The sequence below is a fragment of the Panulirus ornatus genome, chromosome 14, assembly GCF_036320965.1.
Source record: "Panulirus ornatus isolate Po-2019 chromosome 14, ASM3632096v1, whole genome shotgun sequence".
NCBI classification, from domain to species: Eukaryota; Metazoa; Arthropoda; class Malacostraca; order Decapoda; family Palinuridae; genus Panulirus; species Panulirus ornatus.
Genome location: NC_092237.1, coordinates 41489257 through 41561345, shown reverse-complemented (window position 1 = coordinate 41561345; position 72089 = coordinate 41489257). Strand labels below are relative to the sequence as shown.

General features: G+C 42.4%; 2 protein-coding genes across 5 annotated transcripts in view; both read left to right on the top strand.

The window, feature by feature from the left end:
- Nucleotides 1–1004, top strand: part of LOC139753346 (myophilin-like) — a 55695-nt gene extending 54691 nt beyond the window's left edge. For 3 of the 4 annotated variants that reach the window (XR_011713689.1, XR_011713687.1, XM_071669700.1), the window contains one exon: nt 1–1004. This exon is cut by the window's left edge. The gene's annotated coding sequence lies outside the window, so the exon portion shown is untranslated. The other variant, XR_011713688.1, reaches the window with a different exon arrangement.
- A 28250-nt stretch (nt 1005–29254) lies between these two features.
- Nucleotides 29255–41329, top strand: LOC139753089 (probable glutamate receptor). Its single transcript, XM_071669175.1, has 6 exons — nt 29255–29531; nt 31280–31423; nt 31566–31656; nt 37175–37472; nt 39006–39223; nt 40964–41329. The coding sequence occupies exons 1-6, from the start codon at nt 29455–29457 to the stop codon at nt 41150–41152; spliced, it is 1017 nt and encodes a 338-aa protein (XP_071525276.1). The 5' UTR covers nt 29255–29454; the 3' UTR covers nt 41153–41329.
- Nucleotides 41330–72089: the final 30760 nt, after the last annotated feature.

Here is a 72089-nt window from a genome sequence, read left to right as displayed (position 1 = left end):
ACACATGTAGGGTAACATAGGGAGGGTAACACATGGAGGGTAACACATGGAACTTGATGTTTGATAGTGTGATGTCATTCAGTCTGATCTGGCATTTTAGTCTGAAATGAAGTATACCAGCCTAGGATGTATATCAGTTAGGGAAACATATCAGCTGAGGAGGTATGCCAGCCTAGGATGTATACCAGTCAGGGAAACATATCAGCTGAGGAGGTATACCGGTAGCTAAAGTAATATACCAGCTGAGGAGGTGAACCAGCTAAGAAGCAAATCACCCATGGGTTATATCAGCTAAGGAGTATACCAGCTAAAGAAATGAACCAGCTAAGGCATAGTATCTATGTGTTGATGGTGCTTTATCTTGTTCATAATGTCACCAGAACCGAGAGAGTCTAAGATCATTACTTCGTTTTGTAAAAATTGTTTTTATATTTGATTACATCAAAGAACAGGTTCCAGCTGAATGGATCAAGTGGGAGAAATCTTTCCACATAAAAGGAGCCTATGATGAGAGGTGGAATAAAGGGAAAAGGAGAAAACGAGAGGTAGAGAGAAGGAGAGTTGATGTCAGAAACATCAATATGTTGTAAATCTTAAGAGCGGGTGAGAGTGTACCTTCGACCATCCTGCCTGAGTTAAGGAACCGCTCCACCTCGTCCCATCAACGTCACACCAGGCAAGTGAGTACACAGGTGTCGTCTGTCATGAGTTCCACCCACACACAAGTGATGATGCACTCGTGTTGAACCACTGCACACAGGTTACTACCGCCACAATCATCATGTTACCATCACCCTAGTTCTTCAGTAACCAAGCTTTATACCATTGTAGTCCATCAGGTTAATCTTACGTACAAGGAGCCAGTATGACACTCCTTATACGTTGTGATCATTCAGTCTCTGTAGCATAGTAGGATTACGTAGTCTGGCCACCTAGAGGCCTCACCTGTTAAAAGACCATAAGCATAACGAGATCATGTGAGTAATAAAGTATTGATGTTATTATTATTATTATTATTATCATGGTGTTTGTGATCCTACCAACAATGACAACCAACTGCTACCACACCACGTAGCACACCAACAGTGTTACCACCACGTAGCAGACCAACAGTGTTACCACTACGTAGCAGACCAACAGTGTTACCACTACGTAGCAGACCAACAGTGTTACCACTACGTAGCAGACCAACAGTGTTACCACACCACGTAGCAGACCAACAGTGTTACCACACCACGTAGCAGACCAACAGTGTTACCACACCACGTAGCAGACCAACAGTGTTACCACACCACGTAGCAGACCAACAGTGTTACCACACCACGTAGCAGACCAACAGTGTTACCACTACGTAGCAGACCAACAGTGTTACCACTACGTAGCAGACCAACAGTGTTACCACACCACGTAGCAGACCAACAGTGTTACCACACCACGTAGCAGACCAACAGTGTTACCACACCACGTAGCAGACCAACAGTGTTACCACTACGTAACAGACCAACAGTGTTACCACACCACGTAGCAGACCAACAGTGTTACCACCACGTAGCACACCAACAGTGTTACCACACCACGTAGCAGACCAACAGTGTTACCACCACGTAGCACACCAACAGTGTTACCACACCACGTAGCAGACCAACAGTGTTACCACCACGTAGCACACCAACACTCCAGTGTTACCATACCACGTAGCAGACCAACAGTGTTACCACCAAGTAGCTCACCAACACTCCAGTGTTACCACACCACGTAGCAGACCAACAGTGTTACCACCACGTAGCACACCAACACTCCAGTGTTACCACACCACGTAGCAGACCAACAGTGTTACCACCACGTAGCACACCAACACTCCAGTGTTACCATACCACGTAGCAGACCAACAGTGTTACCACCACGTAGCACACCAACACTCCAGTGTTACCACACCACGTAGCACACCACCAGTGTTACCACCACGTAGCACACCAACACTCCAGTGTTACCACACCACGTAGCAGACCAACACTCCAGTGTTACCCCACCACGTAGCAGACTAACACTCCAGTGTTACCACACCACGTAGCAGACCAACAGTGTTACCACACCACGTAGCAGACCAACAGTGTTACCACCACGTAGCAGACCAACAGTGTTGCCACTACGTAGCAGACCAACACTTCAGTGTTACCACACCACGTAGCACACCAACACTTCAGTGTTACCACCACGTAGCACACCAACACTCCAGTGTTACCACATCACGTAGCACACCAACAGTGTTACCACACCACGTAACACACCAACACTCCAGTGTTACCACACCACGTAGCACACCAACAGCGTTACCACCACGTAGCAGACCAACAGTGTTACCACCAGGTAGCACGCCAACACTCCAGTGTTACCACACCACGTAGCACACCAACAGTGTTACCACACTACGTAGCACACCAACACGCCAGTGTTACCACACCACGTAGCACACCAACAGTGTTACCACCACGTAGCACACCAACACTCCAGTGTTACCATACCACGTAGCACACCAACAGTGTTACCACACCACGTAACACACCAACACTCCAGTGTTACCACACCACGTAGCACACCAACACTCCAGTGTTACCACACCACGTAGCACACCAACAGTGTTACCACACCACGTAGCACACCAACAGTGTTACCACACCACGTAACACACCAACACTCCAGTGTTACCACACCACGTAGCACACCAACAGTGTTACCACACCACTTAGCACACCAACAGTGTTACCACACCACGTAGCACACCAACAGTGTTACCACACCACGTAGCACCAACACTCCAGTGTTACCACACCACGTAGCACACCAACAGTGTTACCACACCACGTAACACACCAACACTCCAGTGTTACCACACCACTTAGCACACCAACAGTGTTACCACACCACTTAGCACACCAACAGTGTTACCACACCACGGAGCACACCAACAGTGTTACCACACCACGTAGCACACCAACACTCCAGTGTTACCACACCACGTAGCACACCAACAGTGTTACCACCACGTAGCAGACCAACAGTGTTACCACCACGTAGCAGACCAACAGTGTTACCACCACGTAGCAGACCAACAGTGTTACCACACCACGTAGCAGACCAACAGTGTTACCACACCACGTAGCAGACCAACAGTGTTACCACCAGGTAGCAGACCAACAGTGTTACCACCAGGTAGCAGACCAACAGTGTTACCACCATGTAGCACGCCAACACTCCAATGATCCTTTTGTGTTGTTTAGTGTTAGAGAGAGAGAGAGAGAGAGAGAGAGAGAGAGAGAGAGAGAGAGAGAGAGAGAGAGAGAGAGAGAGAGAGAGAGAGAGAGAGAGAGAGAGAGAGAGAGAGAGAGACCTGGGCCAGGGAGGGGAACGTGAGAGACGCTGCAGTGTTGGCTCATTGCATGCCCATCAGCTTCTCCTGCCCATCCACCCACAACATCCAGGGGTGACCACCAGCTGTGGTCGCTACCACCCGACCACCGCCACTCTCACTTGACTACCATCACTGGGTTACCCATACCACAGGTAGTGGCACTTGACCACTTGTGGTGGTGGGGCAGGTAGTGGCACTTGACCACTTGTGATGGTGGGGCAGGTAGTGGCACTTGACCACTTGTGGTGGTGGGGAAGGTAGTGGCACTTGACCCCTTGTGGTGGTGGGGCAGGTAGTGGCACTTGACCCCTTGTGGTGGTGGGGATGGTAGTGGCACTTGACCACTTGTGGTGGTGGGGAAGGTAGTGGCACTTGACCACTTGTGGTGGTGGGGAAGGTAGTGGCACTTGACCACTTGTGGTGGTGGGGAAGGTAGTAGCATAAGTGGCTAAATACCAGTAGTCCAGTGTTTGTAGTACCTGGGTTGCTAGCTGAGCTTTTTCGTCATCTAGCCTCATTATTTCATCTATATATATGTGTCTTCTGACTGCATTTAGTCTTCTGACTATATGTGTCTTCTGACTGCATTTTCCTTCTGACTATATATACCTTCTGACTGCATTTAGTCTTCTGACTATATGTGTCTTCTGACTGCATTTTTCTTCCGACTATATGTGTCTTCTGACTGCATTTTTCTTCTGACTATATGTGTGTTCTGACTGCATTTTTCTTCCGACTATATGTGTCTTCTGACTGCATTTTCCTTCTGACTATATATGTGTTCTGACTGCATTTTTCTTCCGACTATATGTGTCTTCTGACTGCATTTTCCTTCTGACTATATATACCTTCTGACTGCATTTAGTCTTCTGACTATATGTGTCTTCTGACTGCATGTTCCTTCTGACTATATGTGTGTTCTGACTGCATTTTTCTTCCGACTATATGTGTCTTCTGACTGCATTTTTCTTCTGACTATATGTGTCTTCTGACTGCATTTTGTCTTCTGACTATATGTGTCTTCTGACTGCATTTGTCTTTTTACTCTATGTGTCTTTTGACTGTATTTGTCTTCTGACTATATGTGTCTTCTGACTGCATTTTTCTTCTGACTATATGTGTCTTCTGACTGCATTTTTCTTCTGACTATATGTGTCTTCTGACTGCATTTGTCTTCTGACTGTGTTTGCCTTCTGACTATATGTGTCTTCTGACTGCATTTGTCTTCAATATGTGTCTTCTGACTGCATTTAGTCTTCTGACTATATGTGTCTTCTGACTGCATTTTCCTTCTGACTATATATACCTTCTGATTGCATTTAGTCTTCTGACTATATGTGTCTTCTGACTGCATTTTTCTTCCGACTATATGTGTCTTCTGACTGCATTTGTCATTTGACTATATGTGTCTTTTGACTGTGTTTGCCTTCTGACTATATGTGTCCTCTGATTGCATTATCTGACTATATGTGCTTTCTGACTGCTTTGTCATCTGACTATATGTCTTCTGACTGCATTTGTCTTTTGACTGTATTTGTCTTCTGAGTATATGTGTCTGACTGCATTTGTCTTCTGACTATATGTGTCTTCTGACTGCATTTTTCTTGATTGTATGTGTCCTCTGACTATATGTGTCTTCCGACTGCGTTTGTATTCTGACTGTATTTGTCTTCTGACTGCATTTGTCTTCTGACTATATGTGGCATCTGACTGCATTTGTCTTCTGACTGTATGTGTCTTGTGACTGTATTTGTCCTCTGACTCTATGTCTCCTGACTGCATTTGTCATCTGACTATATGTGTCTTCTGACTGTATTTGTCTTCTGACTATATGTGTCTTCTGACTGTATTTGTCTTCTGACTATATGTGTCTTCTGACTGTATTTGTCTTCTGACTATATGTGTCTTCTGACTGTATTTGTCTTCTGACTATATGTGTCTTCTGACTGTATTTGTCTTCTGACTATATGTGTCTTCTGGCTGTATTTGTCTTCTGACTATATGTGTCTTCTGACTGTATTTGTCTTCTGACTATATGTGTCTTCTGACTGTATTTGTCTTCTGACTATATGTGTTTCTGACTGCATTTATTTTTCTGACTATATGTGTCTTCTGGTTGTATCTACTACTCAGACTTGCTTTTCCTTCTGACTCAATTCTTTGCATTTTTTCTCTTTCTTCCCATGGTCCACCACCTCTGATGACCATCCTGCTGAGTTCCCCCATGTCTGACGGTTTCCTCGTCTGCTTTTGATCCATCTTGGCTACATAACTTTATACTTAACATTACCATTACTGTTCGTATCATAATATCTTGACAATGTCTCACAGTTATTTCAAATTGAAAGTTTTACTGTAGACATGAGAGTTGGCATATTTATAACCTCTAGTAGATATTAATCAGTATTTACTCCTGTTCCTTTTCGGTTGAAATATGATTTTTTTTTGTCTGACAATTAACAGTCTACACGCGTCTGCCTCCTGCTTCACTATGGTTCTTAATCATGGCTCAACCTATATGTCACCAAATACCTGTAGTGACGCATCAATCTCTGTGTCTCTGATATCATCCCTAAATATAAGTTGATATCAACCAACACTGATCTTGAATACTCTGAACATTTTCAAACCTTCCATCTAAGGAACCATATCCTTCCCTAATTGTTCTGTCAGTCACTATGTATGTCATTCTCACCATTGGTTCATTTTACAGTTTTCCATGTATTACGTCCGTTTCAAAGTACCCAGGTCTCTGTTCCACTGTGTTAGTAACCTCATTTTCTGCTCAACGGATCTAGAAATTTGCTCTTGTTCCCTCCCCTCAGTCAGAAGTATCTGATCTCTATGTTGTGGGCATTTACTTTTGTTTTATCATTTCAAGGGCATTTAGAAATGGCCCCTCTAGACTTTTATGTCGAGTGCTTTCCATTCAATGCACCTTTTTCATCTGGTTACATATCTTCTGAATCCCTTCAGGTGATTTGATTTTGTCATCATGGCCTTTATTAGATTGCTCACTGGTGAACTTTTACAATCACTGTTCATGCCTCCTCCTCGCTCACATACGGTCGTGGTAATATACCTAACTTAACGAAAATTATATCGGACAACACCGTTTTCGCAATAGAAGATCCTTCCTAACGAATTTGCTGGAATTCTTTTAATGTTATTTATCAAAATTGGGACGGAAAGTTACCATCTGATGTAGTATATTCAGATTTCCAAAAGACTTTCAATGAAGTACCTCAAAAGAAACTTTCATATAAACTTAAATCACATGGAATCGATGAAGAACTCTGTACGTGGATCAAAGACTGGCTTACTGGAAGAAATCAGCGAGTAGTATTAAACGGCGAAGCCTCAAATTGGCTAGACGTAACACGTGGTGTGCCACAGGGGTCGGTCCTAGGCCCAATTCTTTTCATAACATACATTAATGACCTAGAACTCGGTCTTATATCTAAGATCTCCAAATCTGCTGACAATACTAAACTAGGAGGTAGAGCTGTAAACAGGCGGGACTGCGAAATGATTCAGAGATCTTAACTTACTAGTCGAGTGGTAAGAGAGATGGCAAATGAAGTTTAATGTAGACTAGTGTAAAGTAAAGCACTTTAGAGACAAGAATATACGTAACGACTACAAACGATTGGGAAACTCTCCATCTAAAGTAAATGAAGAAAAGGACATTGGAGTTGTCAAGCAGGAAGTAAAAAAGGCAACCAAATGTTAGGATTCATAACCAGACACATAGATTACAAGATTCCAGAAATAATTCTCATTCTTTATGATTCTCTAGTAAGACTGCACCTTGAATATGCAGTCCAGTTTTGATCCCCAAACTATAAAAAAAGACGAGAAAGAATTAGAGCAAGTACAAATACGTTCTGGATGTTCTGGAAGGAGGTAAATAGGGTGCGTAAGACAAGGGAGCAAATGGGAACTTCAGTGAAGGGCGTAAATGGGGAGGTGATAACAAGTAGCGGTGATGTGAGAAGGAGATGGAATGAGTATTTTGAAGGTTTGTTGAATGTGTCTGATGACAGAGTGGCAGATATAGGGTGTTTTGGTCGAGGTGGTGTGCAAAGTGAGAGGGTTAGGGAAAATGATTTGGTAAACAGAGAAGAGGTAGTAAAAGCTTTGCGGAAGATGAAAGCCGGCAAGGCAGCAGGTTTGGATGGTATTGCAGTGGAATTTATTAAAAAAGGGGGTGACTGTATTGTTGACTGGTTGGTAAGGTTATTTAATGTATGTATGACTCATGGTGAGGTGCCTGAGGATTGGCGGAATGCGTGCATAGTGCCATTGTACAAAGGCAAAGGGGATAAGAGTGAGTGCTCAAATTACAGAGGTATAAGTTTGTTGAGTATTCCTGGTAAATTATATGGGAGGGTATTGATTGAGAGGGTGAAGGCATGTACAGAGCATCAGATTGGGGAAGAGCAGTGCGGTTTCAGAAGTGGTAGAGGATGTGTGGATCAGGTGTTTGCTTTGAAGAATGTATGTGAGAAATACTTAGAAAAGCAAATGGATTTGTATGTAGCATTTATGGATCTGGAGAAGGCATATGATAGAGTTGATAGAGATGCTCTGTGGAAGGTATTAAGAATATATGGTGTGGGAGGCAAGTTGTTAGAAGCAGTGAAAAGTTTTTATCGAGGATGTAAGGCATGTGTACGTGTAGGAAGAGAGGAAAGTGATTGGTTCTCAGTGAATGTAGGTTTGCGGCAGGGGTGTGTGATGTCTCCATGGTTGTTTAATTTGTTTATGGATGGGGTTGTTAGGGAGGTAAATGCAAGAGTCCTGGAAAGAGGGGCAAGTATGAAGTCTGTTGGGGATGAGAGAGCTTGGGAAGTGAGTCAGTTGTTGTTCGCTGATGATACAGCGCTGGTGGCTGATTCATGTGAGAAACTGCAGAAGCTGGTGACTGAGTTTGGTAAAGTGTGTGGAAGAAGAAAGTTAAGAGTAAATGTGAATAAGAGCAAGGTTATTAGGTACAGTAGGGGTGAGGGTCAAGTCGATTGGGAGGTGAGTTTGAATGGAGAAAAACTGGAGGAAGTGAAGTGTTTTAGATATCTGGGAGTGGATCTGTCAGCGGATGGAACCATGGAAGCGGAAGTGGATCATAGGGTGGGGGAGGGGGCGAAAATTTTGGGAGCCTTGAAAAATGTGTGGAAGTCGAGAACATTATCTCGGAAAGCAAAAATGGGTATGTTTGAAGGAATAGTGGTTCCAACAATGTTGTATGGTTGCGAGGCGTGGGCTATGGATAGAGATGTGCGCAGGAGGATGGATGTGCTGGAAATGAGATGTTTGAGGACAATGTGTGGTGTGAGGTGGTTTGATCGAGTAAGTAACGTAAGGGTAAGAGAGATGTGTGGAAATAAAAAGAGCGTGGTTGAGAGAGCAGAAGAGGGTGTTTTGAAATGGTTTGGGCACATGGAGAGAATGAGTGAGGAAAGATTGACCAAGAGGATATATGTGTCGGAGGTGGAGGGAACGAGGAGAAGAGGGAGACCAAATTGGAGGTGGAAAGATGGAGTGAAAAAGATTTTGTGTGATCGGGGCCTGAACATGGAGGAGGGTGAAAGGAGGGCAAGGAATAGAGTGAATTGGAGCGATGTGGTATACAGGGGTTGACGTGCTGTCAGTGGATTGAATCAAGGCATGTGAAGCGTCTGGGGTAAACCATGGAAAGCTGTGTAGGTATGTATATTTGCGTGTGTGGACGTATGTACATGTGTATGGGGGGGGGGGGGGGGTTGGGCCATTTCTTTCGTCTGTTTCCTTGCGCTACCTCGCAAACGCGGGAGACAGCGACAAAGTATAAAAAAAAAAAAAAAAAAAAAAAAAAAAAACAAATACGTGCGCCAAAATTGATCCCATCCTTTAGAAATCTGACATACGAAGAGAGGCTAAAACGATTGGATCTCTTCTTTAAAAAACTGAGACTTCGCTGCGACTTAATCCAAGTGTTAAAAAATCTGAACAAGTTCGAAAACGCAAATCACGAACATCTTTTCGAAATACAAGAAAAAACAGTCACAAGAACAAATGGAATTAAACTCAGAGCTAAAAGATATTGTACGGACGTGGGAAAAAGTTTATTTTCCTATAGGTGTGTTGAGCAAAGGAATAAGTTATTGTCACATGCAGTGAATTCTAAGACTATAAATTCCTTCGAAAGTCGTTTAAACAAATATTCTATAAATTTAGGCGTACCTTGAGAAAAACGCCAGAAATAACGTATAAACGATAGCGGTAACGGGGACACTACAAGGCTAATGTGCAGCAGCAGGGAGTCGGTGAGAGCTTGAAAAAGTACAGAGTGAAATTACATTTTTTGTCAAGTTAGATAATATTTTTTCCAGACAACCCAGTCGTGGGCCAATCAGGCCACCTGTTGTCTGTCTTTCTCATGTAAACTCCATTCCTGTTTTAAGACAGTAGCTTCGTCTGTCTCATGGATTTGTACTAATTAATATCAGTCAGTTTTTACCTTCAGCCTGAAGGATTGAATATCTTCACCCAACATTTCAAAACAATCCCTCTTACCTACTTAGGCTTCTCCGTGTTGACACGTAGCTTGATCATGAACGAAAGATAAGAAAGCTAACCCAAGAATTTTGAAAGCAGTCAAGCAGATATACGAGTTACCTATTAGTAATATTAGTAACAAAGGTAATTTCTTTTCCTTTACTGTTGCCCGTCTCTCAATCTCGTACATGTGCACCATGTCTTTACCCCTATGTGTGCATGCTGCCGCACCCGGGATTCGAACCTATGCTGGTTCAACTTCGGACAGGCGTGTGCTGACTCATGGCCAGTAACAGGACTAACCTTTACACCACGGAGGAGCGTCAATTCTACTGTTACTGTCGTGGAGGGAATCTAACAGCTATGGGGCCCCATTACCTGTGTGTGTGTGTGTGTGTGTGTGTGTGTGTGTGTGTGTGTGTGTGTGTTTTGTTAGTTTTGCTTATCATTTTCTAATCACTATATCAACTTTTGGATAAACATCTTCAGCTGACGAGACAGGTAAGGCAGACACTGTTTACATATCATCTTGGCTCTGCTCTGCCCTGACCACTCTCCCTCCCACTAGCCACTAACAGTATAGTGGCACCAGTCTGGTTAATTAGCTTGTCTCTACCACCTGTGTTCAGACAATAGTTCAACCGTCTGCAGTCTTCATTAATTCGTTGTTGAATTATCATTTAACCAGAGGAGTAAATGGAATTTCAACATTAATCAACCTTACGTTCACGTATGTTGAATATATGTATATGTAAATTACACCAGGCAGTCACCAGCTGTTCCATCTGTCTAGTATTCTAAGAATGGCCAAACGTTTGCGGGTAATTATGTAACAGTTCGTTAAGCTGCTATGATTAATTCCATGATCAAACAAGAGATTTCTCCCCGTGTTATTAAGGTTCATATAAAGTGTTGTGAGCTGTGTGGATCATATGCCTAGTACACATTAGGGTAGACAAGTTTGCAACTGACTGGATCTTATGAGGAATCATGCAGATACTGCATGATGCTGGTGTGCCCAGCCATACAACACCTCACATCAGGCACACCATGACCTCACTGGTGGTTTTAGCCATACACCTTCAGGCATAGCATGACACTGGTGCTCACCCATGCCACAGTTCACATTATAACTATACCCGGTCGTAAAACACTGATCCTTACACTTATGTACGTAGTTAGTACATTTCAGAGGTGTACAGTTGTTAGAAATGGGAGTAAAGTTACAATTCCACATTACACTGGTATAGCGGGCGTTTTTTTTTTCTGTAGCTTCAATAACAGAATCTCCTGATTCCCACAGGTTTCTAACTTGTGCACAAAGTTTAGTACAAGAGGAAGAACAGTGCTCACTCACTTCTCACAAAGAATACGTCAAAGATATATTGTGTACAGAGATGAAAAATCACTAAAAGTATTATATCATCAACGTAATCTTAGAATGTATCAGACTTCTTTTCTATGTCAGTTGAGATGGGATGCGCAGCTGAGGCCCCAATCAAGGCCATCCCATTAGCGCTATATATATATATATATATATATATATATATATATATATATATATAAAAGCCCTAGCCTGAGCCAGGTACCCATTTCATCGACTGCCATAACCAGGATTCGAACCTATACGCTCGACCCTGGGCGGCCCGTGAATGCGTCACGGTCGGGAACGCTAACCGTTACACCTCAGGAGTTCGTATACATATAATCAGAAGTCGTCAAAACTAAACAGGCTGTTCTATCCTGTTTTCCTTTGTTCAATAACGACAGTTCTAACCCATCTAAAATAGCACATAGCACATTTACTGTCAAGTGAAGGGCAAAATATTTTTTCTTGAAGGATTTAAGAGAACAATCTTTTAGGCGAGTGTCACACGAGGTTGTGGTCATGTAACATGCAGCAGGAGCCAGGACAAAGGATGAGGCAAGATGCGCAGGTCAGGTCCTACAGTAAACCATCTCGCCCAGATCCCCCACGTCACCACAGGTTAGGTTAAGTTCACCCATAATAACAGCAAGCCTTCAGTTGATGGTCGGTCGTGGTGAGCGGCAGGGCTCTCCAGACTCCAACATCAGCAGGTGGGTGGCTGCAAGAGCCGGCAAGGCTTTTAGCCCCAGCAGATGGGTGGCCATGGTTTGGGATCGAATTTGCCACACTCCAGTACCAGCAGGTGGGTGGTCACCAGAGCTATCTAGACTCCGTCAGCAGCAGATGGGTGGTCACCAGAGCTACGTAGACTCCGTCAGCAGTAGGTGGGTGGTCACCAGAGCTACGTAGACTCCGTCAGCAGCAGGTGGGTGGTCACCAGAGCTACCTAGACTCCGTCAGCAGTAGGTGGGTGGTCACCAGAGATATTTAGACTCCGTCAGCAGCAGGTGGGTGGTCACCAGAGTTAGCCAGACTCCAGTTTACAGAAGGCAGACAGATGTAGTGACATACGCAAGTGCCAAGTGTCTGGTAAGAGGAGAAAACCTGACAATATTTTACCTCCACGAAGTTCAATACAGGAGAGTTAAGAATTAGCAGCTCTGTAGAAAGTATGGCAAGCAGGATCGACGTCAGATATCACATTTTATGATAACGTTAGCAGTATTCTAAACAGGTTTCCAGCGTTAGGGACAAATGCATAGGAGGTGAATTATGATGATTAGATATCAACGATAGAGATACCTCGCTGAATACACTCTAACAGTGATGTGGGAAATAAAGTAAGCGGTGGTGTCTTGCCCTTCGTTAAAGCTAACCTTAATCCTGTGACGAAAGATGTCTTGATAATATCGCTTCTGTTTTTGAGGATGTTAAGAATAAACTTGGTAAGAAAAGTTCAGTGATATGAGAATTAGTTTACACGTTCACCATTCAGACACCAAAGGTATATGTGTCTTAATGACCAGTTAACAGAGATTTACTATGAACAGAATTCGATTTAGGTGGAAAATTTAACATACCGGTGTCTAATTGAGGGAAATTCATTTCAAGTCCTCCGGGCGTGGAACTAACTAAACATGCTTGAAGGTGCCTTCATGTAATTTGATGAGAAACCTATTTGCAACATGACCATCTTAGACTTAGCACTAACTACGGACGAGGAACTTGTCCACGATGTTGAACTTCAAGAAAAGTTTGGTACAATTATCACCAACAAATTATTTTCGAGATAACATGCAAACACTGCATGTAACGTTGATCAGTACGAGTCGTGGAAAAAAAGGAAAACAATTTGCACTTGCAAAGGTCTATCCTCTTCGCATTGGTCTTGACAGCCTGGCAGATCTGGAATAATATAGTCAATGAAAACGATATGGACATAGCTCATAAAAGCTTCAGTAAAACATTCAAAGTAGCAGAAGGAACAAACGTGCTTATGCGTAAGATAGTCATTTTCCAAAACAAAGTAAAGATGGTGAAACTGATATAAAGAACTGGTTGTTGTTTAAGAAAGTCGCACATAAGAGTCTCGAAGAGACCAATAACCAACATGATAGAATGACTTACGTAAACTTACAAAAAAAAGACAGAAACTTGTGAACTAAGACAAGCAACAACATGAAATAAGAACACTGGAAGTAATAACAGAAAGTGCAAAGAAGGTTATATTGGAAGTGAGTCGTTCTGTATATTATTCCAGTACACAAGGAAAACGGCGCTTCTGAACCTCGGGGCTGGTAGATTAATGGGTACCTGGCTTAGGCTGGTGTGCACTTATCTATTTGTAATCACCTGTTTACACTGAACATGGAGGGAATTTCACGCTCATTGGGCCACATCTCTCAACTTCCCTATCATTTCACAAGTTCTTAAATCTTTGTAGGTTGTCTACACTGACCATGTCCTCAGTCATCTTATTCCATTCGTCCACCACTCTTATACAAGTACTTTACATCTTTTCCAACAAATTCTTTACTTAATTTATGTTACGTTCTCTGGTTACTGTCCCCATAAATCTCGAGGAACTGTTTACTGTCCACTTCATCGATCTATCTCAAAACTTAAAGGATGTGTGTACATACAGGAGCAAAGACATTGTAGATATATATAAAGCAACAATAGTAAAAAGGAATTTAAAGAGTAACAGACCATTGGGTTTAACGAGATTGTTTGTGGTTATGGATGAGAACAACCAAGACAGATTAGTGTGGTTAGAGTAAAAAGACATACATACAAACCTGTAAACGTTTAGCGTCCAGTATTCGAAAGAACATACGTAAACTTTCCTTGTAAATAAGGACGTGCAAAAAAAAAAAAATGTTCGTCATCGACATAAAGCGCATTACTTATCAGTTATATTCCTAAATGTATTTCTGGCACTGTTTTCAACTACTGTCGGTGATAAATCATTCCACGTGCTAATCTTGTAGAAGCAGTTCCTCGCCTCACTCGAGTAAAAAGTTTTCCCACGAGTTTGTAATCATTACTACGAGTGAAATCAAGAGTATCTACTCTTAACGTAGTTTGCACTACTTACTTGGCTTTAGGACACCAGCGATTATTGCACCGTTTTTCTTTCTGATCTACTTGTAGATCAGTACGAACTGATATTGTAGCTTGCTTTCTTGGTTTTATTACTGAAATGCAAACCTTGGTGGTTATCGGTATTAAAATGCATGTAACACCTGCGAGCTCTGTAGTCAGTTTATCAATGTCAGTCTGAAATTACAGGAAGTCGATCCCTGTCTTAAATTAATCCCAATTTAGCGTCGTCTGCAAATTTCGGTATCCTACAATTCAGCGCATCGTCGTCTGTATCATTACTCTATAAGACAAGTCCCGAGACGTTCCTCATGGCCCTCCACTTGTTATGTCTAACCTCTATGAAGCCTGACCATTCATAACCACTCATTGTTTACGGCTGTATGTTTGTGTGAAGTAAAGTCATGGTATTAAAAGATGACTGGAACACAGTTTGAAGACAACTAGGTCCTTATTTCTGATAAGACAGCTCAGTACACGGGAACATACAGTCAACAATACACGAGGACAACAGCTGATCTAAAACCCTGACTTGTGGGTAATAATAAAAGATGCCACAAGTCGCTGGCTAACTAAATCAAAATATGACGTATGTGACAACACAATCATTGGCATACGCCGCTAACTAGCTGACATGATAACATTATCATAAAGCACGAGGTATAGTGATTATATTGTTACACACATATAGGGTTACATTATTACAGTCTCTCACACCTCCCTCCTCCCTACACGCTCATAGCAATGTCTTGAGCGGACTTCTTGTTCTTAGTCCACTGTGAGCGGCGAGGCACTGGTCCATTGAGGAGGATAGGGGACTCATGCACAGTAAGGGGGCTGTCTGTGGGACACTTCAGTGGACGGAAGAAACGGCGGTTCCTCCACCACACACGACCACTACGTAACCACACTTGGTAGTCCTATGACCTGCCGAGACCCATGATGGTACCTACTTTGTCTCAACGAAGAGAGTTCGTATCCTGGGTGCTCGCTGACAATCAACCTGGGAAGGGGACGGCCGTGCTCATTGTAGCGGGCTACGGCATCCTGAGCGCGCTCAGCAGCTTAGCGGTCATATATTTCGGCCTTGATCTGCCACTCCTCTGAGAAGGACTGAGGGTGAGCAGGGATACAAGAGCGAAGGAGGCGTCCATACAAGATCTGGGCTGGGGAGCGTCCGGTGTGATCCGGAGTGTTGCGAAGCTCTAGCAGTCCCCGGTCGAAATCTTCACAGTCAGTGTTGCCATAAGGAGCCACTTTCAGCATGAGGTGCTTCAAAGACTTAACAGTAGCCTGAGCGTGGCCATGAAACTGCGCGTAATGTGGCGACGACACCACGTGTTGGACTCCCTAACGGTCGAGGAACATTGCGAAATCCCGACTCGTGATCTGGAGCCCTTCGTCGGTGGCCCGGGAACTTGTACATCACGGAAGTAGACATGATACATGCCACTGGTTTAAGAGATAATGATATATATATATATATATATATATATATATATATATATATATATATATATATATATATATATATTATCCCTGGGGGTAGGGGAGAAAGAATACTTCCCACGCATTCCTCACGTGTCGTAGAAGGCGACTAAAGGGGACGGGAGCGGGGGGCCAGAAACCCTCCTCTCCTTGTATTTTAACTTTCTAAAAGGGGAAACAGAAGAAGGAGTCACGCGGGGAGTGCTCATCTTCCTCGAAGGCTCAGATTGGGGTGTCTAAATGTGTGTGGATGTAACCAAGATGAGAAAAAAGGAGATAGGTAGTATGTTTGAGGAAAGGAACCTGGATGATTTGGCTCTGAGTGAAACGAAGCTCAAGGGTAAAGGGGAAGAGTGGTTTGGGAATGTCTTGGGAGTAAAGTCAGGGGTTAGTGAGAGGACAAGAGCAAGGGAAGGAGTAGCACTACTCCTGAAACAGGAGTTGTGGGAGCATGTGATAGAGTGTAAGAAAGTAAACTCTAGATTGATATGGGTAAAACTGAAAGTTGATGGAGAGAGATGGGTGATTATTGGTGCATATGCACCTGGGCATGAGAAGAAAGATCATGAGAGGCAAGTGTTTTGGGAGCAGCTGAATGAGTGTGTTAGTGGTTTTGATGCACAAGACCGGGTTATAGTGATGGGTGATTTGAATGCAAAGGGGAGTAATGTAGCAGTTGAGGGAATAATCGGTATACATGGGGTGTTCAGTGTTGTAAATGGAAATGGTGAAGAGCTTGTAGATTTATGTGCTGAAAAAGAACTGGTGATTGGGAATACCTGGTTTAAAAAGCGAGATATACATAAATATACGTATGTAAGTAGGAGAGATGGCCAGAGAGCGTTATTGGATTACGTGTTAATTGATAGGCGCGCGAAAGAGAGACTTTTGGATGTTAATGTGCTGAGAGATGCAACTGGAGGGATGTCTGATAATCATCTTGTGGAGGCGAAGGTGAAGATTTGTAGGGGTTTTCAGAAAAGAAGAGAGAATGTTGGGGTGAGAGTGGAAAGAGAAAGTGAGCTTGGGAAGGAGACTTGTGTGAGGAAGTACCAGGAGAGATTGAGTACAGGATGGAAAAAGGTGAGAACAAAGGAGGTAAGGGGAGTGGGGGAGGAATGGTTTGTATTTAGGGAAGCAGTGATGGCTCGCGCAAAAGATGCTTGTGGCATGAGAAGCGTGGGAGGTGGATTAATCAGAAAGGGTAGTGGGTGGTGGGATGAAGAAGTAAGATTATTAGTGAAAGAGAAGAGAGAGGCATTTGGACGATTTTTGCAGGGAAAAAATGCAAATGAGTGGGAGATGTATGAAAGGAAGAGGCAGGAAGTCAAGAGAAAGGTGCAAGAGGTGAAAAAGAGGGCAAATGAGAGTTGGGGTGAGAGAGTATCATTAAATTTTAGGGAGAATAAAAAGATGTTTTGGAAGGAGGTAAATAGAGTGTGTAAGACAAGGGAGCAAAGGGGAACTTCAGTGAAGGGGGCTAATGGGAAGGTGATAACAAGTAGTGGTGATGAGAGGAGATGGAGTGAGTATTTTGAAGGTTTTTGAATGTGTTTGATGATAGAGTGGCAGATAAAGGGTGTTTTGGTCGAGGTGGTGTGCAAAGTGAGAGGGTTAGGGAAAATGATTTGGTAAACAGAGAAGAGGTAGTAATAGCTTTGCGGAAGATGAAAGCCGGCAAGGCAGCAGGCTTGGATGGTATTGCAGTGGAATTTATTAAAAAAGGGGGTGATTGAATTGTTGACTGGTTGGTAAGGTTATTTAATGTATGTATGATTCATGGTGAGGTGCCTGAGGATTGGCGGAATGCTTGCATAGTGCCATTGTACAAAGGCAAAGGGGATAAGAGTGAGTGCTCATATTACAGAAATATAAGTTTGTTGAGTATTCCTGGTAAATCATATGGGAGGGTATTGACTGAGAGGGTGAAAGCATGTACAGAGCATCAGATTGGGGAAGAGCAGTGTGGTTTCAGAAGTGGTAGAGGATGTGTGGATCAGGTGTTTGCTTTGAAGAATGTATGTGAGAAATACTTAGAAAAGCAAATGGATTTGTATGTAGCATTTATGGATCTGGAAAAGGCATATGATAGAGTTGATAGAGATGCTCTGTGGAAGGTATTAAGAATATATGGTGTGGGAGGCAAGTTGTTAGGAGCAGTGAAAAGTTTTTATCGAGGATGTAAGGCATGTGTACGTGTAGGAAGAGAGGAAAGTGATTGGTTGTGAGTGAATGTAGGTTTGCGGCAGGGGTGTGTGATGTCTCCATGGTTGTTTAATTTGTTTATGGATGGGGTTGTTAGGGAGGTGAATGCAAGAGTTTTGGAAAGAGGGGCAAGTATGCAGTCTGTTATGAAGTCTGTTGTGGATGAGAGAGCTTGGAAAGTGAGTCAGTTGTTGTTCGCTGATGATACATCGCTGGTGGCTGATTCATGTGAGAAACTGCAGAAGCTGGTGACTGAGTTTGGTAAAGTGTGTGAAAAAAGAAAGTTGAGTGTAAATGTGAATAAGAACAAGGTTATTAGGTACAGTAGGGTTGAGGGTCAAGTCAATTGGGAGGTAAGTTTGAATGGAGAAAAATTGGAGGAAGCAAAGTGTTTTAGATATCTGGGAGTGGATCTGGCAGCGGATGGAACCATGGAAGCGGAAGTGAATCATAGGGTGGGGGAGGGGGCGAAAATTCTGGAAGCCTTGAAGAATGTTTGGAAGTCGAGAACATTATCTCGGAAAGCAAAAATGGGTATGTTTGAAGGAATAGTGGTTCCGACAATGTTGTATGATTGCGAGGCGTGGGCTATGGATAGAGTGGTGCGCAGGAGGATGGATGTGCTGGAAATGAGATGTTTGAGGACAATATGTGGTGTGAGGTGGTTTGATCGAGTAAGTAATGTAAGGGTAAGAGAGATGTGTGGAAATAAAAAGAGTATGGTTGAGAGAGCAGAAGAGGGTGTTTTGAAATGGTTTGGTCACATGGAGAGAATGAGTGAGGAAAGATTGACCAAGAGGATATATGTGTCGGAGGTGGAGGGAACGAGGAGAAGAGGGAGACCAAATTGGAGGTGGAAAGATGGAGTGAAAAAGATTTTGAATGATCGGGGCCTGAACATGCAGGAGGGTGAAAGGCGGGAAAGGAATAGAGTGAATTGGAACGATGTGGTATACCGGGGTCGACGTGCTATCAATGGATTGAACCAGGGCATGTGAAGCGTTTGGGGTAAACCATGGAAAGTTCTGTGGGGCGTGGATGTGGAAAGGGAGCTGTGGTTTCGGTGCATTATTACATGACAGCTAGAGACTGAGTGTGAACGAATGGGGCCTTTGTTGTCTTTTCCTAGCGCTACCTCGCACACATGAGGGGGGATGGGGATGTTATTCCATGTGTGGCGAGGTGGGGATGGGAATTGATAAAGGCAGACAGTATGAATTATGTACATGTGTATATATGTATATGTCAGTATGTGTATATATATGTGTAGATTGAGATGTATAGGTATGTATATTTGCGTGTGTGGACGTGTATGTATATACATGTGTATGTGGGTGGATTGGGCCATTCTCTCGTCTGTTTCCTTGCGCTACCTCGCTGACGCGGGAGACAGCGACAAAGCAAAATAGTAATAAAAAAAAGAATATATATATATATATATATATATATATATATATATATATATATATATATATATATATATATATATATATATATATATATATATATATATATATATATTAAACCAGTGGCATGTATCATGAGTATAGTTGTGGGCTAATTGAATTGTAAGGGACATATCCTCGTCCAGATCAGTTTCCATATAGGGTTACCCCCAGTTTACTATTTACGATGCTTGGTTAAGAGAATACAGTGATACAGATGACACCATGAAAATGTATCACGTGTGGAATAGTGACACAGTGAAGAGGAAAAGTGATTAAGTGATATAGTGAAGTAATTAGACCAGGGAAACTGAAGTGATCGCCTTGGCAACCCAACGTGATTCTGGGTCACGCAGTACACAGACGAGGCTCAGTGTCAGTCAGTTAAGTACCCTACCTCCTTGGAGACAGTTACCCAGCCCAGGTGGTATAACATTCAACATCCGCTAAGAAATCCCGGTAAGCTAGCACCTCGATTTGTTACGAAAGGTGTCTTTATACAGTGTACATGGCTCGCCCCCTGTGAATTAATATGTTTTGTTGCCATTAGCAGTTGTGTTAGGATGCATGCCACATTATCTCTGCTGCTGTGAGTAACTTTAGATATTTAATGTAATAACGTCTGCGGACCCATTCATAATGATTATGTTAGCAGTGTTGCAACCAGTTAGATATCAAGATTATGTCACTACGTGCTTACGCACATCTAATTGTCATATTATGGGGACTCATGTCATTCTATTGAGGTATCAAATGTACGAAGGTCATTGGCTTTTCCTTAGCCTACAGGGAAGTGAGTAGCCAAAGCATGCTTGGCAGTGACTGGCCTAGTTGGGTCATTAATGTCTGAATTAAGGGGTTTTACTTAAACAATGGCTATGGGCCCTCATGGTAATCTCACTTGAATATCATCAACTATCAAATGATAATCTCTACTCAGTACAACTAGTAATAATAACAACGCAAGTGCATTATCTTCTCTTTTTTCCTCTCTTTTTTCGAACCTCTCTCTCTCTCTCTCTCTCTCTCTCTCTCTCTCTCTCTCTCTTTAGAAACCCTCCCCTCCTTGTATCTTAACTTTCTAGAAGGGGAAACAGAAGAAGGAGTCATGCGGGGAGTGCTCATCCTCCTCGAAGGCTCAGATTGGGGTGTCTAAATGTGTGTGGATGTAACCAAGATGAGAAAAAGGGAGAGATAGGTAGTATGTTTGAGGAAAGGAACCTGGATGTTTTAGGACTGAGTGAAACGAAGCTCAAGGGTAAAGGGGAAGAGTGGCTTGGGAATGTCTTGGGAGTAAAGTTAGGGGTTGGTGAGAGGACAAGAGCAAAGGAAGGAGTAGCAGTACTCCTGAAGCAGGAGTTGTGAGAGTATGTGATAGAGTGTGAGAAAGTAAACTCTAGACTGATATGGTAAAATTGGAAGTGGATGGAGAGAGATAGGTGATTACTGGTGCCTATGCACCTGGTAATGAGAAGAAAGATCATGACAAGCAAGTGTTTTGGGAGCAGCTGAGTGAGTGTGTTAACGGCTTTGATGCACGAGACCGGGTTATAGTGATGGGCGATTTGAATGCAAAGGTGAGTAATATGGCAGTTGAGGGTATAACTGGTGTACATGGGTGTTCAGTGTTGTAAATGGAAATGTGAAGAGCTTGTAGATTTGTGTGCTGAAAAAGGACTGGTGATTGGGAATACCTGGTTTAAAAAGAGAGATATACATAAGTATACGTATGTAAGTAGGAGAGATGGCCAGAGAGCGTTATTGGATTACGTGTTAATTGATAGGCGCGTGAAAGAGAGACTTTTGGATGTTAGTGTGCTGAGAGGTGCAACTGAAGGGATGTCTGATCATTATCTTGTGGAGGTAAAGATGAAGATTTGTAGAAGTTTTCAGAAGAGAAGAGAGAATGTTGAGGTGAAGAGAGTGATGAGAGTAAGTGAGCTTGGAAAGGAGACTTGTGCGAGGAAGTACCAGGAGAGACTGAGTACAGAATGGAAAAAGGTGAGAGCAAATGACGTGATGGGAGTGGGGGAGGAATGGGATGTATCTAGGGAAGCAGTGAAGGCTTGCGCTAAAGATGCCTGTGACATGAGAGAGGTGGGAGGTGGGCAGATTAGAAAGGGTAGTGAGTGGTGGGATGAAGAGGTAAAATTGTTAGTGAAAGAGAAGAGAGATGCATCTGGATGAGTTTTGCACGGAGGTAGTGCAAATGACTGGGAGATGTTTAAAAGAAAGAGGCAGGAGGTCAAGAGAAAGGTGCAAGAGATGAAAAAGAGAGCAAATGAGAGTTGGGGTGAGAGAATATCATTAAATTTTAGGGAGAATAAAAAGATGTTTTGGAAGGAGGTAAATAAAGTACGAAAGACAAGAGAACAAATGGGAACATCGGTGAAGGGGGCAAATGGGGAGGTAATAACAAGTAGTGGTGATGTGAGAAGGAGATGGCGTGAGTATTTTGAAGGTCTGTTGAATGTCTTAGATGATAAAGTGGCAGATATAGGGTGTTTTGGTCGAGGTGGTGTGCGAAGTGAAAGGGTCAAGGAGAAGGATTTGGTAAACAGAAAAGAGGTAGTGAAAGCTTTGGGAAGATGAAAGCCGGCCAGGCGGCGGGTTTGTATGGTATTGCTCTGGAATTTATTAAAAAAGGGGGTGACTGTGTTGCTGACTGGTTAGTAAGGATATTCAGTGTATGTATGTTTCATTGTGAAGTGCCTGAAGATTGGCAGAATGCATGCATAGTGCCATTTTACAATGGCAAAGGGGATAAAGGTGAGTGTTTAAATTACAGGGGTATATGTTTGTTGAGTATTCCTGGGAAATTATATGGGAGGGTATTGATTGAGAGAGTGAAGGCATGTACAGGGCATCAGATTGGGGTAGAGAAGTGTGGCTTCAGAAGCAGTAGAGGATGTGTGGATCAGGTGTTTGCTTTGAAAAAAATATGTGAGAAATACTTAGTAAAACAAATGGATTTGTATGTAGCATTTATGGATCTAAAGAAGGCATATGATAGAGTTGATAGAGATGCTCTGTGGAAGGTATTAAAAATATATGGTGTGGAGGTAAGTTGCTAGAAGTAGTAAAAAGTTTTTATCAAGGATGTAAGGCATGTGTACGTGTAGGAAAAGAGGAAAGTGATTGGTTCCCAGTGATCGTCGGTTTGCTGCAGGAATGCGTGATGTCTCCATGGTTGTTTAATTTGATTATGGATGGGGTTGTTAGGGAGGTGAATGCAAGAGTTTTGGAGAGAAGGGCAAGTATGCAGTCTGTTGTGGATGAGAGGGCTTGGGAAGTGAGTCAGTTGTTCGCTGATGATAGATCGTTGGTGGCTGATTCATGTGAGAAACTGCAGAAGTAGGTGACTGAGTTTGGTAAAGTATGTGAAAGAAGAAATCTTAGAATGAATGTGAATAAGAACAAGGTTATCAGGTTCAGTAGGGTTGAGGGACAAGTCAATTGCGAGGTAAGTTTGGGTGGAGAAAAACTGGAGGAAGTGAAGTGTTTCAGATATCTGGGAGTTGATTTAGCAGCGGATGGAACCATGGAAGCGGAAGTGAGTCACAGGGTGGGGGAGGGGGCGAAAGTTCTGGGAGCATTGAAAAATGTGTGGAAGGCAAGAACATTATCTCGGAGAGCAAAAATGAGTATGTTTGAAGGAATAGTGGTTCCAGCAATGTTATATGTTTGTCGGGCATGGGCTATAGATAGGGTTGTGCGGAGGAGGGTGGATGTGTTGGAAATGAGGTGGTTGAGGACAATATGTGGTGTGAGGTGGTTTGACAGAGTAAATAATGAAAGGGTAAGAAAGATGTGTGGTAAGTAAAAGTGTGTTGTTGAGAAAGCAGAAGAGGGTGTATTGAAATGTTTTGGTCACATGGAGAGAATGAGTGAGGAAAGATTGACCAAGAGGATATATGTGTCAGAGGTGGAGGGAACGAGGAGAAGTGGAAGACCAAATTGGAGGTGGAAGGATGGAGTGAAAAAGATTTTGAGCGACCAGGGCATAAACATACAGGAGGGTGAGAGGCGTGCAAGGTGTAGAGTGAATTGGAACGATGTGGTATACTGGGGTCGACCTGCTGTCGATAGATTGAACCGAGGCATGTGGAGCGCCTGGGGTAAACCATGGAAAGTTTTATGTGGCCTGGATGTGGAAAGGGAGCTGAGGTTTCGGTGCATTATGCATGACAGCTAGAGACTGAGTGTGAATGAATGTGGCCTTTGTTGTCTTTTCCTAGCGCTACCTCGTGCGCGTGCGGGGGGAAGGGGTTGTCATTTCATGTGTGGCGGGGTGGCGAATGGGAATTGATAAAGGCAGACAGTATGAATTATGTACATGTGTATATATGTATATGTCAGTATGTGTATATATATGTGTAGATTGAGATGTATAGGTATGTATATTTGCGTGTGTGGACGTGTATGTATATACATGTGTATGTGGGTGGATTGGGCCATTCTCTCGTCTGTTTCCTTGCGCTACCTCGCTGACGCGGGAGACAGCGACAAAGCAAAATAGTAATAAAAAAAAGAATATATATATATATATATATATATATATATATATATATATATATATATATATATATATATATATATATATATATATATATATATATATATATATATATATTAAACCAGTGGCATGTATCATGAGTATAGTTGTGGGCTAATTGAATTGTAAGGGACATATCCTCGTCCAGATCAGTTTCCATATAGGGTTACCCCCAGTTTACTATTTACGATGCTTGGTTAAGAGAATACAGTGATACAGATGACACCATGAAAATGTATCACGTGTGGAATAGTGACACAGTGAAGAGGAAAAGTGATTAAGTGATATAGTGAAGTAATTAGACCAGGGAAACTGAAGTGATCGCCTTGGCAACCCAACGTGATTCTGGGTCACGCAGTACACAGACGAGGCTCAGTGTCAGTCAGTTAAGTACCCTACCTCCTTGGAGACAGTTACCCAGCCCAGGTGGTATAACATTCAACATCCGCTAAGAAATCCCGGTAAGCTAGCACCTCGATTTGTTACGAAAGGTGTCTTTATACAGTGTACATGGCTCGCCCCCTGTGAATTAATATGTTTTGTTGCCATTAGCAGTTGTGTTAGGATGCATGCCACATTATCTCTGCTGCTGTGAGTAACTTTAGATATTTAATGTAATAACGTCTGCGGACCCATTCATAATGATTATGTTAGCAGTGTTGCAACCAGTTAGATATCAAGATTATGTCACTACGTGCTTACGCACATCTAATTGTCTTGTTATGGGGACTCATGTCATTCTATTGAGGTATCAAATGTACGAAGGTCATTGGCTTTTCCTTAGCCTACAGGGAAGTGAGTAGCCAAAGCATGCTTGGCAGTGACTGGCCTAGTTGGGTCATTAATGTCTGAATTAAGGGGTTTTACTTAAACAATGGCTATGGGCCCTCATGGTAATCTCACTTGAATATCATCAACTATCAAATGATAATCTCTACTCAGTACAACTAGTAATAATAACAACGCAAGTGCATTATCTTCTCTTTTCTCCTCTCTTTTTTCGAACCTCTCTCTCTCTCTCTCTCTCTCTCTCTCTCTCTCTCTCTCTCTCTCTCTCTCTCTCTCTTTAGAAACCCTCCCCTCCTTGTATCTTAACTTTCTAGAAGGGGAAACAGAAGAAGGAGTCATGCGGGGAGTGCTCATCCTCCTCGAAGGCTCAGATTGGGGTGTCTAAATGTGTGTGGATGTAACCAAGATGAGAAAAAGGGAGATATAGGTAGTATGTTTGAGGAAAGGAACCTGGATGTTTTAGGACTGAGTGAAACGAAGCTCAAGGGTAAAGGGGAAGAGTGGCTTGGGAATGTCTTGGGAGTAAAGTTAGGGGTTGGTGAGAGGACAAGAGCAAAGGAAGGAGTAGCAGTACTCCTGAAGCAGGAGTTGTGAGAGTATGTGATAGAGTGTGAGAAAGTAAACTCTAGACTGATATGGTAAAATTGGAAGTGGTTGGAGAGAGATAGGTGATTACTGGTGCCTATGCACCTGGTAATGAGAAGAAGATCATGACAAGCAAGTGTTTTGGGAGCAGCTGAGTGAGTGTGTTAACGGCTTTGATGCACGAGACCGGGTTATAGTGATGGGCGATTTGAATGCAAAGGTGAGTAATATGGCAGTTGAGGGTATAACTGGTGTACATGGGTGTTCAGTGTTGTAAATGGAAATGTGAAGAGCTTGTAGATTTGTGTGCTGAAAAAGGACTGGTGATTGGGAATACCTGGTTTAAAAAGAGAGATATACATAAGTATACGTATGTAAGTAGGAGAGATGGCCAGAGAGCGTTATTGGATTACGTGTTAATTGATAGGCGCGTGAAAGAGAGACTTTTGGATGTTAGTGTGCTGAGAGGTGCAACTGAAGGGATGTCTGATCATTATCTTGTGGAGGTAAAGATGAAGATTTGTAGAAGTTTTCAGAAGAGAAGAGAGAATGTTGAGGTGAAGAGAGTGATGAGAGTAAGTGAGCTTGGAAAGGAGACTTGTGCGAGGAAGTACCAGGAGAGACTGAGTACAGAATGGAAAAAGGTGAGAGCAAATGACGTGATGGGAGTGGGGGAGGAATGGGATGTATCTAGGGAAGCAGTGAAGGCTTGCGCTAAAGATGCCTGTGACATGAGAGAGGTGGGAGGTGGGCAGATTAGAAAGGGTAGTGAGTGGTGGGATGAAGAGGTAAAATTGTTAGTGAAAGAGAAGAGAGATGCATCTGGATGAGTTTTGCACGGAGGTAGTGCAAATGACTGGGAGATGTTTAAAAGAAAGAGGCAGGAGGTCAAGAGAAAGGTGCAAGAGATGAAAAAGAGAGCAAATGAGAGTTGGGGTGAGAGAATATCATTAAATTTTAGGGAGAATAAAAAGATGTTTTGGAAGGAGGTAAATAAAGTACAAAAGACAAGAGAACAAATGGGAACATCGGTGAAGGGGGCAAATGGGGAGGTAATAACAAGTAGTGGTGATGTGAGAAGGAGATGGCGTGAGTATTTTGAAGGTCTGTTGAATGTCTTAGATGATAAAGTGGCAGATATAGGGTGTTTTGGTCGAGGTGGTGTGCGAAGTGAAAGGGTCAAGGAGAAGGATTTGGTAAACAGAAAAGAGGTAGTGAAAGCTTTGGGAAGATGAAAGCCGGCCAGGCGGCGGGTTTGTATGGTATTGCTCTGGAATTTATTAAAAAAGGGGGTGACTGTGTTGCTGACTGGTTAGTAAGGATATTCAGTGTATGTATGTTTCATTGTGAAGTGCCTGAAGATTGGCAGAATGCATGCATAGTGCCATTTTACAATGGCAAAGGGGATAAAGGTGAGTGTTTGAATTACAGGGGTATATGTTTGTTGAGTATTCCTGGGAAATTATATGGGAGGGTATTGATTGAGAGAGTGAAGGCATGTACAGGGCATCAGATTGGGGTAGAGAAGTGTGGCTTCAGAAGCAGTAGAGGATGTGTGGATCAGGTGTTTGCTTTGAAAAAAATATGTGAGAAATACTTAGTAAAACAAATGGATTTGTATGTAGCATTTATGGATCTAAAGAAGGCATATGATAGAGTTGATAGAGATGCTCTGTGGAAGGTATTAAAAATATATGGTGTGGGAGGTAAGTTGCTAGAAGTAGTAAAAAGTTTTTATCAAGGATGTAAGGCATGTGTACGTGTAGGAAAAGAGGAAAGTGATTGGTTCCCAGTGATCGTCGGTTTGCTGCAGGAATGCGTGATGTCTCCATGGTTGTTTAATTTGATTATGGATGGGGTTGTTAGGGAGGTGAATGCAAGAGTTTTGGAGAGAAGGGCAAGTATGCAGTCTGTTGTGGATGAGAGGGCTTGGGAAGTGAGTCAGTTGTTCGCTGATGATAGATCGTTGGTGGCTGATTCATGTGAGAAACTGCAGAAGTAGGTGACTGAGTTTGGTAAAGTATGTGAAAGAAGAAATCTTAGAATGAATGTGAATAAGAACAAGGTTATCAGGTTCAGTAGGGTTGAGGGACAAGTCAATTGCGAGGTAAGTTTGGGTGGAGAAAAACTGGAGGAAGTGAAGTGTTTCAGATATCTGGGAGTTGATTTAGCAGCGGATGGAACCATGGAAGCGGAAGTGAGTCACAGGGTGGGGGAGGGGGCGAAAGTTCTGGGAGCATTGAAAAATGTGTGGAAGGCAAGAACATTATCTCGGAGAGCAAAAATGAGTATGTTTGAAGGAATAGTGGTTCCAGCAATGTTATATGTTTGTCGGGCATGGGCTATAGATAGGGTTGTGCGGAGGAGGGTGGATGTGTTGGAAATGAGGTGGTTGAGGACAATATGTGGTGTGAGGTGGTTTGACAGAGTAAATAATGAAAGGGTAAGAAAGATGTGTGGTAAGTAAAAGTGTGTTGTTGAGAAAGCAGAAGAGGGTGTATTGAAATGTTTTGGTCACATGGAGAGAATGAGTGAGGAAAGATTGACCAAGAGGATATATGTGTCAGAGGTGGAGGGAACGAGGAGAAGTGGAAGACCAAATTGGAGGTGGAAGGATGGAGTGAAAAAGATTTTGAGCGACCAGGGCATAAACATACAGGAGGGTGAGAGGCGTGCAAGGTGTAGAGTGAATTGGAACGATGTGGTATACTGGGGTCGACCTGCTGTCGATAGATTGAACCGAGGCATGTGGAGCGCCTGGGGTAAACCATGGAAAGTTTTATGTGGCCTGGATGTGGAAAGGGAGCTGAGGTTTCGGTGCATTATGCATGACAGCTAGAGACTGAGTGTGAATGAATGTGGCCTTTGTTGTCTTTTCCTAGCGCTACCTCGTGCGCGTGCGGGGGGAAGGGGTTGTCATTTCATGTGTGGCGGGGTGGCGACGGGAATGAATAAAGGCAGCAAGTATGAATTATGTACATGTTTATATATGTATATGTCTTTGTTTGTACATACATGTATACGTTGAAATGTATAGGTATGTATATGTGCGTGAGTGGACGTGTATGTATATACACGTGTGTGTGGGTGGGTAGGGCCATTCCTTCGTCTGTTTCCTTGCGCTACCTCGATAACGCTCGTGACAGCGACAATTTATATATATATATATATATATATATATATATATATATATATATATATATATATATATATATATATACTATTCGCCATGTCCCGCGTTAGCGAAGTAACGTTAAGAACAGAGGACTGGCCCCTTCTCTGTTCCTTTTTTTGGAAAATTGAAAAAAAAAGAACGAGAGGGGAGGATTTCCAGCCCCCCCGCTCTCTTCCTTTTTAGTCGCCTTCTATGACATGCAGGGAATACGTGGGAAGTATTCTTTCTCCCCTATCTTCAGGGATTATATATATATATATATATATATATATATATATATATATATATATATATATATATATATATATATATATATATATATATATATATATATATGTATAGGCATTTAGTGTTCACGTTTGGCATTGTAGTGTATGATAGCGGAAGGTAGTGATTACTGCTGACGGAAAACATGGTAGATATTCCAGTAATGAAATCTTAAGACAAAGGTTGCGTAGTTATACGGCCTTCATTACCCATCATTAATTTACTCTCTGCTTTATACTTCTTATAGAAAATACGGCGTTGGTTTCCTGGCCTGAGAACGACGATGGGATGTTGAGGTGGTCGTAAACACAGTGTTCCCAAGCTGGAGATGTGAGGTTGGTGTCAGGAGTGAGTACGGCGTCAGCAGCCTAGAGGCCTGGAAGGGAGCGAGGTGGTGATCCCAAGCTGTAGAGCTGAGCATGGCTTTGCTGGACTGAGAAGCCGAATTACATATTGTCGGGTTGGAAAAGCGAGTTCAGTGTTACCAGAGTGGATGGGCGATCGTGGTGTTGCCAGAGTGGAGGAGTGATGGCTCGGCCGCTGCGGGAGGTGCTGGAAGACCCAGAAGTGGTCCGCGACCTGCAGCAGCATCCCGCCACCTTCAGGTAACACACCTTCACCTGTTATCACATCAGTTTACCATCTCGGGCAGTAATGAAGGTGGGGGGAAGATAGACGGCAGATCACATCACTCGCAAAAGCATCAAAATGGGATCAGTGCCTTGGGCCACCGTCCTGTGTCTATTGACGTTAATATTAGACTCGTCTCCAAGCCAAATGGTGTTTTTAGAAGCTGTGCTCAATGCCAGAACATAATGCAGAGGCAATGCCACAGGCTGCACATCTGAGAATCAGAGTCCAAATCACAATCGTTTATAAGATGGCCTTAATCAGACAACTTATGAAACAACAACAGATAATGCACACGAATCAGAGATAACCTTACCCTAAGCCTTAGTCCCCGAAATGTATACGTATCAAAGAGTCTGCCCACAGTCCACACTCTGTCCACAACTTGGGCTAGTTGGTAGCTTAGGCCGCCCGAGTCTTCGCCGACTCACACGCGCACATTTCCCTCTTGAAGGATGATCTACCCAGGCGATATGTCTTGAGTTACGGCGGCAAACGGAGTTGCAGCGCAGTGTAGACGTCTCGTCTTAGCATGACGCGAAGCTCCCACCTGTCCACGGGAGACTTGGCTTTGTATTCCCGCGATCCCTCTGGCCTCCACGGAAGATTTCACTCGGGCTCCTTCTCAGAGACGTCCTCGGCTGAACACCAGGTTATCACAAACCCCTGTTGGACTGTAGAGAGAGTATCACGGTCCCCAGGTCACCTCTGCTCACAGGAGATCACTTTATTTTACAATCAGTTTTCGTGCGTAACCCGACAAAATATACAACCCAGTCTGACCCTTGTAATCCAACACATATGACGTATTGCTTACAATCATAATGATACTTAATAACTTTGGACAAATGACAATTTCCTACAACCTATAGAAACATTGGTCACTTCTACGCAACAGTATAACACTAACATTTGTACATATATAAGAATTTGTACATTGATGTAACACTTTACACACATAAGGCAACCCAGAATTATCAGAGGAATTATTGTCCAGCTTTTTTAGTTTTGCGAGACATCAGGCTGGTGTTGTGACCACTCAAGCAAGCCCACTTCACAATGATGCCTTCCACTGCCAAACGTACGAAAAAGTCGCAAGGAGAAGCGAGGGATCTTACATAAACACTAATGGCTGTGTCGCCCAAGAACGACACGCATCCCTGAGCTCCTGGTTTGGTGGCTGGTTGGTTGTCTGAGGTTTAGGCCTACCAGCTGCCAGGGTCATTGAGGCCGTCAACGTACGTTACATCCATCAACCGAAAAATATTTAACACGTAACACTCTCACTATGCATGTATCCCATCCGGTGTGATCTGTCTCCATCCACCGCTGCTCTCTACAATATACCTCGCTTGTATTCCTCAGACAATCACGTCCTTTCCCCTGTGTTAAGCCTAAACCAATCATCTTTCTGCCATCGACCTCCTGCTCACTTGTATACTATGCACCTGTAGCGTCTTCGAATGAACATTTTTGATTAATGAAAAAAGATACCATCGTGATGGATAGCATATAATCCATAACAAAATCTCCTCATTTCTAGATAGAGTCATATCTTGATTTATCTTCGGACAATGATATATATTTCGTGATCTAGATACATAATACATTGGCGAGATTCATTACAGGTGTGTGATACTAAGATTAATTTAAGGATACGATACATCTCAGTGATCACACAGTACCGGAGGTGTACCTGACTGATCTCTCCTACACTGTGCAGGTTTAGTGAGGGCGCATCACTGGTGGTGTCGGCGGTGCACTGGCCGCCACACATCGAAGTCGAGGAAGACGGCGACGGTAGGCTCGCCGTCGCTGGACCCGTGGCTAATGTCCTCAACATTCTCGCACACTCGTTCAACTTCACGTGAGGCAGAGCAAGCTTTGCTTACCACAGATCACAGCTTGTGTTATTGTTTGTCTTATATACAGTGATATAATCAGTCGCACATGATCGATGACATAAAGTTGCAAGACCACAAGTGTAGCTTTTAACTGTCCTTCGTCAGGTACCGGATAGTTACCCCAGACGATGGGTCGTGGGGCGCCACCTTACCAAACGGGACTTGGTCTGGTATGGTGGGGCAGGTGAGCAGGCAGGTGAGTGTTCCCACGCAATATATATATATATATATATATATATATATATATACATATATATATGTATATATATATATGTAACATACAAACCTCCAACAGTCAGGATCGAACCCGGGACCCCTGTGCAAGAGGCAGGCATGCTAACCGCTAGGCTATGAGACTGTATAATAAGAAACGACTATTCGAAATACTAAGTACTCGAATACCCTTCGTCTCCCAATACACATATATATACATATATATATATATATATATATATATATATATATATATATATATATATATATATATATATATATATATATCCCTCTTTTGAAAAATAAAAAAAAAACCAGAGGGAAGGATTTCCAGCCCCCAGCTTCCTTCCCTTTTAGTCGCCTTTTGCGACACGAAGGGAAAACATGGGAAGCATTCTTTCTCCCCTATCCCCAGGGATAACATATATATATATATATATATATATATATATATATATATATATATATATATATATATATATATATATATATATACATAAATATTTTCTTTTTTTTTTCATTATTATCATCATTATTTTGCTTTGTCGCTGTCTCCCAAGTTAGCGAGGTAGCGCAAGGAAACAGACGAAAGAATGGCCCAACCCACCCACATACACATGTATATACATACATGTCCACACACGCAAATATACATACCTATACATCTCAACGTATACATATATATACACACACAGACATATACATATATACACATGTACATAATTCATACTGTCTACCTTTATTCATTCCCATCGCCACCTCGCCACACATGAAATAACATCCCCCTCCCCCCTAATGTGTGCGAGGTAGCTCTAGGAAAAGAGAACGAAGGCCACATTCGTTTACACTCAGTCTCTAGCTGTCATGTAATAATGCACCGAAACCACAGCTCCCTTTTCACATCCAGGCCCCAACGAACTTTCCATGGTTTACCCAAGACGCTTCACATGCCCTGGTTCAATCCATTGACAGCACTTCGACCCCGGTATACCACATCGTTCCAATTCACTCTGTTCCTTGCACGCCTTTCACCCTCCTGCATGTTCAAGCCCCTATCACTCAAAATCTTTTTCACTTCATCTTTCCACCTCCAATTTGGTCTCCCACTTCTCCTCGTTCACTCCACCTCTGACACATACATCCTCTTGGTCAATCTTTCCTCACTCATTCTCTCCATGTGACCAAATCATTTCAAAACACCCTCTTCTGCTCTCTTAACCACACTCTTTTTATTACCACACATCTCTCTTACCCTGTTATTACTTACTCGATCAAACCATCTCACGCCACATATTGTCCTCAAACATCTCATTTCCAGCACAACTCTATCCTCCTATATCCTCCTGCGCACAACTCTATCCACAGCCCACGCCTCGCAACCATATAACATAGTTGGGACCACTATTCCTTCAAACATACCCATTTTTGCTTTCCGAGATAATGTTCTCGACTTCCACACATTCTTCAAGGCTTCCAGAATTTTCGCCCCCTCCCCCACCCTATGATTCACTTTCGCTTCCATGGTTCCATCCGCTGCCTAATCCACTCCCAGATATCTAAAACGTTTCACTTCCTCAGATTTTTCTCCATTCAAACTTACCTCCCAATTGATTTGACCCTCAACCCTACTGTACCCAATAACCTTGCTCTTATTCACATTTACTCTCAACTTTCTTCTTTCACACACTTTACCAAACTCAGTCACCAGCTTCTGCAGTTTCTCACACGAATCAGCCACCAGCGCTGTATCATCAGCGAACAACAACTGACTCACTTCCCAAGCTCTCTCATCCACAACAGACTGCATACTTGCCCCTCTTTCCAAAACTCTTGCATTCACCTCCCTAACAACCCATCCATAAACAAATCAAACAACCATGGAGACATCACACACCCCTGCCGCAAACCTACATTCACTGAGAACCAATCACTTTCCTCTCTTCCTACACGTACACATGCCTTACATCCTCGATAAAGACTTTTCATTGTTTCTAACAACTTGCTTCCCACACCATATATTCTTAATACCTTCCACAGAGCATCTCTATCAACTCTATCATATGCCTTCTCCAGATCCATAAATGCTACATACAAATCCATTTGCTTTTCTAAGTATTTCTCACATACATTCTTCAAAGCAAACACCTGATCCACACATCCTCTACCACTTCTGAAACCACACTGCTCTTCCCCAATCTGATGCTCTGTACATGCCTTCACCCTCTCAATCAATACCCTCCCATATAATTTGCCAGGAATACTCAACAAACTTAACCTCTGTAATTTGAGCACTCACTCCTACCCCCTTTGCCTTTGTACAATGGCACTATGCAAGCATTCCGCCAATCCTCAGGGACCTCACCATGAATCATACATACATTAAATAACCTTACCAACCAGTCAACAATACAGTCACCCCTTTTTTTGATAAATTCCACTGCAATACCATCCAAACCCTCTTCCTTGCCGGCTTTCATCTTCCGCAAAGCTTTTACTACCTCTTCTCTGTTTACCAAATCATTTTCCTTAACCCTCTCACTTTGCACATCACCTCGACCAAAACACCCTATATCTGCCACTCTATCATCAAACACATTCAACAAACCTTCAAAATACTCACTCCATCTCCTCACATCACCACTACTTGTTGTCACCTCCCCATTAGCCCCCTTCACTGAAGTTCCCATTTGTTCCCTTGTCTTGCGCACTTTATTTACCTCCTTCCAAAACATCTTTTTATATATCTATTTATTTTGCTTTGTCGCTGTCTCCCGCGTTAGCGAGGTAGCGCAAGGAAACAGACGAAAGAATGGCCCAACCCACCCACATACACATGTATATACATACACGTCCACACACGCAAATATATATACATATACATCTCAACAAATATAAATATATATATATATATATATATATATATATATATATATATATATATATATATATATATATATATATATATATATATATATATATATATATATATATACACACACAGACATATCCATATATGCACATGTACATAATTCATACTCTCTGCCTTTATTCATTCCCATCGCCACCTCGCCACACATGAAATAACAACCCCCTCCCCCCTCATGTGTGCGAGGGAGCGCTAAGAAAAGACAACAAAGGCCACAGTCGTTCACACTCAGTCTCTAGCTGTCATGTAATAATGCACCGAAACCATAGCTCCCTTTCCACATCCAGGCCCCACAGAACTTTCCATGGTTTACCCCAGGCGCTTCACATCTTCACATCTTTTTAGTCTCCCTAAAAGTTAATGATACTCTCTCACCCCAACTCTCATTTGCCCTCTTTTTCACCTCTTGCACCTTTCTCTTGACCTTCTCCCTCTTTCTTTTATACATCTACCACTCATTTGGATTATTTCCCTGCAAAAATCGTCCAAATGCCTCTCTCTTCTCTTTCACTAATAATCTTACTTCTTCATCCCACCACTCACTACCTTTTCTAATCTGCCCACCTCCCACGCTTCTCATGCCACAAGCATCTTTTGCGCAAGCCATCATTGATTCCCTAAACACATCCCATTTCTCCCCCACTCCCCTTACCTCCTTTGTTCTCACCTTTTTTCATTCTGCACTCAGTCTCTCCTGGTACTTCCTCACACAATTCTCCTTCCCAAGCTCACTTACTCTCACCACTCTCTTCACCGCAACATTCTCTCTTCTTTTCTGAAAACCTCCACAAATCTTAACCTTCGCCTCCACAAGATAATGATCAGACATCCCTCCAGTTGCACCTCTCAGGACATTAGCATCCAAAAGTCTCTCTTTCGCGCGCCTATCAATTAACACGTAATCCAATAATGTTCTCTGGCCATCTCTCCTACTTACATACGTATACTTATGTATATATCTCTTTTTAAACCAGGTATTCCCTATCACCAGTCCTTTTTCAGCACATAAATGTAAAAGCTCTTCACCATTTCCATTTACAACACTGAACTCCCCATGTATACCAATTATTCCCTCAACTGCCACATTACTCACCTTTGCATTCAAATCACCCATCACTATAACCCGGTCTCGTGCATCAAAACTACTAACACACTCATTCAGCTGCTCCCAAAACACTTGCCTCTCATGATCTTTCTTCTTAAGCCCAGGTGCATATGCACCAATAATCACTCATCTCTCTCCATCCACTTTCAGTTTTACTCATATTAATCTAGAATTTACTTTCTTACACTCTATCACATACTCCCACCACTCCTCTTTCAGGAGTAGTGTTATATGTATATATACGACAATACACTTACATATCTATACACATACATATGCATATCAACATATACGCATATGCATATATATACATGCACATACACAAACATATCCAAATATACATATGTACATATTCATACTTGCCCGCCTCCAATCCATTTCTGGCGCTACCCTGCCCCTCAGTAAACAATATCGCTGTCCCCCGCTTCAGCGAGGTAGCGCCAGGAAAACTGACAAAAAAGGCCACATTCGTTTGCACTTAGTCTCTAGCTGTCATGTGTAATTCACCGAAACCACAGCTCTCTATCCACATCCAGGCCCCACAGACCTTTCCATGGCTTACCCAAGACGTTTCACATGCCCTGGTTCAGTCCATTGACAGCACGTCGACCCCGGCATACCACATCGTTCCAGTTCACTCTATATTCCTTGCACACCTCTCACCCTCCTGCATGTTCACGCCCCGATCGCTCAAAATCTTAGTCACTCCATCCTTCCACCTCCAATTTGGTTTCCCGCTTCTCCTTGTTCCCTCCACCTCTGACACATAAATCCTCTTTGTCAATCTTTCCTCACTCATTCTCTCCATATGTCCCAACCATTTCAATATACCCTCTTCTGCTCTCTCAACCAAACCTTTTTTATTACCACACTCTCTTACCCTTTCATTACTTACTCGATCAAACACCTCACACCACATATTGTCCTCAAACATTTCATATTCAACACATTCACCCTCCTCCGCACAATCCTATCCATAACCCATGCCTCTCAACCATATAACATTGTTGGAACCACTATTCCTTCAAACATACACATTTTTGCTCTCCGAGATAACGTTCTCTCCTTCCACACATTCTTCATCGCTCCCAAAACCTTCGCCCCCTCCCCTACCCTGTGAAGCACTTCCAATTCCATGGTTCCATCCGCTGCTAAGTCTACTCCCACATATCTCAAACACTTCACTTCCTCCAATTTTCCTCCATTCAAACTCATTACCCAACTAACTCGTCCCTCAATCCTGCTGAACCTAATAGCCTTGCTCTTATTCATAAGTTCTTTAGTTCAAACTCGTCTTACTATTTAGTGAAATTACTGATTTGTATCAGGATCATCCCTTTGGTTTCTCGAACAACTTGGTGTGGATGAAATCCTTCATGATACATGTATTGTTTCTGATAACCATTTTCATTCTTGATGTAACTCACGTCACAGATCTAGTTCCTCTAGCACCGAGACCTGACCTTGCAGGAGGTGGACGTTGCTCTGGGACCATTTGGGATAACCGAGAGCAGAGCCAAGATTGTGGACTTTACTCGATCCTTCTACTTCGACGACCGAAGTATTTTGGTGAGCAAGGGAGTGCCAGAGGTTGACCCATGGGGATTCCTGTTCCCCCTGGCATCCACGGTGTGGGCAGCACTATTGGCAGTGCTGGTGGTATCCTGGTTGGCAATAGTGGTTCTGAGCCACTTTCCCAGGGACTCTGGACGGTTCAGGTGGATCTTGGACCTACTCTTACTCCACCTGAGAATTATCCTGCATCAAGGTTAGTGTGCTGAAGCACATCCAGGATCTGGGATACGGTAACGCTTGTCCAGTTGGTGACGTAACAATGTGAGGCAGGCTGGCAGCGTAAGCCCTTATCGTATACATGTACACACCTGGTATAGGATAAGGTGTGTGTGTGTGTATGTGTGTGTGTGTGTGTGTGTGTGTGTGTGTGTGTGTGTGTGTGTTTACATAAGAATGAAGACATGGTACATACATACAAGATTAAGAGACGGGGGCAACACGAGTGCAAAACTCTCTCCCCGTAATACACAACTGGTAATCACAGACAACATTACACTCCCATTCACTGAAAAAAATGATGAACAAGATTCAGCTCCTTGTACGTTGAACGTTACTATTACAGTTGCATGATTTAGATATAAGACACATGAAAGGGGTTGATAATGAGATAGCAGATGCCCTGCAGGTGTTTTTGTGTATGGTGAAATTCGTAACTTATTTTTGTAATGAGGGATGACTCTCTGTGCTCCACAACATCTGGACATTTCTCTGAGTGGAGAGGTCGCTATCCAGGAGGGCCAACATGGGTATGTTTGAAGGTACAGTGGTCCCGACAATACCGTATGGATGCGAGGTATGGCATGGCATGTACAGAGGACGGAGGATATGGTGGATATAAAATGTATGAGAACAGCGTGTGGTGTGAGGAGGGTAGAGTAAGTGATGAGGTAAGAGAGAAGTGTGGTAATAAGAGTGGGGCTAGGAGTCCGAAGATGATATGCTGAAATGGTTTGGACGTATGGAGAGAATGAGTGAGGGAAGATTGACAAAGGATATACGCGTGCGAGATGGAAGAGAGAACGAACAGGGGAGACCAAATTGGAGATGGAAGGATGAAGTGAGAAAGTTTTGAGTGACTGAGGCCTGAACATGTGGTATGGTGAAAGGCATGCGCAGGTCAGAGTGTATTTCAGCAATGTGGTATACATGGGGCGACGTGCTATCAATGGACTGAACCAGAACATATGAGGAAGTCGAGGGTAATCAAGGGAAAGTTTGTCGGGCCTGGATGTGGATAGGGAGCTGTGGTTTCGGTGCATTACATATGACAGCTAGAGAATGAGTGTGAGCGAATGAGGCCTTTTCTTCGTATGTTGATGGCGCTACCTCGCTAATGCAAGAAACAGTGAACATGTATGAAAAGAAAAACAAAGAAATTTTCATGCAAATCTATGTGCATAATTGTGCATGTATATGAATATCAATAGTAACACATTCACGTGTACATTTGACGTCATCTCACCCTTTGATAATCTTCGCATTTCCATGTCTAATATATTTTTTCCGAGCGAGTGATTGCCAGTGAGACTAAATCATTTTTTTTTTTTAACTAGATCAGTTATTTGATAAAAGATGAATTCCTCACTCTTCACTGGTCATATCTGAGCTATTCTAAACCTTCACAAACATTCACACTGAGAATTCGGTGGTAACATTCCTTCGTATAATGTCACATCTTTGACTTCATTCCTGTGGCAGATTAAGACATCTTAGCAATTCTCATCAGACATAACGATGAAGTTGTCTGGTGTGAGGGAGAGGCTGGTGGTGGGCGGATGGCTGCTGGTGGCCATGATGGTCACGTGGAGCTACACCGGGAACCTGGTCTCCCTGCTGGCGGTGCGTCACATCCCTCAGCCCATCCAGACCATCAGGCACCTCGTGGATGACGCTGGCGCTACAGTCATCATGGAGCCTAACACCATCGTCACAGACACCATCTCTGTGAGTGTAGTCGACTCGTGGAGACTTGACGTGGATCGTCACTCGAATCTTTGTTCTTCTTTAAGCGGCGTGATGGGTCAGGTCGACAGAGAAAGCGCGGGAGTTGCGTTACGTAGGTCCTGCCAAGGAAGCGAAAACGTTGAATTAATATCAAAGATCAACATATATTTCTAGGTTGAAACATATATCAAGCTAATGTAAGTGTGAGTAAGATACACCATGTGTGACTTAGGAGTTTGGCTACACCCGAGACTACTAGTAGCTAGAATTGCCGCTTATAAACGAAAAAGTAGATGAAAGTCACTAGACTCCCCAAGGTTTTTACGATGGTCATAATTGAGCTTGTCATCACACCTCTAGTAAGTTTCACAAGTAAACATTAATGCAGAAACAATGTCTCTGGCATAAAATTCCTGTATTGACAAATCAAATATATATGAAGCTTCTAAGTCGGGATAGTGTATATATTTTTTTTCATTATAATCATAGTTTGTCGCTGTCTCCCGCGTTAGCCAGGTAGCGCAAGGAAACAGACGAAAGAATGGCCCAACCCACCCACATACACATGTATATACATACACGTCCACACACGCACATATACATACCTATACATTTCAACGTATACATATATACATACACAGACATATACATATATACACATGTACATATTTCATACTTGCTGCCTTTATTCATTTCCGTCGCCACCCCGCACGCGCGAGATAGCGCTAGGAAAAGACAACAAAGGTCACATTCGTTCACACTCAGTCTCTAGCTGTCATGTGTTGATGTGTCATATGTTGATGATCATGTTTTTTAATGCCCAAGTGTGGAGATCTTGGGTGTCTTGTTATTAGGGTACTGTTGATGCTCATTTCTCCCAGTGGACCTACTTCATAGACTGTGAGGTCATCAACATACTTAAGATGTCTCTGGCAGTCCCTCACAGCATCGTTGATCACGGCCAGGAAGGTAATGAGTCCACACTCAGTACCCTGAGGCACACCATACGTTATTCTATTCCACTCACTAAGCTTCCCAGAGGGACCCCGAACTCTCTGCAGTCGGTCGTTGAAGAAACTGCAGAGGCAGCGGAGAAGTGTGGGTCGCACTCCCAGTTCGGAGAGTCTCCGGATCACAACTGAGTGGTCTGTAAGATCAAATTCTTTTGAAAAGTCGTATATGACCGACGACAATAATTTGCCTGGTTTGTCAAGATCAGTGAACGTGTCATGAAAGAGACGGTCAAGGTGATGATGGTTGGTGGAGCGTTTCTGTATGTTACCATATTGTCTTGGGTCAATATGGGGAAGAATGTCGGCCATGATCAGTGATGTTACAAAGCTCTCCAAGATCTTGCTAAAGGTCGGGGTGAGGCTGATGGGTCTGAAACCATCAGTGATACTGGATTTAGGTTTCTTAGGTACTGGGATGATAGTAGCTTGACGCCAGAATCTTCTCTTATCAAATATACAAAGGATTGTAACATGAATATTAGCAAATGTCTACATAAACTGGATAGCTTTGTCGTAGGGGAAAATTTGTAAACGGTTTCCTGTCTTGTCCACATAATATCATGAGAGGCTGTGCCAGATCCGACAACCACACACACTTCTGTACCAACCGCGTCTCAGCTCCGCCTCTCTTGTATACATATATACTGACTGTTCTGAAATTCATTTACCTCTCCATGTTGACCATCACCTAACCTAGTAAACCTCTCTCATCCTCTGGCGTGTGCAGAGGATCAAGTCTGGGGACCTGAAGGAGCTGAACGACCTGAGGTTCGTGGGCCGCGTCAGGTACCAACACGCGAAGACCTTCCCGACGGCCCTGGACACCCTCGTCCGTCGGCAACGCCACGTCATCATCGGTACCTCTCTCTCTTCTGAACTCCTCATCGCTGACGTCTTCGACAAAACAGGTGGTTGAGCGGAACGTGACGAGATTATCGATTTCACTCACTGATAAACAATCCGTAACACAAGGTGCCAATACTAGCGATAGATTTATGATCTTCTCGTTGTCACAGGTCGCTGTGATTTCTACAGAGCCCAGCAAACGTTCTTCACTTCCACACACTGTATCATCGGCCAGAAAGGGAACCCGATTGTGCCAGGGATCAGTCACAGGTGAGGACAATAGACCACTCAGAACTTACTGGACAACATGCAGTAGTTATGATCGTCAGCTGTTTCTCCTGAGTTATAAGACAAATGAGGCGGTGATCTTCATACCTGAGGCTATCACTTTATGAGAAATGATTTGGGAATTTGTCGTAGTGGAATCAGCAGTGATGGAAGCATCGATATTCACGACGGTCGTAACTAAATGAAACATTACAAACTTTGTGATGCTCCTCCGTAGCCGAGGTGTTCCCTCCCCTCCCACAAGAACCAAGTCACATTACACCTACGATGTATCCTTGACTTCCCCAGACATAATGAGAATTCAGTGTCCACAGTCTGGGACACATAATCAACCTAGTCACTTCTGTAACATTTGTAGTATTTTCCTCATTCACTTCACCATGTACTGGTAACTCAACATGGTGATGTGAGGCGTTCAGTCATACAACTTGGGGTCAGGGATGTTAGTTATTCAGTTGCTATGACCCTAGGTGGGCGGAGTCGAGGCTCACCCTTCTCGAGTCGGTCAAGGTTGGCCGTTGGTAGACTCAACCTAACCTTCAAGGACACCGCTCGTGCAAACACATGCCTTTCTTGTACCAGAGCTGCTGGCATGATCACACTTACTGCCCCTCTGTTGACAACTAGTACACCAGGGTCATCTGTGTTTACGTAGACAGGTCTGGGATCGTTGACCATAATCATCCCCCCCCCTGCCTCCTCTTCATTTCCTTGATTACAAACGTGTGTGAACATCACATGTTTGTGAACAATGCCACAGAGCTTACTAGCATAATTTTACTGGTACACCAGAAATAGAATGTGTGCATCCTGCGGCCAAGTGTGCATCCTGCGGCCAAGTGTGTAACCTGCGGCCAAGTGTGTAACCTGCGGCCAAGTGTGTAACCTGCGGCTATGTGTTTCCTATTTATTGGTTTTCCATGCTTACATCCTCCATTACCTATGCACCTGTCATTCCAAATGAGGAACTGGCATTTGACCTTACCACTGCAGACATTTCCCCTGATCTAAAGTAAATGGCACGATGTCTATAAATATCACATAATAAACTAATACCTGTGTTAAACTAGTCTACAGGAAGTCCCACTGCTCTGTCCAGCATGATGTAAGGTCGAGATAACAGTGTTGTGTGCTGCAGGATCCGAGCGATGGTCGAGTCTGGGCTGTACGACCATTGGCTCCTGAGTAACATCTCGACCAGCTGCAGGATGTCTCCGTCCAGGATCACAGTGAGGGAAGCTCTCTCACTCACGAACCTTTGGGTGAATACTTCAAAGACATACGTCTCATAACTGACACTTGATTCGTGCAGTAACAAGTAAGATACGGTAATCTAGAACAGTTAAGAGAAAACTTCGGATATGAGTTCAGAGGGTAAACTCCTGGGTCAGTGAGAGGAGAAGAAAGAATAGGTGGCTCCTCTGACTGAGGACTGAGCCGTGGGACCAGAATGAACAATACAAGGAAGTGAGGACAGGACTGAAATACCGTCGACATTAACCTACATCGACCAACCGGAAAATCCTTAGCCCCTTCCTCAGGTGTTAAGAATAACTCTAAGACACATTAACACTATGTACTCATGGCTCATCATCTTCCCACCGAGACTGCAGAGAAGTCTCACCAAAACATCTTTTTATTCTCCCTAAAATTTAATGATATTCTCTCACCCCAACCCTCATTTGCCCTCTTTTTCACCTCTTGCATCTTTTTCCTGACCTCCTGCCTCTTTCTTTTATACATCTCCCACTCATTTGCATTATTTCCCTGCAAAAATCACCCAAATGCCTCTCTCTTCTCTTTCACTAATAATCTTACTTCTCCATTCCAACACTCACTACCCTTTCTAATCTGCCCACCGCCCACCCTTCTCATGCCACAAGCAACTTTTGCGCAAGCTATCATTGCTTCCCTTAATACATGCCATTCTTCCCCCACTTCCCTTACGTCCTTTGCTCTCACCTTTTTCATTTTGTACTCAGTCTCTCCTGGTACTTCCTCACACAAGTCTCCTTCCCAAGCTCACTTACTCTCAACACTCTCTTCACCCCAACATTCTCTCTTCTTTTCTGAAAACTTCTACAAATCTTCACCTTCGCCTCCACAAGATAATGATCAGACATCCCTCCAGTTGGACCTCTCAGCACAGTAACATCCAAAAGTCTCTCTTTCGCACGCCTATCAATTAACGCGTAATCCAATAACGCTTTCTGGCCATCTCTACTACTTACATATGTATACTTACGTATATCTCTCTTTTTGATCCAGGTATTCCCAATCACCAGTCCGTTTTCAGCACATAAATCTACAAGCTCTTCACCATTTCCATTTACAACAGCGAACACCCCATGGACGCCAATTATTCCCTCAACTGCCACATTACTCACCTTTGCATTCAAATCACACATCACTATAACCCGGTCTCGTGCATCAAAACTACTAACACACTCACTCAGCTGCTGCCAAAACACTTGCCTCTCATGATCTTTCTTCTCATGCCCAGGAGCATATGCACCAATAATCACCCATCTCTTTCCATCCACTTTCAGTTTTACCCATATCAATCTAGAGTTTACTTTCTTACACTCTATTACACACTCCCACCACTCCTGTTTCATGAGTAGTGCTACTCCTTCCCTTGCTCTTGTCCTCTCACTAACCCCTGACTTTACTCCCAATACATTTCCAAACCTCTCTTCCCCTTTACCCTTGAGCTTCGTTTCACTGAGAGCCAAAACATCCAGGTTCCTTTCCTCAAAACTACTACCTATCTCTCCTTTTTTCTCATCTTGGTTACATCCACACACATTTAGACACCCCAGTCTGAGCCTTTGAATCATGCATACATACATTAAATATTCTTACCGACCATTTAACAACAGAGTCACCCCCTCTTTTTAACAAATTCCCTTGCAATACCATCCAAACCCGCTACCTTGCCAGCTTTCATCTTCCGCAAAGCTTTTGCTACCTCTTCTCTGTTTACCAAATCATTCTCCCTAACCCTCTCACTTCGCACACCACTTCAACTACAACACCCCATATCTGCCACTCTATCATTTAACACATTCAACAAACCTTCAAAATACTCACTCCATCTTCTCACATCACCACTACTTGTTATCACCTCCCCATTAGCCCCATTCACCGATGTTTCCATTTGTTCTCATATCTTACGCACTTTATTTACCACCTTCCAAAACATCTTATTATTTTCCCTAAAATCTAATGATACACTCTCACCTCATCTCTCATTTGCCCTCTTTTTCAACTCTTGCACCTTTCTCTTGACCTTCGGCCTCTTTCTTCTACACATCTGAAAGTCATTTGCACTATCTCCCTGCAATATTTGTCCAAATACCTTTCTCTTCCCTTTTACTAATAATGTTACTTCTTCATCCCACAACTCACTACCCTTTCTAATCTGTCCACCTCCCACGCTTCTCATGCCACAAGCATCTTTTGCGCAAGCCATCACTGCTTCCCTAAATACATCCTATTCCTCCTCCACTCCCCTTACATCCTTTGCTCTCACGTTTTCCATTCTGCACTCAGTCTTTCCTGATACTTCCTCACATAAGTCTCCTTTCAGAGTTTACTTCCTCTCACCACTCTTTTCACCCTAACATTCTCTCTTCTTTTCTGAAAACCTCTACAAATCTTCACCTTCGCCTCCACAAGATAATGATCAGACATCCCTCCAGTTGCACCTCTCAGCACAGTAACATCCAAAAGTCTCTCTTTCGCGCTCCCATCAATTAACAAGTAATCCAATAACGCGCTCTGGACATCTCTCCCACTTGCATACGTATACTTATGTATATCTCTCTTTTTAAACCAGGTATTCCCAATCACCAGTCCTTTTTCAGCACACAAATCTACAAGCTCTTCACCATTTCCATTTACAACAGTGAACACCCCATGTACACCAATTATTCCCTCAACTGCGACATTATTCACCTTTGCATTCAAATCACCCATCACTATAACCCGGTCTCGTGCATCACATCTACTAACACACTCAGCTGCTCCCAAAACACTTGCCTCTCACGATCTTTATTCTCATGCCCAGGTGCATATACACCAATAATCACCCATCTTTCTTTATATATATATATATATATATATATATATATATATATATATATATATATATATATATATATATATATATATATATATATATATATATATATATATATATATATATATATATATATATATATATATATATATATATATATATATATATATATATATATATATATATATATATATATATATATATATATATATATATATATATATATATATATATATATATATATATATATATATATATACCTATGGGTCCACGTGAAAAATGAAACACGATAAGTTTCCAAGTGCAATCTCGTGTAATAATCACATCATCAGGGGAGACACAAGAGAGAAATATAAGTCAGTTGATGTACATCGAAGAGACGAAGCCTTGGGAACTTATCGTGTTTCATTTTCCCCGTGGACACATAGGAATATCTTGATCACGCGCAAAATTGTGATCCGTTCCAATATATGTATATATATATATATATATACATATATTATATTATACTATTCACCATTACCCGCGTTACCGAGGTAGCGTTAAGAACAGAGGACTGGGCCTTTGAGGGAATATCCTCACCTGGCCCCCTTCTCTGTAACTTCTTTTGGAAAATCAAAATAAACGAGAGGGGAGGATTTCCAGCCCCCCGCTCCCTCCCCTTATAGTCGCCTTCTACGACACGCAGGGAATACGTGGGAAGAATTCTTTCTCGCCATCCCCAGGGAGGGCAAATGAGAGTTGGGGTGAGAGAGTATCATTAAATTTTGGGGAGAATGATAAGATGTTTTGGAAGGAGGTAAATAAAGTGCGTAAGACAAGGGACCAAATGGGAACTTCACTGAAGGGGTCTAATGAGAAGGTGATAACAAGTAGTGGTGATGTGAAAAGGAGATGGAGTGAGTATTTTGAAGGTTTGTTGAATGTGTTTGATGATAGAGTGGCAGATATAATGTGTTTTGGTCGATGTGGTGTGCAAAGTGAGAGGGTTAGGGAAAATGATTTGGTAAACAGAGAAGAGGTAGTAAAAGCTTTGCGTAAGATGAAAGCCAGCAAGGCAGCAGGTTTGGATGGTATTGCAATGGAATTTATTAAAAAAGGGGGTGATTGAATTGTTGACTGGTTGGTAAGGTTATTTAATGTATGTATGATTCATGGTGAGGTGCCTGAGGATTGGCGGAATGCTTGCATAGTGCCATTGTACAAAGGCAAAGGGGATAAGAGTGAGTGCTCAAATTACAGAGGTATAAGTTTGTTGAGTATTCCTGGTAAATTATATGGGAGGGTATTGATTGAGAGGGTGAAGGCATGTACAGAGCATCAGATTGGGGAAGAGCAGTGTGGTTTCAGAAGTGGTAGAGGATGTGTGGATCAGGTGTTTGCTTTGAAGAATGTATGTGAGATATACTTAGAAAAGCAAATGGATTTGTATGAAGTATTTATGGATCTGGAGAAGGCATATGATAGAGTTGATAGAGATGCTCTGTGGAAGGTATTAAGAATATATGGTGTGGGAGGCAAGTTGTTAGAAGCAGTGAAAAGTTTTTATCGAGGATGTAAGGCAAGTGTACGTTTAGGAAGAGAGGAAAGTGGTTGGTTTTCAGTGAATGTAGGTTTGCGGCAGGGGTGTGTGATGTCTCCATAGTTGTTAATTTGTTTATGGATGGGGTTGTTAGGAAGGTGAATGCAAGAGTTTTAGAAAGAGGGGCAAGTATGAAGTCTGTTGTGGATGAGAGATCTTGGGAAGTAAGTCAGTTGATGTTCGCTGATGGTACAGCGCTGGTGGCTGATTCATGTGAGAAACTCCAGAAGCTGGTGACTGAGTTTGGTAAAGTGTGTGAAAGAAGAAAGTTAGGAGTAAATGTGAATAAGAGCAAGGTTATTAGGTACAGTAGGGTTGAGGGTCAAGTCAATTGGGAGGTAAGTTTGAATGTAGAAAAACTGGAGGAAGTAAAATGTTTTAGATATCTGGGAGTGGATCTGGCAGTGGATGGAACCATGGAAGCGGAAGTGAATCATAGGGTGGGGGAGGGGGCGAAAATTCTGGGAGCCTTGAAGAATGTTTGGAAGTCGAGAACATTATCTCGGAAAGCAAAAATGGGTATGTTTGAAGGAATAGTGGTTCCAACAATGTTGTATGTTTGCGAGGCGTGTGCTATGGATAGAGTTGTGCGCAGGAGGGTGGATGTGCTGGAAATAAGATGTTTGAGGACAATATGTGGTGTGAGGTGGTTTGATCGAATAAGTAATGTAAGGGTAAGAGAGATTTGTGGAAATAAAAAGAGTGTGGCTGAGAGAGCAGAAGAGGGTGTTTTGAAATAGTTTGGTCACATGGAGAGAATGAGTGAGGAAAGATTGATCAAGAGGATACATGTGTCGGAGGTGGAGGGAACGAGGAGAAGTGGGAGACCAAATTGGAGGTGGATAGATGGAGTGAAAAAGATTTTGAGTGATCGGGGCCTGAACATGCAGGAGGGTGAAAGGTGTGCAAGGAAAAGATTGAATTGGAACGATGTGGTATGCCGGGGGTCGACGTGCTGTCAATGGATTGAACTAGGGCATGTGAAGCGTCTGGGGTAAACCATGGAAAGTTCTGTGGGGCGTGGATGTGGAAAGGGAGCTGTAGTTTCGGTGCATTATTACATGACAGCTGGAGACTGAGTGTGAACGAATGGGGCCTTTGTTGTCTTTTCCTAGCGCTGCCTCGCACACATGAGGGGGAAGGGGGATGTTATTCCATGTGTGGCGAGGTGGCGATGGGAATAAATAAAGGCAGACAGTATGAATTATGTAGATGTATATATATATATATATATATATATATATATATATATATATATCTGTGTGTGTATATATATGTGTACATTGAGATGTATAGGTATGTATATTTGCGTGTGTGGACGTGTATGTATATAGATGTGTATGTGGGTGGGTTGGGCCATTCTTTCGTCTGTTTCCTTGCGCTACGTCGCTAACGCGGGAGACAGCGACAAAGCAAAATAGAATATATATATAAAATATATATATATATATATATATATATATATATATATATATATATATATATATATATATATATATTTTTTTTTTTTTATACTTTGTCGCTGTCTCCCGCGTTTGCGAGGTAGCGCAAGGAAATAGACGAAAGAAATGGCCCAACCCCCCCCCATACACATGTATATACATACGTCCACACACGGAAATATACATACCTACACAGCTTTCCATGGCTTACCCCAGACGCTTCACATGCCTTGATTCAATCCACTGACAGCACGTCAACCCCGGTATACCACATCGCTCCAATTCACTCTATTCCTTGCCCTCCTTTCACCCTCCTGCATGTTCAGGCCCCGATCACACAAAATCTTTTTCACTCCATCTTTCCACCTCCAATTTGGTCTCCCTCTTCTCCTTGTTCCCTCCACCTCCGACACATATATCCTCTTGGTCAATCTTTCCTCACTCATCCTCTCCATGTGCCCAAACCACTTCAAAACACCCTCTTCTGCTCTCTCAACCACGCTCTTTTTATTTCCACACATCTCTCTTACCCTTACGTTACTCACTCGATCAAACCACCTCACACCACACATTGTCCTCAAACATCTCATTTCCAGCACAACCATCCTCCTGCGCACAACTCTATCCATAGCCCACGCCTCGCAACCATACAACATTGTTGGAACCACTATTCCTTCAAACATACCCATTTTTGCTTTCCGAGATAATGTTCTCGAATTCCACACATTCTTCAAGGCCCCCAGAATTTTCGCCCCCTCCCCCACCCTATGATCCACTTCCGCTTCCATGGTTCCATCCGCCGCCAGATCCACTCCAAGATATCTAAAACACTTCACTTCCTCCAGTTTTTCTCCTTTCAAACTCACCTCCCAATTGACTTGACCCTCAACCCTACTGTACCTAATAACCTTGCTCTTATTCACATTTACTCTTAACTTTCTTCTTCCACACACTTTACCAAACTCAGTCACCAGCTTCTGCAGTTTCTCACATGAATCAGCCACCAGCGCTGTATCATCAGCGAACAACAACTGACTCACTTCCCAAGCTCTCTCATCCCCAACAGACTTCATACTTGCCCCTCTTTCCAAAACTCTTGCATTTACCTCCCTAACAACCCCATCCATAAACAAATTAAACAACCATGGAGACATCACACACCCCTGCCGCAAACCTACATTCACTGAGAACCAATCACTTTCCTCTCTTCCTACACGTACACATGCCTTACATCCTCGATAAAAACTTTTCACTGCTTCTAACAACTTTCCACCCACACCATATATTCTTAATACCTTCAACAGAGCATCTCTATCAACTCTATCATATGCCTTCTCCAGATCCATAAATGCTACATACAAATCCATTTGCTTTTCTAAGTATTTCTCACAAACATTCTTCAAAGCAAACACCTGATCCACACATCCTCTACCACTTCTGAAACCACACTGCTCTTCCCCAATCTGATGCTCTGTACATGCCTTCACCCTCTCAATCAATACCCTCCCATATAATTTACCAGGAATACTCAACAAACTTATACCTCTGTAATTTGAGCACTCACTCTTATCCCCTTTACCTTTGTACAATGGCACTATGCACGCATTCCGCCAATCCTCAGGCACCTCACCATGAGTCATACATACATACATACATACATACATACATACATATATATACATATATATATATAAATATATATATATATATATATATATATATATATATATATATATATATATATATATATATATATATATATATATATATATATATATATATATATATATACATTTATATATATGGATGTAACCAAGATGTGAAAAAAGGAGAGATAGGTAGTATGTTTGAGGAAAGGAACCTAGATGTTTTGGCTCTGAGTGAAACGAAGCTCAAGGGTAAAGGGGAAGAGTGGTTTGGAAATGTCTGGGGAGTGAAGTCAGGGGTTAGTGAGAGGACAAGAGCAAGGGAAGGAGTAGCAATACTCCTGAAACAGGAGTTGTGGGAGTATGTGATAGAATGTAAGAAAGTAAATTCTCGATTAATATGGGTAAAATTGAAAGTTGATGGAGAGAGGTGGGTGATTATTGGTGCATATGCACCTGGGCATGAGAAGAAAGATCATGAGAGGCAAGTGTTTTGGGAGCAGCTAAATGAGTGTGTTAGCGGTTTTGATGCACGAGACCGGGTTATAGTGATGGGTGATTTGAATGCAAAGGTGAGTAATGTGGCAGTTGAGGGAATAATTGGTATGCATGGGGTGTTCAGTGTTGTAAATGGAAATGGTGAAGAGCTTGTAGATTTATGTGCTGAAAAAGGACTGATGATTGGGAATACCTGGTTTAAAAAGCGAGATATACATAAGTATACTTATGTAAGTAGGAGAGATGGCCAGAGAGCGTTATTGGATTACGTGTTAATTGACAGGCGTGCGAAAGAGAGACTTTTGGATGTCAATGTGCTGAGAGGTGCAACTGGAGGGATGTCTGATCATTATCTTGTGGAGGCTAAGGTGAAGACTAGTATGGGTTTTCAGAAAAGAAGAGTGAATGTTGGGGTGAAGAAGGTGGTGAGAGTAAGTGAGCTTGGGAAGGAGACCTGTGTGAGGAAGTATCAGGAGAGACTGTGTACAGAATGGAAAAAGGTGAGAACAATGGAAGTAAGGGGAGTGGGTGAGGAATGGGATGTATTTAGGGAATCAGTGATGGATTGCGCAAAAGATGCTTGTGGCAGGAGAAGAGTGGGAGGTGGGCTGTTTAGAAAGGGTAGTGAGTGGTGGGATGAAGAAGTAAGAGTATTAGTGAAAGAGAAGAGAGAGGCATTTGGACGATTTTTGCTGGGAAAAAATGCAATTGAGTGGGAGAAGTATAAAAGAAAGAGACAAGAGGTCAAGAGAAAGGTGCAAGAGGTGAAAAAAAGGGCAAATGAGAGTTGGGGTGAGAGACTATCAGTAAATTTTAGGGAGAATAAAAAGATGTTCTGGAAGGAGGTAAATAGGGTGCGTAAGACAAGGGAGCAAATGGGAACTTCAGTGAAGGGCGTAAATGGGGAGGTGATAACAAGTAGTGGTGATGTGAGAAGGAGATGGAATGAGTATTTTGAAGGTTTGTTGAATGTGTCTGATGACAGAGTGGCAGATATAGGGTGTTTGGGTCGAGGTGGTGTGCAAAGTGAGAGGGTTAGGGAAAATGATTTGGTAAACAGAGAAGAGGTAGTAAAAGCTTTGCGGAAGATGAAAGCCGGCAAGGCAGCAGGTTTGGATGGTATTGCAGTGGTATTTATAAAAAAAGGGGGTGACTGTATTGTTGACTGGTTGGTAAGGTTATTTAATGTATGTATGACTCATGGTGAGGTGCCTGAGGATTGGCGGAATGCGTGCATAGTGCCATTGTACAAAGGCAAAGGGGATAAGAGTGAGTGCTCAAATTACAGAGGTATAAGTTTGTTGAGTATTCCTGGTAAATTATATGGGAGGGTATTGATTGAGAGGGTGAAGGCATGTACAGAGCATCAGATTGGGGAAGAGCAGTGTGGTTTCAGAAGTGGTAGAGGATGTGTGGATCAGGTGTTTGCTTTGAAGAATGTATGTGAGGAATACTTAGAAAAGCAAATGGATTTGTATGTAGCATTTATGGATCTGGAGAAGGCATATGATAGAGTTGATAGAGATGCTCTGTGGAAGGTATTAAGAATATATGGTGTGGGAGGCAAGTTGTTAGAAGCAGTGAAAAGTTTTTATCGAGGATGTAAGGCATGTGTACGTGTAGGAAGAGAGGAAAGTGATTGGTTCTCAGTGAATGTAGGTTTGCGGCAGGGGTGTGTGATGTCTCCATGGTTGTTTAATTTGTTTATGGATGGGGTTGTTAGGGAGGTAAATGCAAGAGTCTTGGAAAGAGGGGCAAGTATGAAGTCTGTTGTGGATGAGAGAGCTTGGGAAGTGAGTCAGTTGTTGTTCGCTGATGATACAGCGCTGGTGGCGGATTCATGTGAGAAACTGCAGAAGCTGGTGACGGAGTTTGGTAAAGTGTGTGGAAGAAGAAAGTTAAGAGTAAATGTGAATAAGAGCAAGGTTATTAGGTACAGTAGGGTTGAGGGTCAAGTCAATTGGGAGGTGAGTTTGAATGGAGAAAAACTGGAGGAAGTGAAGTGTTTTAGATATCTGGGAGTTGATCTGTCAGCGGATGGAACCATGGAAGCGGAAGTGGATCATAGGGTGGGGGAGGGGGCGAAAATTTTGGGAGCCTTGAAAAATGTGTGGAAGTCGAGAACATTATCCCGGAAAGCAAAAATGGGTATGTTTGAAGGAATAGTGGTTCCAACAATGTTGTATGATTGCGAGGCGTGGGCTATGGATAGAGTTGTGCGCAGGAGGATGGATGTGCTGGAAATGAGATGTTTGAGGACAATGTGTGGTGTGAGGTGGTTTGATCGAGTAAGTAACGTAAGGGTAAGAGAGATGTGTGGAAATAAAAAGAGCGTGGTTGAGAGAGCAGAAGAGGGTGTTTTGAAGTGGTTTGGGCACATGGAGAGAATGAGTGAGGAAAGATTGACCAAGAGGATATATGTGTCGGAGGTGGAGGGAACGACTAGAAGAGGGAGACCAAATTGGAGGTGGAAAGATGGAGTGAAAAAGATTTTGTGTGATCGGGGCCTGAACATGCAGGAGGGTGAAAGGAGGGCAAGGAATAGAGTGAATTGGAGCGATGTGGTATACAGGGGTTGACGTGCTGTCAGTGGATTGAATCAAGGCATGTGAAGCGTCCGGGGTAAACCATGGAAAGCTGTGTAGGTATGTATATTTGCGTGTGTGGACGTGTGTATGTACATGTGTATGGGGGGGGGGGTTGGGCCATTTCTTTCGTCTGTTTCCTTGCGCTACCTCGCAAACGCGGGAGACAGCGACGAGGTATAAAAAAAAAAAAAAAAAAAAAATATATATATATATATATATATATATATATATATATATATATATATATATATATATATATATATATATTGGTGTGTCTGAATGTGCGTGGATGTAACCAAGATGAGATAAAGGAGAGACAGGTAGTATATTTGAGGAAAGAAACCTGGATGTTCTGGCTCTGACAAAAACGAAGCTCAAGAATAAAGAGGAAGAATTGTTTGGAAAAGTCTTGGGAGTAAAGTGAGGGTTTGGTGAGTGGACAAGAGCTAAGGAAGGCGTAGCACTCCTCCTAAAGTAGGAGTTTTGAGAGTGTATGACAGACTGAAAGGAAGTACGTTCTAGATTGATGTATTAAACTGAAAGTGGATGGAGAGAGATGGGTGATTATCGGTGCTTATGCACCTGCTCATGAGAAGAAAGATCTTGAGAGGCAAGTGCTTTGGGGGCAGTTGAGAGAGTGTGTCAGCAATTCTGGTGCACGAGACCGGGTGATAGTGATGGGTGATTTAAATACAAAGATTAGTAATCTGGCAGTTGAGGGTATAATTGGTGTACATGGGGTGTTCAGTGTTGTGGATGGAATTGGTGAAGAACCTGTGGATTTGTGTGCTGAAAAAAGACTGGTGATTGGGTATACCTGGTTTAAAAAGAATGATTTACACAAGTATATGTTTGTGATTAAGAGAGCTGGTTAAATGGCATTATTAGATACGTGTTAATTGATAGGCGTGTAAAAGAGACTTTTGGATGTTAATGTGCTGAGATGGGCAACTAGTGGGATGTCTGATCACTATCTTGTGGAGGCGAAGTGAAGATTTGTAGAGGTTTTCAAAAAAGAAGAGAGAATATTGGGGAGAAGACAATGGTGAGAGTAAGTGAGCTTGGAAAGGAGACTTGTGTGAGGAAGTAGCAAGAGAGACTGAGTGTAGAATGGCAGAAGGTAAGTGCGTGAGGGGAGTCGGTGAGGAACGGCATGTAATTAGGAAAGCAGTGATGGCATGTGCAAGAGATGCATCTGGCATGAGAAAGGTGGGAGGTGAGCAGTTTAGAAAGGATAGTGAGTGGTGGGAGGAAGAAGCAAAGTTGTTAGTGAAAGAGAAAAGAGAGGTGTTTAGACCATACCTGCAAGGAAAGAGTGCAAATGACCTGGAAATGTACAAGACAAAGCGGCAGAAGGTCAAGAGGAAGGTGGAAGAGTTGAATAAGAGTTCAAATGAGAGTTGGGGTTAGAGAGTATCATTAAACTTTAAGGAGAATGAAAAGATTTTTTGGAAGGAGGTAAGTAGCGTGCGTAAGACAAGAAAACAAATGGGAACATCGGTGAAGGGGCAAGGGTGGAAGTGATAACAGGTAGTGATGAAGTGATGAGATGGGGTGAGTGTGTTTGATGAAAGAGTGGCAGATGTTGGGAGTTTTCGTCGGCGTGGTGTGCGAAGTGAGAGTCAGGGAACGTGGTTTCGTGAAGAAAGAAGAGGTGGTGAAAGCCTTGCGGAAGATGAAATCCGACATGGCGGCGGGTTTGGATGGTATTGCAGTGGAATTTATCAAGAAAGGGGTTGACTCTTTTGTTGATTGGTTGATAAGGATATTTAATGTTTGTATGGACAATGGAAAAGTGCCTCAGGATTGGCAGAATGCATGTATAGTGCCATTGCACGAAAGCAAAGGGGATAAAGTTGAGTATTTAGACTACAGTGACATACGTTTGTTGAGTTTTCCTGGGAAATTGCATGGGAGGTTATTGGTTGAAAGCGTGAAGGCATGTACAGAGCATCAGATTGGGGAGGAGCAGCGTAGTTTCAGAACTGGTAGAGGATGTGTGGATCAGGTGTTTGCTCTGAAGGATGTATGTGAGAAATACTTAGAGAAACAGATGGATTTGTATGTAGCATTTATGGATCTGAAGAAGGCATATGATGGAGTGGATAGAGATGCTTTGTGGAAGGTATTAAAAGTATATGGTGAGGGAGGGAAGCTACTGGAAGCAGTGAGAAGTTTTCAGCGAATGTGTAAGCCACGTGTATGAATAGGAAGAGAGGAAAGTTTATGGTTCCCAGTTAAGGCCGATCTGTGGCAGGGGTGCGTGATGTCTCCATGGTTGGTTAAATTGTTTATGGATGGGGTGGATAAGGAGGTAAATGCAAGAGAGGGACCATTATGCAGACTGTTGTGGATGAGAGAGTCAGGGGTGGATAAGGAGGTAAATGCAAGAGAGGGACCATTATGCAGACTGTTGTGGATGAGAGAGTCATTTGTTGTTCGCCGATGATACAGCACTGGTTTCTGATTCGAGTGAAAAACCAAACATTGGAGACTGAGTGGACTTAGCAGCGATTGAAACCATGGAAGTGGAAGTAAATCATAGGGTGGGGGAGGGGGGCGAATTTCTGGGAGCGGTGAAGAAAGTGCGAAAATGCGTATGTTTGAAGGAATAGTGGTTCCAACAATGTTATATGGTTGTGAGGTGTGGGATATAGATAATGTTGTACGGAGGAGGGTGGATGTGTTGGAAATAAAATGCTTGAGGATGATACGTGGTGTGAGGTGGTATGATCGAGTAAGTAATGAAAGGGTAAGAGAGATGTGTGGTAATAAAAAGATTGTGGTTGACAGAGCAGAGGAGAGGATGTTGAAATGGATAGGACATATGGATGGAATGAGTGAGGAGAGGTTAACAAAGAAGAAATATGTGTCAGAGGTGGAGGGAGCAAGGAGAAACGGGAGACCAAATTGGAGGTAGAAGGATGGAGTGAAAAAGATTTTGAGCGATCGGGGCCTGAACTTGCAGGAGGGAGAAAGGCGTGCAAGGAATAGAGTGAATTAGAACGATGCGGTATACCGGGTCGACGTGCTGTCAATGGACTTAACTAGGGCATGTGAAACGTCTGGGGTAAACAATGGAAAGGTCTGTGGGACGTGGATGTGGATAGGGAGCTGTGGTTTCGGTGACTTACACATGACATCTACAGACTGAGTGTGAACAAATGTGGCCTTTTTTTCTCTGTTTTTGTAGCGCTACCGCGCTGACGCAGGGGGTGGCATTGCTGTTTCCTGTGGGGCGGGGTGGCGCCGATAATGGATGAAGGCAAATGAGTATGAATATGTACATGTGTATATATGTATATGTCTGTGTATGTGTATGTATAAGTAATTATATATGCTGATATGTGTATGTATCTGTGGCGTGTATGTATATATGTGTGTATATGAGTTGATGGATCTTTCTTAGTCTGTTTGCTGGTGCTACCTCGCTGACGCGGGAAATGGCGTTCAGGTATAACAATGATATATTCGCTCCCAAATAACATCAGTAATATATGAATAAATGAAAACTTTACTTTCACTCACTAAATCATAGCAGAGAAAGCATCTGAAAGTGTAGTTAGAAACCTCCAACCAAGCTAGCGCTGCAGAACAAGGTGAGGACTCTCTTAAACTTTGATGAGGAGTGCAACATGACTTTGTTCGGTTACTATACATAGATCCTGTATAGCTGCAGATGAACACAGAATCTGGAGGCCAAAGCTTCTTCAGTTACAAGTCGGGTAAATTATGCCCAAGATAAATGTGGACCGCGATATAGGGGAGTGACTTTACAAAATTGTTTGGGATCCTAAGTTTCCTAACACAAAGTCAATAGTTCTCCCAAAGAGTCATTGCAATTCTTGCTAAATATTTTCGTCAGTTACAACACTGCTCACTCTCTTTCCAAAGCAACTTCTTATTTCTTTCTTAAGATTACCAGTCTTCTCTCTTTCTATTTTCCATCTACTCTCTTGATTGGCTACTATCTTGGTGCTTTCTCTTGTACTCCCCCCAGTCACCTACGCCTCATCCCTACAGATATTATCCATACACATACATTTTCGGTTTTATTAGCAATAGTATTTCTCATTCCACCACTTACTGCCTAATTTTCATGTGCTGTAATCGTGTCAGTCAGTCTCTTCTGGTTTCCTGTACACACACGCCACTTTTCAAAGCTCGTTCATTTTCACTACTTTTTTTTCATGTCATTCACTTTCAGTACTTTTTTCATACCTCGACTTTTCCTCTTTTCCTAAACCCAACATCTACTGTCACTTACGCCACCAACAAGAAATGATCATAAATTCCACCTTCCGCCGCTTTCAGCAGATTCTGATCTATCAACCTCTCTTTCACACGTCTTTCAGTCAGCACATAATCCATACATTCCTGTTGACTCCAGCCTAACTCAATAGTGTATTTTCATGAATACAACTTTTCATTAAATTTGTGTTCCAAGTCATCACTCCTCTTTCAGCATCTAAGTCGAGAAGCTTTTCTTATTTCCTTATACACCAGGTATCCAGTACCCTTCATTCTAACTAAACTCTTACTTCATCCACTCTTGCATTTAGTTCATATAGCACCAAACTTCGATCTCTCGCGTCAAAACAGCAAAACACTCGTTCAACTATTCCCAAAATGTGTACCTGTCTTTTTCATTCCACTTATTACGTGAAACCTGCAAGCTACCTACACTTCGTGAACAACTTTTATTCTAATCTTATTTTCTTGCACTCTTCATCTTCACATCTCATTGCTCATCAGAAGACCCACACTTTATTTCGCTCTCCTAACCCCAGACTTTATCCTCTAAACGCGATGAGCCAAGAACACTTCTGGGCTCCCCTAACCTTACCTTTCACACGTTGTATCGCTCAGAGCTGGAACATCATAATTCTTCTCATAAACGCAGTAATTAATCAATCATTTTTCTTCATCTTAGTTACAAACCACCAACATACAGACATCCTTAAGCCTGAGCCTTCAAGGCTTCCACTTTTTTTTTTTTTTTGACTGATGTAGGATAAGAGGGGAGGATTATGAGACCTTACCTTACACAGTACCAGTTCGTCGCCTCACACGACACGCCAGAGATAGGAGAGAAATACTCTCCCTCACGTATCTCTGCAGATAGCAGCACAAAGTCCTTTGAATCTATGTACATATACTTATTTCTTTCATGTATGTGTGCTTTGTTATTTGTGAGTATGCATACTGGATTTGTGTGTGTTTGTGTATGTGTGTGTGTATGGATGTGTTTGTGTGTGGTTGTGTATGTGTATGTGCATGGATGTGTTCGTGTGTGGTTGTGTATTTTATATATGCATGGATGTGTTCGTGTGTGGTTGTGTATGTGTATGTGCATGGATGTGTTCGTGTGTGGTTGTGTATGTGGCTGTGCATGGATGTGTTCGTGTGTGGTTGTGTATGTGTATGTGCATGGATGTGTTTGTGTGTGGTTGTGTATGTGTATGTGCATGGATGTGTTCGTGTGTGGTTGTGTATGTGTATGTGCATGGATGTGTTCGTGTGTGGTTGTGTATGTGTATGTGCATGGATGTGTTCGTGTGTGGTTGTGTATGTGTACGTGCATGGATGTGTTCGTGTGTGGTTGCGTATGTGTATGTGCATGGATGTGTTCGTGTGTGGTTGTGTATGTGTATGTGCATGGATGTGTTCGTGTGTGGTTGTGTATGTGTATGTGCATGGATGTGTTTGTGTGTGGTTGTGTATGTGTATGTGCATGGATGTGTTTGTGTGTGGTTGTGTATGTGTATGTGCATGGATGTGTTTGTGTGTGGTTGTGTATGTGTATGTGCATGGATGTGTTCGTGTGTGGTTGTGTATTTCTATATGCATGGATGTGTTCGTGTGTGGTTGTGTATGTGTATGTGCATGGATGTGTTCGTGTGTGGTTATGTATGTGTATGTGCATGGATGTGTGGTTGGGTATGTGTATGTGCATGGATGTGTGGTTGTGTATGTGTATGTGCATGGATGTGTGGTTGTGTATATGTATGTGCATGGATGTGTGGTTGTGCATGTGTATGTGCATGGATGTGTGGTTGTGCATGTGTATGTGCATGGATGTGTGGTTGTGTATGTGCATGTGCATGGATGTGTTCGTGTGTGGTTATGTATGTGTATGTGCATGGATGTGTGGTTGTGTATATGTATGTGCATGGATGTGTGGTTGTGCATGTGTATGTGCATGGATGTGTGGTTGTGCATGTGTATGTGCATGGATGTGTGGTTGTGTATATGTATGTGCATGGATGTGTGGTTATGTATGTGTATGTGCATGGATGTGTGGTTGTGTATGTGTATGTGCATGGATGTGTGGTTGTGCATGTGTATGTGCATGGATGTGTGGTTGTGTATATGTATGTGCATGTATGTGTTCGTGTGTGGTTGTGCATGTGTATGTGCATGGATGTGTGGTTGTGTATGTGTATGTGCATGGATGTGTGGTTGTGTATGTGTATGTGCATGGATGTGAGGTTATGTATGTGTATGTGCATGGATGTGTGGTTGTGTATGTGTATGTGCATGGATGTGTGGTTATGTATGTGTATGTGCATGGATGTGTGGTTGTGCATGTGTATGTGCATGGATGTGTGGTTGTGTATGTGTATGTGCATGGATGTGTGGTTGTGTATGTGTATGTGCATGGATGTGTGGTTGTGTATGTGTATGTGCATGGATGTGTGGTTGTGTATGTGTATGTGCATGGATGTGTGGTTGTGTATGTGTATGTGCATGGATGTGTGGTTGTGTATGTGTATGTGCATGGATGTGTGGTTGTGTATGTGTATGTGCATGGATGTGTGGTTGTGTATGTGTATGTGCATGGATGTGTGGTTGTGTATGTGTATGTGCATGGATGTCTTTCGTGTGTGGTTGTGTATGTGTATGTGTATGGATGTGTTCGTGTGTGGTTGTGTATGTGCATGTGCATGGATGTGTTCGTGTGTGGTTGTGCATGTGTATGTGCACGGATGTGTGGTTGTGTATGTGTATGTGCATGGATGTGTGGTTGTGTATGTGTATGTGCATGGATGTGTGGTTGTGTATGTGTATGTGCATGGATATGATCGTGTGTGGTGGGGGTGATGGAAGTGTGTTTATATGGCTACTGACCCACATTTCCTCCGCCAGGGGATGGTAGTGTTGCTAGGGTCAGGACACCTGCTGTCCTTGGCCAACTTCTGCTTGCATCATCTCGTCGCCAGACTTTTCTGTCCTGACGACTCATGAATTCTCTCACTAACGTGCCGGAGCCTCACGAACGAACTACCAGTGCCAGAGTCACCAGTATCAACACATTATATCTTTCACAAGACTGAATCACAGCACCACTGGCGAGGCTGTGGGGTTGTCCCTCCAGGTCACGACACTGGGTCAGAGAACTGAGAACTTCTGGAGGAGGATGATCGAACCCCAGCGGCCGATGAACAGCATGTTACTCAGTATCACATATACTAGTCAACACTTCAGTGAAATTGTGCACGAGGAAAGAGTACTGTACTTCAGTTTTCATTCATGGGACTCAGTTCCTCATTCTTATTTCTATGTATCACTTTTACTGCTAAATGTAATATTTGTGACTATGTATCATGATCATATGAAGGTGAGGTAAATGTTCGAGGGCTTCTTTTGTCTATAGAGGAATCATATGTAACTTCTGATGTTGAGTTACTTGTTACAGTTGTTTCCATCGAGGGACACCCCTATGTGTCTCAGCTGTTGGGTGTTAGTTTTCAGGTCCATGGAACAGTTGTTAACACTGCAGGATGTAGGAGGTGCCACTAAACTAACCACGCATACGTACGTCAGTTGTCTATACAATATGAACTGCGAGAATCAACAAGAAGTTTGGTCGCAATATTCCGTTTGAGAGTATTAAACATTAGCCACACATCATCACAGGCAATTTCTACGAATCGAAAGCTGGGCGGATCACCCCTCGTTTCGATCCTGTTATGGCTGCTAGTGAACCTTACATCTTTCTTTACACTCTTACACGTAAGATTGTCATAAATATCACCAGATCTGATTTTCCCTTATTGGCAACTCATCTGAATGTATTTGAGCGACAAACAGGAAGCAGTTCCGATAATTTCGGAAGTCGATTTACGTGTGATTATTAAGCGCCTTCTCGATGTTTTGTAGGTGAGGTTATGTGTTAACATTACATGTCTTAGAGTTTGCAACATCGCTAGTACTGAAGATGCACCAGGTTATACTTCACAGCATACGTGTTTACAAGGGTAAATCTCACATAGCTAACATAGTTTTTAGGAGTTATATTTCACCAAATATAGAAAGCTTCACGTAATTTTGTAGAACATTAGGGATGAACATGTAGAAAACAACTGCTGACTAGCGGAGATGATTCTAAGGTTTAGTTATCAAAACAAAAGTTGTTAATTCATGTTTCGGTTCTTGTTGTAAACGGATAGATAATTCTGTAAGTGAAACCAGTCGTTAAATTTTACATAAAGCTGCTATGTTTGTTGTTGCCATAAACAGTGTAAGTTAGTTACAATTTAGAATTTCTTTTCTTTAAGTCCATGCTAAAGTCCCTGTACATAAAGTCGTTTTCTTTCATTATCTTGATGTTAAGAAAACTGTTGTTTCAGCCCACGAACGGGATCAACTAATATTCAGACCCACCAACAACAGGGAATCCTGTGAAATCATCTGTGCCAATTGTTTGTTATCAGCATATCTTTCTGCTCAACCTCACTGGGCAACTGACCTGACCAGGAGGTTCTCTGTCAAAGATCTGCATCACCATAAAGGTTTAACTTCCAAATTTTCCCCAAGTGGAATTTGATAGTAATATTCTCAGCTCTACAGTTGTCTGTCGTTTGTTGTAAATGAAGATCATTTCGTAGCAAGAGAACTAGGCAACATCCACACACGGGGCAAGTTTTGCTCGACTGAGACAAGTGAGTTGACCATCGTGTTATGTGGTGGTATATAATCAACAGAAGCACGATAGTATAGTAGTCTTTTTTTTTTTTTTGATGTCTAATGCACTGATGTACCTAATAAATGTTTAGAAATGATCATGAGTTGTGAAAGGTCCTCATATACTTGTAAAATAATATGAAATAAGCTTAGAGGACATCTGGCACTACATACAGAGGTACTCTATAATAGTGACAAAAGAAACAAAGGAGGGATGGTGTCTTGCTCTCACACAAAGCTAATTATAATCCTATACTGACACATAATGTGGATTTTGATAGTATCGACGGCATCTCTTCGGAGATCAAAAATAAGTTTGTTCAGGAAATTACAATTGGATTAGTCTACAGGCCTCACTTTGTATATATGTGGAAGGAGGTAAATGCTCGTTACTCGGTCCTGAACTTTAGACTCCATGATTTAGCTGTCCTAACTGTACCGAGGAATTCACCAGAGTCTTGCTCAAGAAGGAATAAAGTAAGATCACTTCTTGTTTGTTCTGTACTTTGTTAGACAAACTGCATTTAGAAATTAGGAGGAACAGTGAAGCATTAGAAAAAAAAAATCTATGTTAGGAGAAATCAGTGGGGCAGTGATGCGGGAGATGTTACTACAAAAGTAGCCGGTGTGCAGGAAGACGAATCAATGGTGACGAACACGGTAGAGAATGTGAAGGATTGTTGGTTGATGTGGAGACGAAGTTGAATGATCGACGTTCCTTCCAGCATGACTGGAATACCTGTCACCTCACAGAAGTTCAGGAAAGGGAGATCCCGACGATTCCTTATTGAGGGATCAGGACCAGGGCTTCTGTGGTTAGGGGAAGAGGAGAAGAAATCTGTGTTTTCCTGGTGCAGAATTGAGAGGTGTTTTGGGAAAGTTTGATGACATTGTCTCAAACACTTCCCAGGATTCGAAGTTTATTGTCCAGGTCGGGACAAACAATATAGTCAATGAAAAATCAGATTTTTTTCTTTTTTTAACGAAGCATATGAACCTCGTCCGTAAGTTCAAAGAGAGCCATAGGAAGTTAGTTATAACAGGGTTACTGCCCAGGTATGACGTGAACCCATGTACCTTAAGTAGAATACTGGGGATAAACAATAGAATTGTGGCTTTCTGTAGCGAGAAGGAAAACGTCTATTGTATAGATTTATGTGATCACTTTAGCTCAGGTAGAAGCCCCTTTGCCAAGGATGGACTTCCCTTGAATGGGATCGAGTAAGCCCGTCTCAGCAAAGTGTTAAATGAGATGGCTAAGCTTTCTTTTCGATAGACATAAACTCGTTAGGCACTTAGAGCTTAGGATACCTGAGAGAGTGATTCAGGATAGGACGGATCATGGCAGGCTAGGTAAGCTAGAAGACTTGACACAGGATAGGAACAAGGAAGGTAAGTCAGTTCTCAGGCAGTAGAGTTTATTCTCATGTCGCGACGGGGGACGGGTCGACGGGGGTACAACATGACGGATGATCTGTCATCTGGCGACGCCGTTTGGGAACGAGGCAGGTCGGGGGAGAGGCAGAATACAGCAGCACGAGATCAGTTCCCTGATGGAAGCTGGGAACAAGGCAGGTAGCGACCAGGAAGGGACAGTTTGAGTCCAGGTCACGGACTTGGTTCACTCAGGCGGGCTCCCCACTGCCACTGCTGCTTATATACATACCAACGAAAAAGTCTCAGTCATGTACCAGAATATTCTGTGTTAACGCCCAGATCAGGCGTTACAAATACTCGGAGTTAGAGACAACTGCATTAGAAGAAAATTAACATTAAATTGCTATTTCGGAATTTTAGATATTCCGAATAAAAACGGAGGTGGTTTCTTTCTCTTTACCAAAGCTTATCAAAGTCCTGCGCTGTAAAAAATGCTGTTGCTGTTGTTAAAACTGACTTCAGTTTTTGTAGAAATCTGAGATTTGTTTCGAAAGAAAATATCAGTAGTATCAGTTTATAGGTCCCCATTACAGAGGTAGAGGAAATGCTATATGATCAGTTAGAAGAAATTAGCAATGAAAGCGATTCGATATAAGTAGGAAATTTTGACATACCTGCTTGATAGTGCCCTAAAGCAATTAGTTGATAACCCTGCGCGTGACGAATGTATTGAATTTGATTCTAACATCAAATGAGGACCTTGTTACAATGTTAAGTTCGGAGGAAAGTTTGGGCAAGTGATCATCAGTGAATTTCTTTTGAGTTAGGTTTCAACATTGCCTGTAATGCTGGTTAACATGAGAGTCGCAAAAAATTACCAAATCCTAGACTTGCAATTGTTAAAGATCTTCGCTTTGCTCTTGACAGGGAAAATTGGGATGGTGTTATAAATGAAAGCGATAGGGACGCAGCTTAGGAAGGGTTCAGTAAAACGTTCAAAGCAGTGGAAGGAGCAACTGTGCCCACGAGTAGACGGTCGTTTTTCAGTATGATGCAAAAATAGTGGGTCGATGACGTAAAGAGGTGTCTGTTGTCTAAGAAAGCAGTAAGATAAGAAAAAAAAACAATAATGATAATAATGATAATGATGATAAAAATAACAATAATAATGATAATGACGATGATACTACTACTACTACTACTACTACTACTACTACTACTACTACTACTACTAATAATAATAATAATGATGATAATAATATTAATGATAAAATAATTCGCTAGATAAAGCAAATGATGTAAGTCTGCGTAAAGAAACTAAGAGAAGTATATGTCAAAGTGAAAGTCAGTATGGAGCGTATATTGCTGAAATAGCGAAAGAAACCCAAAGGAGTTTTATAGGTATGTTAGAGGCAAGAGAGTAATTACCCACGATATTGGTTTCCTGATAACCGAAAATGGTGACTTGGTCCATGACAACGCAAACTTGGCAAATATTCTAAAGAATTTTTCACATTTGTATTTACAACTGAAGCTACAGCTCAAATATCGAATCCAGGTCCTATGGTGAGAGTGGAAAACAACTCTCATTATGGAGTTGAAGATATATTATCAGCACTAAATGAAGTGAAAATGAATGAAACAATAGACCCAGATAAGATCCATTCCAGGACAATGAAAGAAGCGAAAAATGAGATACTTAAACCCTTGACTAGTCTCTGCATTTACTCACTTGCTGCGAGGAAAGTACCTCAGGATTGGAATCTTGCACACTGAACACCCAGTTTAAAAAGGCAATGAATCACTGAGAATTATCGTCCTATCAGCCCAACGTCTGTAGTTGGTGAACTTGTGGAGACCATCACAAGATTATACACCATTTAGAGGACCATCAGTTAACGAATCGACTCTCAACGTGGTTTTCGACGAAATCATTCATGTCTGACAATTCTGCTTGATTTATTTAATGATATAATCAACATTTATGAGGACAGAAAAACAGTTAATATTATCTATATAGATTTTCAAAAAGCACTCTATTAAGTTTCACATCAAAGGTTACTAGCTGAAGTCAAGTCGCATAGTATAGATGGGGTTGTACTTAAGTATTTAGGAGATTGATTGACTGGCCATAAACAAATGTGTGTGATTCCTGATCGAGCCTCAGAATAGTTAAACTTAACAAGTGGTGGAGCGCAAGGATCACTTTTGGAACCAGTTCTTTTTCTCATATATATCAATGGTATTGTTAATGGGCAGCATCTTAAGATATCGCAATCCACAGATGATACTAAGTTGAGAAACAAATCTACAACAGAAAATGAGCGTCTGAAACTTCATACGGACATAAAGAAACAGCTTTACATATCATGAGCTTACATGATAAAGACAGACAACAGGAGGCCTGATTGGCCCACGACAGGCTTGTTTGGTGAAGAAGAAAATTAAAAAGGATTTCAATTTGACAAGAAAATGCAATTTCGCTCAGCATTATTTGAAGTTATCACCGATTCCCCGCTGCTGTACATTAGTTTTTAGTGTCCTCGTTACAGCTGTCGTTTATACAATTTATTTCTGTCGTTTCTCTCAGAGTATACCTTGAATTTGTAGAATATTTGTCTAAACGACTCTTAAAAGTATTCATAATCATAACATTCACTACGTCTAACTGTAACTTATTCCAGTGCTCAACACACCTAGAGGAAAAGAAGCTTTTTCCCACGTCCGTACAGCATCGTTTCGCTTTGAGTTTTATTTCATTTTGTCCTGGTAACTGTATTTTCTTGTTATTCGAAAAGATGTTCGTGATTTACTTTATCGAACTTGTTCAGAATTTTGAACACTTGGATTAAGTCGCCGCGAAGTCTACGTATTTATGGAGAAGAGATCCAAGTCGTTTTAGCCTCTCTTCGTATGCCAGATTTCTAAGGGATGGAATTAATGTGTCGCGCGTCTTTGTATTTGCTCTAATTCCTCCTCGTCTTTTTTATAGTTTAGGGAACAAAACTGGACTACATATTCAAGGTATGGTCTTGCTTGACAATCGTAAAGTGTGAGAATTGTCTCTGGTGTCTTGTAATCTATGTTCCTGGCTATGAAACCTAACATTTGGTTGCCTTTTCTACTTGCTGCTTGACACTGTTTAGTGTACTTTAGATTGCCACTAATGACAATTTCAAGGTCCTATTCTTTATTTACTTTAGTTAGAGAGTTTCCATATAGTTTGTAATCACAACGTATATTTTTGTTTCCAAAGTGCATAACTTTACACTTGTCTACACTAAACTTCATTTGCCATCTGTCTGACCACTCTGCTAGTAAGTTAACATCTCTGAATCATTTCGCAGTCCCTCCTGTTTACACTTCTACCTCCTACTTTAGTATCGTCAGCAGATTTGGAGATCTTAGATATGAAATCAAGTTCTAGGTAATTAATGCATATTGTGTAAAGAATTTGGACTAGGACCGACCCCTGTGGCACACCACTCGTTACGTCTAGCCAATCTGAAGCTACGCCGCTTAACACTACACTCTGCTTTCTTCCAGTAAGCCAGTCTCTGATCCATGTACAGAGTTCTTCACCGATTCCGTTGCTTTGAGTTATGCAACAGGCTTTAATGAGGTACTTTATCGAAGACCTTTTGGAAATCTAGATATACTACATCAGACGATAGCGAAAAATGAAAAGGTAAACTACAGTATGAATTCTGTTAACTGCAAATGGTACATGAGGAAAAAGACTTGGGTAATACAAGCTCTTGTAATCTAAAGCTATGTAAACAATGCACAAAAGCAGTTGAAAAAAGGAAAGATTATTCCTGGATTAATAGGCATGACTATCGAATTTAGGTCTATGGAAATTATCCATAATATTTATGAGTCACTCGTGCGTCCTCATCTTGAATACTGTGTTCAGTGTTCGTCACTCTACTTGAAGAAAGACACAGACAGAATGGAGAGAGTACAGAGACGGCTTTGGCTACCAAGATGATTCCGGGACTATCGAATCCTATGAGAGTGGATTAAACAATTCAAATCTATTTAGCTTAGAAAAGAGAAGCTTAAGTGTTTTCTGATACAGTGACTCAGAATTATCAGAAGCTTCCAAAATCATGATTTAGAGAGTTACATAGGAATTCGTCTGATTTCACAGTAGTAATGGTTTCAAACTCGTGGGCAAACGTTTTACCTCAAATGAGGCGAAGTACTTTATTCTTCTTTAGGATGTTAACATATGGAATGTGGTACCTTAGATGCGTTTAAGACAGACTTGATAAATATTTCGCTTTAAAATCCAAGACTGACATAGTTGCTCCTTCTTAGCTGTATGAAGAGTTCATAATGTTTCTTTTTTCCTATGTACATCTTTCTCCTCTTATCACGCTGATGTATGATGTTCATATATCTTTCACCGTCACAGGCAGCCTCAAGAGAGCCAGTAGTCTGCTGCTGTTAGAAGTCTTTCGTATTCTTTTGTATTGGTAAGATGATAACCATGAGCGATACCAGATGGATGTGAAGGAACGAGACTGTGGTAATGAATTAATGATAGGCTTTGTTTTCATATGTTTTAGTCTTTAATTTTTGAATGGAAGCTGTTCTACCCGACACTGAGAGAGGGTGTGGAGGTTACTGCGAGTGAGACACCTGACCTGAGAGAGTAAATAAGAAGCGGGACCACGGGTGAATAAGGTGAATGATGAAACCAACAGTTTTCCACAAGTGACGCAGTAACATGGCCATGTTGGTACCGAGGAAGGTTTAAGGAGGGTGACTCACTGCTGATGTTGGTAGTGTGTGTAGCACCGCAGGTCGCCCTCCCGCACGAGGACAAGGTCCCTGGCTTGGTGGGTCAACTCATCATCCAAATGAACTCGTCACCACACCCAACATCAACATGGTGGCCAACAGCATCGCTGCTGGTGTTGCCACACAGTTAATGGCTGACCAAATTATCCACGCCTCCATCTTTACGTACCGTACGGATCACGAGAAGCCTATTCAGCAACCACGCTCTGCTACCAATTGTACGGGTTAGAAAAAAATGAGTAAAAAATAATGTTATTCAGATACTGCTGATACGTTAGTACATGTCGTACTTACTAGAGATTATGATTTGATGGTTGATGATGTTCAAGTGAGATTACCCTGGGGGACCCATAGCCTTAATGTAAGTAAAACCCATTAATAAAGGCATCAATGACCCAACTAGGTCAATGGATTGCAATGGATACTTTGACTACCCACTTTCCTGTAGGTTAAGGAAAGGCTAATGATCTTTTTACATTTAATACCTAAATAAAATGACATGAGTCCACATGATATGACAGTGACATGTGTCTGTGTGCGCAGTCACTGAAATAACATCTCAATGGTTGCCACACTACTAACACAATCAGTCATCATGCATGGGTGCACGGATAGTATTCCACTGAATATCTAAGGTTACTCACAGTATCAGACATAATGTGACATGCATCCTAACACAACTGCTAATAGCCACTAAACATCCTAATTCAGTATTGCAAGGGATTTCTTGATAATGCTCTTAATCGATTGACATGTCAAACAAACAATATAATGTAGTTCCTGCTGCACAACATGATATTGACAAGCGGCTCTGCTTATTCACTGGTGGCAAACGTTCACTGTGGCTATGGGCTCCTATGGTGATCTCACTTGAACAACATCAACTATCAAATGATAATCTCTAGTAAATATTACTAGCAATAATAACTTAACTGCAGTATCTTGAACACATTATTTTTTCTATTCTCTTGTTTTCGAACCTGTACAATTGGTAGCAAAGCGTGGTTGCTGAGTAGGCTTCTCGTGATCTGTAGGCTACGGAGAGATGGAGGCTTGGATAACTTTGTTAGCTATTATCTGTGTGTCAACACCAGAAGCGATGGTGTTGGTGTGGTGTGGCGTGGTTGGATGCGGTGACGAGTGATAGAGGCAGCGGGTGGAGTCAACTGACGAGGGAATCTCTCACACCCATGTGGGAAGCCTCGACACTGGGGAAGGAAGAAAAGCTGGTTGCCCACGGCATCTTGTAGAGGAAACACTGGCCATAGTAAGGTACGATATGAGCATCTATGAGTAAGGACGGGATGATGGGGTGCAACAGACGAGAACGAGGGGGACATAGGTGGAGGGAAGATGATAAGACAAAAGACTGGGGAGATGAGTAAGAGGGTTGGTGAGTGATAATCTTGCAGGACAGGGTTTGTGGTGTGAGATGGGAATGTTACGGCAGTTAGCGTTGCAGCGTAACGAGTGATGATTAGCCAGAAGAACGGTCATGATGTCTAGATCTCTCGAAAAAAGAGCTGGAACATCTGTAGATGGGCGGCAGGGCTTGATAGTATATAGCCACGACTACAGCCAGGTAGGCTTGAGGGACAGGTGCAGGTGGCGCCAGGAGGATGGGTACAATTGTCGGTCTGGTATCCCCTCAGTGTGGGCTGGGGACAGGAGAGAGCACAGCCGGTGGTCAGGTATAGTTACTGTACTGAGGTACCTCGAAAATGGATCAGACAATAGGGAAGTGCTAGTAGAGTTCAGGCAGTCATGAGGAATAATGATTGAGGGCAGTAGCAGGATTTAGCATATCAGGATAGAAAATACGGTCGCGAAGTGGACTGCGACATTATGGGGGGGGGGGGGGGGTAAGCAATGTATCAGAAGCGTTCTACAAGGAGAGATCTGATTGTATGCATAAAGTTATCGGGCGACCATGTCGATATCGGGCAGAACAAACACAGACGAACAAGGAACCAGATGGGAGCCAGTGACAATATCTGTATGACAGTTTAGCATTACTGACGTTTAGTGGTTATTTGATAAACTGGGAATGTTATAACTTGGAAGTAATCATATAGTATACACTATCACCAGAGCTACCATATAGGGGAGGTGAGGTCACGTGCGGGAGCTGACACCTCCTCACAAACCCGCCGTCACCTCCCTCCAGCAGGAGGGAGAGATGTACTCTTGTATCACCTCCCTCCAGCAGAAGGAAGAGATGTACTCTTGTATCACCTCCCTCCAGCAGGAGGAAGAGATGTACTCTTGTATCACCTCCCTCCAGCAGGAGGAAGAGATGTACTCTTGTATCACCTCCCTCCAGCAGGAGGGAGAGATGTACTCTTGTATCACCTCCCTCCAGCAGGAGGGAGAGATGTACTCTTGTATCACCTCCCTCCAGCAGGAGGGAGAGATGTACTCTTGTAATATTGTTTAGCTAGTAAGGAGTAAACCATCATATTGTATGAATAATCATGGGTATAGCTCGAGGTTTATTATAAAGATCAAATTTTTAAATTCGTAAGGGACATATCTTCGTCCATAACAGTTCCCATGTGCAAAAATTTGCTATTTACGGTGCTCAGATAAGAACATACAGTGATACAGTTTCAAATAATGACACCACGAAAATGTATCGAGTGTGGAGAAGTGACACAGTGAAGGAGTTAACCAGGGAAACTGAAATGATCACCTTGGCAACCCAACGTAATTCTGGGTCACGCAGTACACAGAGAAGGCTCAGTCAGTCAGTGTGTCAGCCTGGTGGGTAGAGCATTCAACATCCACTTGGAAATTCCGGGCAGCCTGGTTGTGTCGAGCAGCTGTTTAGGTCGAACACTTGTTTGAGTAGATCACCTGGTTGGGTCGAGCAGCTGTTTGAGTAGATTACCTGGTTGGGTCGAGCACCTGTAGGGCACCAGTCAGGGTCCCAGCTGTGGAGAGTCGTAAGGACGTGCTTGTGGCCAGTTTGACTCAGCGCCGCTGCGCGAAACGCAAGCACGGACCGACCTGATGTGGAGGACAAGGGTCCATCGCTCGGCCATGGACACACTCACGCTCAGAGACCCGGTTCCAGCCCAGTTACCCAAAATCCAGCCAAGACCGCGTGTCAAAACCTGATACACACTCAAGGGAACGTTCAACACCATAGAACAAGAAGTCCCTTGCAATTGAGAATTAGAATGTTTAGTTAGTATTTGCAATTGTGAATGATGCATGCCACATTATATCTGATACCGTGAGTAGCCTTAGATATCTAGTATTGAGTAAACGTCTGTGGACCCATTAATAATGAATGATTATGTTAGTAGTGTTGCATCTACTTAAATGTTAACATTCCGGTCACTACGTGCTTACGAACATTCAATTTTTATTCTATTTGTACCCATGCCATTCCGTTTAGTTATCAAATGTAAGAAGGTTATTGGCTTTTCCTTAGCCCACAGGGAAGTGAGTAATCAAAGTATGCTTAGCAGTCTATTTCCCTAGTTGGGTCATTGATATATATATATATATATATATATATATATATATATATATATATATATATATATATATATATTTCTATGAGTCCAAGGGGAAAATGAAACACGAAAAGTTCCCAAGTGCACTTTCGTGTAATAATCACATCATCAGGGGAGACACAAGAGAGAAATATAACAGTCAGTTGATATACATCGAAGAGATGAAGCTAGGACGCCTTTTGGTAAACATGTGATTGTTTTG

Coding starts and splice junctions, on each gene's coding strand:
- LOC139753089 (XM_071669175.1), top strand. CDS start 29,455: ATGGCTCGGCCGCTGCGGGAGGTGCTGGAAGACCCAGAAGTGGTCCGC. Junction 31,424..31,565: donor GCACACTCGTTCAACTTCAC/GTGAGGCAGAGC, acceptor GTCCTTCGTCAG/GTACCGGATAGTTACCCCAG. Junction 31,657..37,174: donor TGGGGCAGGTGAGCAGGCAG/GTGAGTGTTCCC, acceptor CTGACCTTGCAG/GAGGTGGACGTTGCTCTGGG.